Source organism: Panthera leo, chromosome F3 (genome assembly GCF_018350215.1).
Source record: "Panthera leo isolate Ple1 chromosome F3, P.leo_Ple1_pat1.1, whole genome shotgun sequence".
NCBI lineage: Eukaryota > Metazoa > Chordata > Mammalia > Carnivora > Felidae > Panthera > Panthera leo.
Window position 1 is genome coordinate 15,697,432 of NC_056696.1, and position 72,089 is coordinate 15,769,520.

Consider the following 72,089-nt stretch of genomic DNA (forward strand, 5'->3'; position numbering starts at 1 on the left):
AGCATCCAACTGCGGCTCAGGTCATAATCTCATGGTTCGTGGGTTCAAGCCCTGCATCAGGCTCTATGCTGACAGCTTGGAGCTTAGAGCTTGTTTCAGATTCTGTGTCTCCCTCCCTCTCTCTCTCTGCTCCTCCCCTCCTCATGCTCTGTCTCTCTCTCTCTCTCTCTCTCAAAAATAAATAAAAACATTAAAAATTTTTTAAAAAATAAATGATGGCATTCAAGCCAAAAATGATTTATATATATGTAAATATATATAAATGTTTAAAAATATAAATATGTAAAATATATTTATATATTAAATATGTAAAATAAAATATATAAAATAAAATTTATATATAGGTATAAGTAAATATAAATATATATATTTATATACATATATATGTATATATAAAACATTTTTGGCTTGAATGTCATCATTTAAATGTTCATACATGGAGAAACTCTCAGGTTGAAATAATCCAGAATTTGTGTTGGCATACCCCTTGTCTTCTACTAGAAATATGCCTTCTCAACTCAGAGATGGGACTTCTTTTCATAAAATATCAGGGAGGAGTTGGTCAACATTTCTCATCTCCACATGGAACCCATGTTTCAGTGTCTTTAATTCTTAAGGGAGTCAGTCCTTAAATTTACCACAGATCTGTTTTGCTGTATTTTATCTCTTGGCTGCCACGCCACCATGATTGAAAGAGTCAACCAAAATTATATGAAGACATCTAGAAAAGTGATCAATATCCATAGGTACATATCCAGACTCCAGTCTGCAGGAAAGTGTCATGATTCACAGACTCCTGGGGAAGGAGTTTGGACAGGATAGTCTTTCAACCCTTACTATTCTAAGATTCTGTGTCCTTAGAACTTCATGTTAGTATTGTGGGAAGAAATGAAAAAATTGTCCCTACTCTCTTCCCAAATTTACTTCTAAATCCCTTTTTTACTGATGTCTGACTAACATACAATGAAGTGCACAGATCTTAATTATATAGCCCTTAAGCATGACTCCGATTATGATTAGAAGAATACCAGTCCTCAAGAGAGCCCCTTTTTAGTCACAGTCTCCCCAAAGGTAAAATCTATTTTCTACTCTGTCATGAATGTTATATTAATGGAACCATGTAGTATACATTCTTTTGTGTCTAGCTTTTTTAATGCAATATTTTGTCTGTGAGATTATATTGTTGAGTGTAGCAATAGTTCATGTTTTTCATTTCTTACATTCCATTGTGCAAACATATCACGGTTTATTTGTCCATTCTAGGAATGGATACTTGGGTTGTTTCCAGTTTTTTTACTGTCATGAATAAAGCAGCTATAAATATTCTTATATGTGTTTTATTGCACATAAGCACCCATTTCTATTGGGCATATATAGCCAGGAGTGGAATTGTTGTGTCATAGGGCCATGTTTAGCTCAGAAGCTACTGCCAGTTAATTTTCCAAAGTGGTTTTACCAATTTACATAGCCACCAACAATGTAAATCTCTATACTCTTACTCTATACTCCTTTTAATTTAATCCGATCTGGTGTGATGTACTGGCATCTCATTATGATGTTTATCTGCGTTTTCTACTAATGGTTGAACCTTTCCATATGCTTCTTTTTCTTTCTTTCTTTCTCTCTCCCTCTCTCCCCCTTCTTCCTTCCTTCCTTCCTCCCCTCCTTCCTCCCTTCCTTTCTTCAGTGTATTAGCTACAGTGTATCAGCTACCAACCTGGACTAAACGCCAGGTCATATAATGAAAGTAGTTGGTAAGCTTAGACTAAAATCTCTGTGTCCAGAGAAGACATTCAAACTGAAAATTAGCACAAGAAAATGGCAAAGTCAGCAGGTTTGGTAGTTTTTGTCACAAAAAGCAAAGATCTCTGGGCTTTGGCCCAGGGAAGAGCAAGGGAGTGGACAAATAGGTGAGAGATGCAGATTCATGACAGGTCAGTAATAAAATGGAAGGCACACAGAGTATTTGGGAGTACTTTCTATTCATTTTACATTCTGGGATCTATAGCCTGGATCCCTTAAAGGCATTTGTGGTACCAGGTGCCATGTTGGCTGGATACTACCCACAGAAGCATATTTCTAAATTTTCACCAGAGACCTAAATTTGAAGACCAAGAACAGAATAAAGTGATATGGAAGGCTTTACTGTAAGAGCTGGAGACTGTATACAAAATCAGCTGAGTTTCTTCTTCAGATTCTTGGCCACTGGACAAATTTTTCAAAGACAGTAGATGTTGGCTGGCAATCCAAACCCTCTTCCTCTAACAAAAAAGACATGTTGGCCAATAAACCACTACATGAATATTTCTATTCTTGAGTTGCTGACTGCATTTTCCCTTAATTGATAATATGTCCTTTTATTCTTCCTTCTAGGTTATAATTATAAGGAGAATAAAGTCTATAGTTTACTCATCTCTAAATCCTCTCTCCTACCACTACCTCTGCCTACCTACTCCAGTGTCTTGCACATGGCAGAAACTCAATAAATACTGTTGAATTGAATGTAAATTCCCTCAAATGTGTGAGAAGTCATATTACCCTATGGCATATTGCAAGTCTCCTACCAATGTGATTTTCTCCTTTCTACTACCAGCACAACTGGATCAAACTGGTTTTCCCACACTTCCTGCCTGGGTAACTAGAGGTGAGCCTTTTGCTGATTTTAAGTATTTGTCATAATCTCATATGATAAGATCCCTACATTTTCATTCTCTGCAGGATTAATAAGATAAAACAAATGTGGGTTTATTGACGATTGATAATTGAGTTTGGAAATATTTGGGTAGTAAACATGGCCAGAGTATGTTCTGTGAACCCAAAACATCTCTCTACAAACATTAACAATATTCTGCTTTGAAAATAAACATGAAGATGCTTTCTGGTATTTGGTAATGGCTCACTGCATTTAGTTTGGATTAGTCAACTCCTTCCAAAGTCACTGAGGAGAAAACAACTGTAAGTCACCATGCAATGGAGCTGAACTGGAGCTCTCACTTCTCCAGTCATTTCTCAGCTGTGAGTCAGTAGTACTGAGTTCATGGCCTGTTTGAGAAGAAGACATTGTGTAGAAGCCTGGAGTATGACTTTATTGTCCCTTTCTACTCCAGCAGTAATTACCAACAAGCAGGATGGCTGATACTGTCCAGTGGAATATGGTTTCCTTTCTACTTATAATCTCTCTTCTTTCTTAAAGATGATTACATTTCTTTTTCAATGCTTACACCTGTATTTCATCAGGGATCTTTGAAAAGAAGAAAGTGGCGAAGAAGGAGGAATAAATAGAAAGGAAGCTTGGGGTGTTAAGAAAACTCCGTAAAATAGTGGAGTCTCACCTTGTCAGGAAATGATTGAAGGAAATTATGTGGGATGATTTTGTCTTTGGAATTTTAATAACTGAGGTTATTAGGGGTTATTTTTTCTGTTGTATAGAATCAACAAAACCATATTTATTAAACTCTAAGGATAGGGATGTCTGGGTGGCTCAGTCCACTAAGAATTGGATTCTTGATTTCAGTTCAGGTCATGATCTCATGGGTTCATGGGTTTGAGCCCCACGTCGGGCTCTTTGCACTGACTGTGTGGAACCTGCTTGGGATTCTCCCTCTCCTCTTTCTCTGCCCCTCTCCCACTTTGCTCTCTGTCTCTCTCAAAATAAAATGAACTTAAAAAAAAAACAACTCTGAGGATAAACACAGAGATGGTTAACTTTATGTGTCAACATGGGTTTGTCACAGTGCCTAAGTATTTGGTTAGACACCAGTCAAGGTGTCCTAGTGAACCTATGTTTTAGATGAGATTAATATTTAAATCAATAGACTTTGAGGAAAGCAGATTATCCTCCATAATGTGAATGGGCCTTATCAAATCAGTTGAAGTCCTTGAGAGAAAAAGTCTGACCTCTCCCAAGAAAGAAGGAATTCTGCCTCCAGACTGTCTTTTGACTTGGGCTGCAACATCAACTCTTCTCTGGGTCTCCAGCCTACTGTCCTACCTAGCTAGCTTCTAAAATCAAACTTGATAGCCTCTGTAATTGCATGAATCAGTTTCATAAAATACATTTCTCAGATAAATGGATATAGAGTTATAGAGATATAGAGATACACACACACACATACATATTTTATTAGTTATATTTCTTTGGGGAATACTAATACAAAAATATACTAAAAATGTTAGCATTTAGCTTCTTGGGGCCAACAGTACACTTGTTCAATATGAATCAAAGACTGAATAAACTTCAGTTTGCTCAGAAGCCATTGCTTTGATTCTGAAAGGAAATGCTAGTCTGTTGAGTATTATTTCCTGAAATAACATTTTCCCTGAAGAAGATTCTCCTGCGCACTCACTGCTTCACTTAACAGGGGGAGGTCACTTGTGATGATCTCTGATCCTAGCCCCCTTTTGGTATATGGCTCTCATCTCTCATCTGATCTCTGAGATGCTTTTGCACTCTGCGTCTTCCATTTGGGCATTTTATTTCATATGACCTATATTTTTAATCAAGATATTAAACAAATACCAAAGGAAATTTTTTTTAATTATGTGGGAAGGGTGTTTGTTTTTCCTGTTTACATAACATTTTCCCAAAGAAACCAATCCATCTGCTTGATAATGGATGTCTACTCATGTCAGAAGCAGCTGCTATTTTCTTTTAAAATCCATTAGCTGAACACTTTATTTCCCTTGTCTAGAATTTTAAATTACTGAAAAGTCACTTTTCTTTGCTTGGCTACCCAAAATGGGAAAACAGATGCAATTTACATGAAACAAAGCATAAGATTACATTCTGCTAGAAATTTTCAAACCTTCTCCAAACTGGGAATCAGGAACATACCACAGCATTTTGAGGATCTTTCTACCTGATAACAAGATCTTCCATTAACTCAATTGAAATTCAGTCTGCCTTGCTATGTTTAGTCTGTCTGGCTATGTTTAGTCTTAGCAATGATCACCAAAAAGTGTGATTGTACTTAGATTGAACTAACAGATTTGCCTGGAAATTGTGTTGTTTTGTGGATGTGGCAAATTTATAACTTAGTTTTGCACTTGGTTTTATATTTTATTTTCATAACTGAGATTCTCTTATGCAATAATTTGCAATAAGATTCTCTTATTCTCTTATTCTCAATGAGATTCTCTTACTGCAATAATATGCAATAATGGTTAAATCTGTTTGTATTCCTTTATTCTCTTTTGGTTTTCTCTTCTTTTAGAATTGACATATACTCTCAGTTTAGGAACTAGAGTTTGACAAAAAGTTTCCTAGAAGGCCAAAATTTATAAAGTTCAATCTTGAACATCCCCTTCCAACAAGAACATTCTGTGATTCTATTCTGTGCTCCTACCTGGCGGTGGAAATTTCTCATGTCTCTATTTTGATGAGAGAGAGAGAGAGAGAGAGAGAGAGAGAGAGAGAGAGGAGAGAGGAGAGAGGAGAGAAAGATAAGTGGGTGGATGGGTAGATGGATAGATATAGATACATAGGTAGTAATCATACTCCTCTGAATGCACACTATTGTTATAGATCATACTAGTCTCTTCTTTCATTTTTTCATTCCTTTTTATTCCTTTTCTACCCCTTCTCTCTGACCCTGCACACCATATCAAGTATTCTGTGTTTAACATGTATCCTTTTATATGTATTTGTTCTTACAAAATATTCATTTTATGTGCATGAATTTTAAATTTGTGAAAATGGAATCATTTATAGATTTCATTCCTGTTTATGTTTTTTCTTTCTTTTTAAAAAGTCAGCCATAAATTTTTTAGCATTCATACATGGAGCTGTGGACATATGTAGTCTGTTATTTCTTTCCCTGTATAGTTCTTCGTGGTGGAAAGTCTTCATTTTCAACCTATCTTTTCCCCAGGATTGGACACCAGGATTTCCTCTAATTTTTATCACCAAAAACAAGGCTGTGATGAGTTTCCTTAAAATATTTCCCTTAAAGAACTGTGTAAGAATGTATAGATTATTCAGAAGTATACAGTTGCTGGGCCATAAAGTATGGGGATATTTATTTGAACTAAGTATTGCTGAAGAGTTCTCTGTACCAGTCTTAACTCTCTAAGAAAGATATCCCCATATCTCTATCAACACTTGGCAATGTCCAGCTTTCTCTCTCTCTGTTTTTTTTTTGCCAGTTAAACAAACATAAAATGATGTATTATTGTTGACTGATTTGCATTTCTCTGATTACTAGAGTATTTGAGCAGTTTTTCATATACTTGTTAGCCCTTTGGATTTCCTCTTTGTAAATTGGCCAGTCGTGTGCTTAGCTCATCTTTTGACTGGGGATTCCTATCTTGTTGTTGATTTTCTTGTGTTGCTTATATTAAACATTAGCCTTTTGTGGTTTTAGACATTGAAACATCTCCTGATGCTGTAACCTGTCTGTAAATTTTACTCATGATGCCCTTTATTGAACAGAAAGACTTGATTATGATATAATCAAATTCATTAATTATTTTAGTAATAATTTGTGGTATTATTTTAGGGAGAAGCATTATTTCAGAATACTTTCTCCCACCTTGACATTACAAGAGTATCCCTTTACATTTTCTGATATAAACTTTATAAGATTTGGTTTTAACATTTGGTTCTGAATCCGTCTGCAATCTGCCATTGCATTTACTATTTAAAAAAAGGACCCAGTTTTACTGTCCCACATATTGCAAGCCTGTTTTCTTAACACTATTCACAAAACCATTTGCTCTTTCCCCACTGGTTTGCAGAACTATCTTTATATATATATATATATATATATATATATATATATATATATATATATATCTCCATCTCTCTGGGCTTTATGATCTTGAAACTGTTTTTATTACTGAATCTTTGGTATTCTTCATGACTGATCAGGTATGTCTTCTCTCTATAATCTTTTTCTGACTTTTTCTTTTAAGTCTTCATGTACAAGGTAATATAACCCCTCTCTAATTGTTAAGGTGGTCTTCTAGAAATCTTGTCTTTTCTTGGGTAACCTAATTCTTTTTTTGGTTTTTAAAAAATGTAATAATTAAAATGTTTATTACCAGATTGTGCTTTTAAAGTAGAACAGATAAAGAAAATAAAAATACAAGTTTTAATTACCTTAATACCAGACCAAAATGCATTTGCATTCATTCTGATAACTTTCTTGTTGTTATATATAACTGATATATGTATGTATTGATTGATACATGTATGTATCAATTGATATATGTATGTACATATATGTATGTACATATATGATATATGTATGTACATATATATGTATGTAAATAATTGATACATGTATGTATGATATATATATCAGTTACGTATAACTGATATATGTATGTATTGCATTTTCTGTTTGAGTACTACTGGTAAAGGAATGTGTTCTTATTGCAAAGTAACATTGAATCCAGCAAACACATTGAACTCTTAATAGTTCAAAGAGTTAATATGTACCTCTGTTGTTTTTTTAGGTAAAGAATTATATCACATAAAATTTATCTCTTTTCTTCCAATCCTTGAATTTATTTCGTTTTCTTTCCAGGTAACATTCATCAGCATATCTAGTATTGTGTGAAATAGTACCAGTGTATCCTTATATTATTCCCTGTCTTTAAAGGAAGGAATCTAAGTTTTCTTCATTAACCACAATGTTTATTCTAGGTGTTTTGTTTTGTTTTGTTTTGTTTTATGTAACTTTTACCAAACTAAGGGATTTCCTGGCTATTCCTAGTTTTCTAAGGTTTGGTTGTTGTTGTTGTTATTTTTTCAATTATAAATAAGTGTTGAATCATCCGTATTTGCTTTTGGAATCAAGACTACCCTAAGTTCATAAAATAATTTGGACAGTGGTGCTCCTTTCCTGTTATCTGGGAGAGCATAAGTAAGTTAGAAATTAAATAGAAAATCAGCGTTATTTTCTAATATAGGCAGTCTGTGCTTTCAGGAAATACACAGACTATTACATTCCCAGCTAGAAAATATTTGCCTTGTTCAAATTCAGCACTGGTTCTTGTTGGTGTCTTCTACCTTGGTAGGAAGATGCCTGGTCTTTTTAGCCATTGCTTTGCATAAACCGTAATTCCAAGGAGGAATTTGCTTCTATTTTTCAAACGTAGTTTCAGTTCTAAATGAGCAAAAGCAGTAGAGAGGGATTCTAAAACCATCTCTTGTGAGGTAATTATTTTTGTTTCTTTTTTGTCCATGAGCTTAATTACCCCAAGCACCAAGAGGTGAGCATGTAAGAAAAAGGAGTGTTAAGTTGTACCTGGCAAAATGCCATCACTGAGGCAGATATGGCTTTAATGTTTCCTTCAGCTTGACTGAACTTTAGACAGTCTTCCTCCTAACTCTAGGCTCTGATCTCTTTCTTAGAGATTTTACTTTAAAAAACTTGTAATTGTAAATTCTTTCTATGACCCTTTGAGATGTAAATCTTTTTGAATGCCTCTTGATAGTTTTATAACCAAGAATATCTTTCTCAAGAACCTGGGAGCAATCCCTTTGAAATATAATCATCAAGGGAGATATCACCATATGTCTGTGGAAGAGTATCTGTGGGAGAGTAGGAGCCTAATAGTAGGTGACTTGTCCAAGTTACAGAATTACCTCCTGTCATAACATACAAGTAATATGACTTTCGCCTAATGTCCTTGAGCCCATCTAGTGCATAAAAATCCTCCTGCCCTTTGTTTCACTGGACTTGAGTTCAGACTGAGTTCTGTCATCTCCCCCACTATTTTAATAGCCTTGAATGAAGTCTTCCTTGTCTAACTTTGCCTGGTGTAGTTTGTGTTTTAAAAGAAACAAAGATAGGGGCGCCTGGGTGGCGCAGTCGGTTAAGCGTCCGACTTCAGCCAGGTCACGATCTCGCGGTCCGTGAGTTCGAGCCCTGCGTCAGGCTCTGGGCTGATGGCTCGGAGCCTGGAGCCTGGAGCCTGTTTCCGATTCTGTGTCTCCCTCTCTCTCTGCCCCTCCCCCGTTCATGCTCTGTCTCTCTCTGTCCCAAAAATAAATAAAAAACGTTGAAAAAAAAATTAAAAAAAGAAACAAAGATGGTTGAATGAAAATTTTTGGATGGGAAATGTGGAAGTGTTTGGAGTTAGGCTTTCTGAATTGGCCAGTCTTTCATTGAGACCAGGAAGACATAGTAGCAGGGTCTCATGAAGAACAAAGGATACTTAATTGACTATGATGATTGAGTTTCAAGTCAGGTTGTCCCTCTGCTGAACAGTCTAATCAACTAAAGATTCATGTCAGCCTCACACAGAGCCCCTGAATTATATTAAAAAGGAAAACTCCAACTCCCCCCCCCCCCCCCCCCCCGCCACTGCCAGTGGACTGGGAAGGAAGCTTGGAACTTTGGGATAGTAATTGTAGCTATGTGGTGATCAAATAACAGCCTTTGACTTCTCTCTAATAATAGGTATTCTCTTGGAAAAGATGTTTCAAAATTAATATGTCCTCTGCCAACCATAAAAATATCTTGGAAAAGAGGTTTTATATAGGAGAGCATGTGCATGAAAAAGAAAAATGGAGGTATCTTCAACCTTCCATCAGCCTGGAATATTGTCATCCGACCCCTGGATACCCCACTTCCCAGCCACTAGGGAAATCCCTAACCATCTTTCCAAAATTAGTTCAAACATTTTCTCTTCTATAAAGCCTTCCTAGAAACCCTACATCTGACTTTAATCCACCCTGTGTATACCTCTGTCACAGCATTGCCTACCATATTGCAGTTATTTCTTTGTATGTCTGTCTCCATGAAGTCAGGGACTATCTCTTATTTAGCTCTGTAGCCTGAGCACCTGCCATACTACTTGACACTCAGTAAATATTGTTGAGTGATAGATTTGTTTCATATTCTCCTTTTCAACCTAAGGGGTAGTAAGTTTTGTGGTATGTGCTCAGGATTTCATAATTAGGCTTGTGTTACAAAGTTACATACCTATTACTATTGCTCTGACCAGCAGAAGGTACTAACACAGTTTAACATTATCTGTGGAACTCTACCACTACACCTTACCAGCCTTTTTGACACCAGAGAAGACTGCTCCAGCTCAGCAGTTAGTGGGAAGCTGGGATTAATGATACATGATCTTAGCCAAAAGGCCGAGAACCAGAAAGGCTGAGTAATGAGTTCTGAGTGGCCCTCCAGTCACTTAAAACCAAAAAATCAAAATATGACCAATTATTGAACAATTGTCTGGGTGAAGGCAAAAGTCAGAGACATTTCACTTGTTGGGTGCCATTCTCTTTCTCCCATCGTTTCTCACAGGAAATGCCAAGAACTAGCTAGCTCACATGACTTTTACCATGGCATTCACAAGTCCCAAATAGAGATTTAGGATGTTTTAGAAGTTTTGTTTTGTTTTTGTTTCCTGTCTGCTCTCAGTCCACTGCTACATCAGGAATTATCATCATCATTGAGTATTTGCTAAATTAGCACCTACAGACTCAGGCATTAATAACACAAAGAGCACAATATGATCTCTGCCCCGTTAAAGCTGAGAAATCCATAAGAAAGCAGAACATGCTGTTCTCTACTTCTAGAGATGCTGATCTTCCAGGTTTCTTCTTCTGATAATATTCACGATCCAGTTTGCAAGAATTTCCAGATTCCTCTTTGTGATACAGAGGTTGCAGAGAGAAATCCCAAAGGTAGTTAGGATTTCAGCAGTTCTGAAGATAAAGCTCAACATTTAGATTCTAGCTTCAAAAGGGCATGGTAAAGCATGTTAAATCCCTGTGGCCACCTAAATCTGCCCCCTATACATGATAAAATGAAGCAAAATCATTTCTTTTTAGCATTTGTGAATTGAGGCTGTCTCTCCCATGTGGCAATCTAAAGCTAGATATGGGCTGCATGCTGATTGACAGTAATGTTGAGGTGCATTTGGGAATGCCTAACTATAGCTCAGAACTGCCATGTGATCTCCAGATACTTTCTCTACTTAAGTTTACCTCCACCCCTTTCTTCTCTGACTTCTACCCTCCAGGTAACACCATCTACACCACAACGGAAGTTGTGAAGGCAAGGGTGAGGCTGAAGAAAGAGTTTCTTTAGGTCATTACCAGCCCTGCTGAGGCAATATGTCAGGGTATGTTTCTTAATCCCCAAAGGATCTGATTGCCAGTTGCCCACACTTGTCTCAAGTGGCTAGACCAGTGGATGGAACCTGGCATCATTCCTTGAAATGGCTCAATGTTCCCTGAGCACAAGAGAGACAAAAAATGGGATAGAGGAGATCAGTCCTTGGCAAGAGGGAACAACAACCAAATATGCATGTTTAAATACCGTGCCTATCAAATTCCCATAGCCTTTTGTTTCAGTGAGTTTCAATGAGAAGGTGTATGTAAAAGAACTTAGACAAATATCAAGCCTATAAGTGAAAGATAATGTTACTTATATCGTGTGTTTATTTAGCAATCCTCCATTGTCATTAATTCTGTTATAGAATTGTCTTTGCTCCACATCATAGGTGGGAAAGAGAGAAAAGTTAAACTTAATAACACATTAAAGGTCAAATATGTGACAATTTCCTTCTCATTCCTCATCTGACTCCCAGACTCATTCATGTACTCATTCAACAAATATTTTGTGAGCCACAATTCAGTACACCTATATCTTAAAAAAAAAAAAAGTGTATATTTGTCAGTTGAATCTGATCTTGTGGCACATGATGATTTTTTTTCTCCCCACCCCCAACAGTCCTCTCAGACACTTCCAAACAGAAGGCTAAGAAATGTTTTCCCACAGTCACAGCAAGTCAGGAAAGACTTGAAATGTGACCCTGCCCCCTTGTCTCCCCCCCCCCCCCCCCACTGCTGCTGGACCAGGTCACAGCGCTGCTCATTGTGATTTTAGATCATCAAAACCCTTTTTCTCTTCTAACAAGTGCATCCATCTTACCATATTCAGCTGTCCTGTTTTGGGGTTTTTTTCTTCCTCTTTCTTCCATCCCTTCGTTTTTTTCCTCCTTTTCCTTTCAGGTAAAACAAATTTGTATGTCATCAAGCCAAATTAAGAAAAATCCTCATTTATCCAATTCACAAGCTTAACAGAGAAATCTAATAAATTTACTTACAGCCTTATTATTGCACCTTTAGCAACCAGTTGTTGAAAATTAATATAAAGCAGAAACTTAAACTTTAAAAAGTGGCAGTTTGCATTTTCTTCAACATCATTCTGTGGAGGAGTTGTAACCATTCTCTAATATCAGTGACTCACTGTTGTACATATTGCACTTAACACATTACAAAATACTTTTAGACACGTCCCATTTGAAATTTCATATAACCCTTGGAAGGTGAAAGCCAAAGATTAATGCTATTTTGCAGGAGATTAACAGATGTGGTAAGTTTAGTGACTAATGACATAAGGTCATACAAGTTATATTTGGCAAATCCAAGTTTTCTTGTGTGACTAATGCCTTTTTCAAGAACTTTAGTTGAGACAGAAGTTTAGTTGTAATAATCAAAACCAAATTTGTTTGTATGTCACACAAAGCAGAGCCATGTAATACAGACACTAGTAGCTTTATATACCATTTTCTCATCAGTGATACAGACTTGGCCAGCCATGAGCAAAAATGAAATGTCCAATAAGCTTGTCATTTGGGATCCTATTATTCTCCATCTTTTCCCCTCCATCTGGCTTCCCCTTCTCCCTCCAGACACCCTTTGGCCTTCTGCTTTCTTCATACTTCTCCATTCATCCAAAAAGAAAAAAGCATTTCAAAGATCAACGTGTTATCTTTCTGGTTGTGGAAGGGGCATAATGCTACCAACAGTAAGGACAACCCCTGTGTGATCCTAAGGAGGTAGCTCTCTTTTTCCCTTATCTGTGTGTGCATATGTTAAGAGGTAGGTTGAAGGAATAGACGGGTGAGTTGAAGAGCGTTTCTGACACCGAGGAGAAATTATAAGCTTCATACATTTCTACCACTAAAAAACACAGTCATTCATGTATTCATTCACTCATCACTTATTAATGCAACAATTTATTGAATACCTACTCTGCATCTATTCTATGCTTTAGAGATCTAGTAGTACTTTCCCAGGCTATTGGTCTAGACATGAGTGAAGAAAGAAAAACAAAAACATAATAATGTTGGTAAGTACTATGTATAATAGTGGCATTAAGGAGGAAGTAATCAATTTGTGAGACAGAGGTCAGCAAAGCCCTCTCATTTTTAGTATATGTGCTGCCAAAGCGAGCACAGCAAAGCCCTCTCAAAGAAGATATTTTAGCTGGAGTTGTAAAGAGAAATAAAACTTAGCCCTCCAGGCATTCTAGGCAGAGAAAATAGTATTTGCAAAGGCATGAAGGCCTGAAATGGACTAGTACATTCAAGAGACTATAAGTAGGGATGGAAAGGAGTAGAGACAGGAGAGACTGACAGTAATCAAGATCATGGAGAGATAACTACACCTCCTATGACATGCATAAGTTATTTTTGCTGGATCACCATCTCTTCGCCTTTCAAGTGATAGCAGCACCCTGATACTCTTTGGGGAACCACATTTCCTTGTGGTCTTGGGCTTTCATGGCAACCTTCTGGAGACAATGACAAGCCACCCAGTCAATCTTCCTTGGCTACAATGATTAGTTCAAGGCACATGACCCAGGCTAGGCCAATAAGAACGTTTCCTAAGATTAGATGTTTGGAAATTGGGATAGAGGGTCTTATCTCTCTTCCTTTGGAATCTTGCACCATATAGAACATGCAAGCCTGAAGTTATATTGTAAGTAGCTTCCTTCTCTGCCTGCCTACAAGTTGTTTGCCAAATGAATCAAACACACAGAAGAAAGCAGAATCCAGGGACAGAAAGAGGGAAGGGAGAGGCAAGAATGGAACCCTGGTAATATCACTTGAACCATGTGCTTGAAGCTTTTGATCGATTCCTGGACATTCTCATTACATAGGTTCTATTTGGGCCACTTTAAATTGGATTTCAGTAACTTATGACCAAAAAACGTTCTGAATATTAAACTGTATTAAGGACTTTGGACTTTACTATAGGAGCAGTGAAGGATGTTTGAAAATTTTGGTGCACTGAATGGATTTGTATTTTAGAAACCTATGCTGGCAACAGTTTAGAGAATGGGTGGGAATAAAGGAGGGATTGTCAGGGACCCCGCTATGAAGCTAGTATGACAATCTAGATAAGAGACCAGAAAAGCCTAAACTAAGGTGGTGGCAATAGGTATGAAAAGAAAGAATCTATTTTGAAGAAGATTTCAGAGGTAATCAACTAGGTAAGGGGAATGGTGGGGAGGAAGGACTCACAGGTCCCTCTCCTGGGACCCTATTATTTTTATCTCACTCAACTCCGTGAAACCTCTAGTGTGTACTGTGATAGAAAGCCCTACACTAAGCCACAGATTGTTGAGAAATCCTCAGCCTAGTCAGGCACTGGTGAGTATTCCCTGTGGGATGCTCAGGAAATGAAGGAGGATTTATAGAATGTCTTCCCCCACCTTATCCAATTATGGTTTTATTTCTTGTCAAAGAATAAAATGTCTTTTCACATGCAGACATCCGCAACTTTGATATATTATCCAAGGCGAATCATAGCAGCAGCTCTTTTCCAGATGTGAACTCCTACTTGGGTAGCTGTCTGCATTTTTTTGATTCTTGAGGCTAGAAAAAAAGCTCCAGAAATAATTTTATGATGCACTAACAATTCTAAGCTCATTTCCTGTCTCAGGTAGGTCCAGAGCATTCCAGTAAGTACACAAGTGCGGTACAGACTGTAGAAACATAGAAAACATGTTCCATTGATTTGTGTCTCACCAAGATCTATGTGAAAATGAAGTACTCTGCCCTCATGCTTTCGTGCAAAATATTATAGATACCAGCCAGAGCTAATAAAGGCAAAGGGTGGAATGGGCCATCCAAAGACTGAGCTGGCAAATGCTGACAGCATGTTTGGCATCTAGCATGTCTTTGACTGAGAACCTTGAAGATCATCCATGCTTATTTATCCTTCCTGTGATACATACACACTTGTAGCTTCCCAGTTGCTCTCTGAGTCTTCTACCTATCACGGCCATCATCTTATTTGTGTTTGTAGCTTCCTTTGGTCCTGAGTCTTTACTCCTTTACCCATTCTAGCCGGCTACAGTACAGACTGCCACAGAGTCAATCAAGCAAGCATCTCTCTATAGGCCCACTTATGGGCCAAGTGCTGTGTATTTTCCATTGTGTACATAAAGGAATTCTGTGACTTAGTCCCTTTCTATGCAGTTTGAAAGACAAAGTGAGCACATCCAAAGCAATTAAAATGCTATAAAGTATCTAAATCATAATGCATACCTCCCAGATAGGTGTCCTGAAGGAAGGGAATTCCAGGTTTGCTTTAGTTGTGTGATGGAAACGACCTGAGGAAGAGGAATTCAGCTGAGCCTCAGAGGACTAGCAGGTTAGAGAAGGAAGGCAGAGAAGGGTGTTCTAAACAGTGGGAACTAAGAACACAAAAGCCAAACTGTGCAAAGAGAGTGTGTGGGACTGTGACAGGGAAGTGAGGGACAGGGAGAGACCAAATGATGGAACAGAAAGTTTTAGGAAATTTAATTGCCCTCCTTGGATTTTAGCTATCCTTCTTTATGCTTTGAAGACTGTTTATGAATCCTAGGCCTTCCTTTGAAAGAGGAAACTGAGAAAACAGTGTTGTTCAGGGAGTTGCATAAAGTCAGGGTGAGCTAGATGCTATGTTTTCCTTCTTGTTAGGGCTACTGTGAGGGACTGGCACAGAAGGCTGTCATTTTCCCATTCTCCTTTCTCTCACTCCTACCCCACATCAGCACCACCATCAGTCATCAAGAAGAGCTGTTCATACCAAGAAACCCAGCATGGTGTTAACCAGGAACAAAGCTGACTCCTAAACACCCTGTTAAGGCCATGGCCTCTGTCACACTGGCCTGGGACTCCAAGAGGGCCCCAACTGCTTTCTAGAGTTTTTACCACTTGCTTTTCTGCTTCCTGATTGTAAAACCAGAACTTTTGGCATGATTTTTGTTCTTGCAACACTTGCCAAGTGAAAGAATGCAAAGGAGAGAATTCTCTTTCTCATTATTCCCTGAGGAACATTCCCTCAGGAACACAGGCCTTTTTCCCTTCACCACGCCAGAATACAAGTCCTTACCTGATTCTGGGTCCTGATACAATCTAGAAGTAGGGTTTATATGTACATTTCTTTGGCTGGACTGTGAGTCCTCTGAGGATAGGACACTGTGCCACATGTGCCACATTCATCTGTGCACCCCAATGCTTAACAGAGTGGCTAATGCCTAGAAAATGTTCAGTAATGGAAAAGGAAGAAAGACCCCAAAAGAGGATCTAGCCATCATCCTGGAATTCTTTCTAGAACAAAGCAGATCATAAATGAATGAATGTTTACTCCATCTAACACAGTGCCTTTTAAACTCTTTAAGTTTAGGTTAATGCTTCCTTTAAATTGAAAAATACTAGATGTCCCCATTAAATCATCAGGTCTTTTTCATAGTGGCAGCTATAGTGGCAGCTAGCTATAAACAGGATCTTATGATCACACAGGGTAATTTTGCTACAGAGGAGGAGAGTGGAGGTTAGGATATCTGATTTCAGGTATTTATTGGGAAAGTAGAATATGGTGATGCCACACAATGAAAGCTTTATGTGTCTTGTGTGATGGAGGGAAGGGCCCAGGTTATGGGAAAGGTGCCAATGAGGGGCATAAAAGGATACAAAAGACTGCATTACGTCTTCATTTGACCTATAGTTAGTTGACTTCAACAATTTTTGCCACATTCGTGGAGGAGACCTGTTATTATTCCTAGAAAACCATTCTTTCCCTCAAAATATAGAAATCAGCAATTTTTCCAGAAGTTTTCCTGCACATCAGGTTGAAGTCTTTTTTCTCTCTCCAAAAACTTTTCTATAGAGAAGAGACAACAATGAGCATTTTGAAACCAGATGGAAAACTAGAGGAGGAAAAGAACAAGACACTACACGGGCTTGCTAAGAAAATATGTGTCACAAATAAGTGGTCAAGAAACAGCAGTGCTGTCTTTGAAGAAATTTCTTCAAGGTCCCTGAAATGTAGCCAGGGTAAAGCTGGCAAACTGGTGCCCTTTTCTAGGTCTGCCTGTGAAGATACTGAGAAAAATACCCCCATGGATCTTGCATGGCTTTCTCCAACAGGGTCATTACCTTACTTTTCGTGGGACCTTAGTACTTTTTATCACCAACTCAGGAGGTAACTGAAAATAATTTATCTTGTTCAAACTTGTCCCAGTGTTTAAAAGGACACACCATCCAGTGGCATCATAGTTTGGTCAATTTGCAATTCTGCCAAGAAAAGGGCATAGAAGTGGAATACTACAGTCACACTGGCAAGAGAATATTCCGAAAGCTGGAGACCACAGATGTCCCCTTTGACTATCATACCACAGCAGAGCCCTGAATCCCATGCTTTTTAATACTCATTAGCTCCACCCCTACCACACACACACAGTGCACTCATACACCCTCATCTCTACTTCCTCCTGGCTACCCAACTCTCACTCATTGCTCCTTTCTGTAAACACCTGTCAGTGATAATACCCACTTTGCATTTAATTATCTGGGTCTTCTAGTGTTCTATAGAAGTACTTTCTGTCTCTAATAAAACTGCAAAGTCCTTGAGGATCAGGGACTGTGCTTAAATAATGCTCCTCTTGAGACCCTCACATGGACCTTGTATTGTGTTAAAATTGTCCTAAGCACTGAGAAACTAATGGTTGATGAATTGTTCTGTGTGGAACCTCTCCTCCTGCAGGTCTGTTTAGCATCCCTGTCTTCTGCAAAAAATTTTCAAACATAATGACTTCCAGAGTTACTAAGAGAAAAAGGATAGTAAAAGTTATCATTTTTTCTAACACAGCAAAAGAAAAAGTGACTAAACAAATTAAACACAGGGGCAACTGTAAGGGGTTTTCTCATCTGGTTTTATTTCCCTCACTGGATTGTACCTCCTATGTTATGGAATGACTGTGTCAGTGAGACTCAAAGGGCCACAAACTTACCCCAGAACTTCAGAAAGAAAAGCAAACAGAAAACAGATATTCTTCCTCAAAAACTCTGGTGTTAACCCCCTAGGGGGAAGCCTTGATGTCAGAAATCATGTAGAAACTCCATTTCCTGGTAATTACAGACATGTTCCATCAGTGGCAGATTTCCAAAGGAAACATCCCCTCCTTGATATTGCCGGTCTTGCCCTCCGGTTACAGCTCCTTCAGGCCAATACTCAGTTCCCATTCTTCTGCAGCTTCCTCAGTTTCTCTCCAAGGTTTGTTATGTGGCACTCAATAAATCCTTGATTCAATAATGCCTTTAGTTGTGGTTTTTATTTCAGTTACCATTATGTGTCATAATAGTTACTCTCCTCCCACCAACATGTATCTTAAAAGAATTTCATGCCTTAACTGAGGTTTACGATCTGGATTGATGAATGAGCTAACAGGGAAGAATGGTCAGGTGTTCATTCTCAAACTCAAACTGCCTGAGCTTGTAGCCTGGCTTTGCTGCTTATTTCTTATGTGAACTTGAACAAGTTTTTTATCTTCTCTACATCTCAGTTCCCTTACCTGGCATGGATTTGTTATGAGGATTAGGTGAGATGATCCACATAAGGTGGTACGCTACACCTGGTACACTAAATGTAAATGTAAATGTATTAGTTATTTTTCTTGTCTAGCCCCAGACAGTATGTCAGCCACCTGGAGTTCTGGACACATCCTGTCTGTGCTCTGACTTTGGGGCCTCCACGCTATAACAGACTCATACCCACTTTATGGGAGGGCTGCTCCCTCCCACATGGTCAGATGTGAAAGAACAGGGAACGCCCTGCTGCACTATGGAGCTGGAGCAGGAAGCATTGAGCGTAGGCCAGAGCAGCCAACTTGCCAGAGTTCAAATGAACATCGATGAGCCAAGACATTCCATGACAGCAGTTTCTGTTTCCTCTTTCCTTGCTTCTTCCTTTTCAGTAAAACACTAGTACAAACCAGACCACTGTACAAGAAAGAAATTTCCAGGCCCTCAGACAAATGATCTGTTTCTTAAATGTTACCTGATCAGACCAAAGTCCAGTACAAATACTTGGAATTGGATAGTACTTTGGAGTGTGTTATGATCAACATCAGTTGTAAGCTGATGAGAACAGCTTAGTAATTAACTTCTTCAAGTGGGTGTCAAAAGATTATCTTATTTCTAATTCTGAGACTGCACTCTCGAGAGCTTCCTTCTTGGATTACTTCCTTCTTGGGTTTGGATTTTCCTCCACATAATCTCTGAAAAATAATATTTATTCCTACTCTACTGTCAGAGGATATCTAAAAGCACTGCAAGAATTCTCCCCCAAACAGTAGGTCAAGGTGAAGAAATAAAAACTCTTCCTGGTTTGGTAATTTCTCAAACCTATCTCTGTGTTTCCATGATAAACCAACAAACAAAGAAGTTGGACAATTTTTTTGCATCTAAAACAAAATTCAGAAAGAGTATCCTACTATATGAGGAAGGACATTGTTTAATATGGATTAATTTTCAGGGTAGAATACCTTTAGGTAGGAATTATTTTGTTGAAATTTTTCTGTGGTCTGAGTTAAGATTGCAAAGTGCAAAACTTAAATTATCCTGACACACTTTGCAAGGTGTCAGTAATTTTACAACTCTCATCCAAATCCTCTTGATTCTTTGGTTAATCAGAATAACACAAATATGTCAGATCTCAGAAGTCCCCAAGAATTCCAATACAAATATTTCTTTCTTTAATTGAAATATATTTGAAAAATAATATTGTGTAAATTTGAGATGTACAATGTTAATTTTATATATTTACACATTGTAGTATGATTGCCAGTGTCCTGATAATTAACATCTCTATCTTGTTACATAATTAATTATGCTTTCCTTTAAGTGGGTGGAATAATTAAGGTTTAGTCTTTTATCAAGTTTGGTGATTATAATACAATATTTGTTATCTGTATTCACCAAACCATGCATTAGACCTCTGGGGCCTATTTGCCACTCGTTGCAAGTTTGTACCCTTAAACAACATCTGTCCTAATACAAATATTTCTGAAGTCATTCTTCACCACAGAAGACAAAGTCTTGTTAATGAGGAAACGATAATAATAGCAAGTGGCATCTTTCCATATCATTTTATATTTTATAAATAAGGCATTTAATATATATTACCCCATTTAATCCTCACACTACTGTGAAATAGTTATAAGAGATGTCATTATCCCAATTTTTATATATGAGAGGACGGAAAAAAAGAAGAGGAATCAGTAGAGATGACAGAGAATGGATTGCCACTCATTCATTTATCCATACATTCTTTCAACAATCACTAGGGACTAACTACATGTTTCAAACTATGAGAGGATATAGCAATAAACCAAATATTTACAAAACTGATAGCTTAATGAAAGCTAGTGACAGTTAAAGATATAATAAAATAAGATAAATGTTGTGATATGGGTCTCTGAGATCAGAGAGCAGAGACCTCTACCTTAAAGGTTGCAGAACTTACATTTTAAGGAACTTACATTTCAGCTGAGATATAAGAGATGAATAAGGAGTTAGATGAAATGGAAGTAGGGATGAATATTCCTAGAGGAGGGAACATCATGTCCCAAGGACCAGAGTTGAGTGAAGACAAATAACACTTTTCATGGAACCAAAAGAATTCTAGCATGATGACAAAATGCAAAATGGAAAAGGAACAAGATGAGGCTAGAGAGTTAGAAAAAGGACCAAAGCCAGATAGAGCCGTATCATTTATTTTAAGGGCAATGACAAACCAAAAACTAGGACAGCATAAAATACTAGGATAATAAGATATTTTGGAGGTCAAGGACCAAGAAGAGTTTTAGGAATTCAGTCAATGGCATCCTTCAAAGAAGTCAAGGAATAAGAGAACTGAGAAGAGGCCCCTTGAGACGTCATGAATGATATTAACATTTTCAGTTGGGTGATAGAGGAGGAACACAAGCTCCATGTGTGTAGAAACAAGGAAGTAGAAACAAAGAGTATGTAGACTATGGTTTGAAAAATTCAGTTCCCCTACTGCTAAGTTAGTAGCAGGGTCAAAGAAAGTTTATCAAGACAGAAAAACTTATACATGTTTGAAGACACAGGGAAAAGTTTGAGGATAAAGGTATAAATTAAAGATGTCATTAAGTCATTGAAGATTATGGAAGGGGTAATATACAACATGGTGACTATAGTTAATATTGTATTGCATATTTGGAAGTTGCTAATAGAGTAGATCATAAAATTTCTCATAACAAAGAAGAAGAGCATTGTAACTATATATAGTGACAGATGTTAACTATACCTCTTGTGATCATTTTGCAATATATACAAATATTGACTCATTATTGTACGCCTGAAACTAATATGCTTTGTTAGTTATGTGAATTTAGAAAATTAAGGAAGTGGGATATATGGGAAGTGTTAAAATGAAATGCTCAGGTGAGCAAGAAGACTGAGAAAAAAATCTGTGTGTATATTTTTAAAGCCCAAGTACCAAAGCCAATCCTACCCATTGCCCTCTCCCTGGCTACCTAATCTGTAACATTCCTGAAAAGCTTTTTCTTTTAATCATGTGGTCTGTCTGTAGTGGGACACTTTCTTGTTGGACCCAATTCGCTTACCTTCATCTTTGAGATGATGTTAGGATGATGTTAAGAATTGTTACATCACATATCCTTGGAACATGGAAAGACAACTTAGAATATAAATTCTGGCAAATGAGGATATTCTTCTCCATTCCCATGCAAAGGGGAAGTGCTCATATGCAATAAATGGAAAGGTCCTCAGAATCTGAAGTGAGATGAGTCAGGCTGTTGTCTTTCATCATTGCTGTAACCAAAATGGAAAGTTCTCAGATCATCATCTTCCACTAGGGCATTGTCAATCTTTCATCAAAAAGGAAAGACCTCTCACAAGCATTTGCAAGGAAAATAAGCCACCTAATAACTCTTCTCCATGCTACCAACGCCCCCACCCCTGCCCAACTCACACACACATCAAAATGCCAATAATGGGGCTTTTCTTAGATGTTTCAAAGGATTATGGAGTTAGATACCTTGGAGGATCACATCTCAAAAGTATTTCAGGACCTCCTACATCTATAAGTACAGATCCTTCTAACTCTGCAATGGAAAAGTAGAGGACAAACCTATTCCTAATGCAGGCTAGAATCAAAGGATATTGAAAAGAAAATTGATGTGTTTGTGGATGCCGCAAAGCTGGATAGTAGAACTCATCCAGAAGATTCACTCAATATTCTAAATATCCTCAGCATACTGAAGCATTGCGCCAGGACCAACAGTGTGAAATTTAACTGGCATAAAGATTAATTCCTGCAACTAGGTTCATATGCAATACCATAATTGCATGTGAACAAAGTAGAGGCAACCTGCGAAAAAGATCTAGACGTTTTAGTTGATCACAGGTTTAAGATGCTAGTACAGCTACTAGCAACATCTAAAGCCACTTAAGACCTACTAAAGATAGTGTTCTTGTTGAGAGAGCAAATTATCTCCCTATAACCTTCACAGATAAGCCCCATTCTTTATTCCAGTTTAACAACTGGACTGTGAGCAGGGGCAGGACAGCCACGATCACATTTACATACCAATTCATAGCATGCAGTTCTTTAACACATTCTCTGATATTGATTTTGATCCCTATAGTGATCCTATGAGATAAATGTTATTATATCCACTTTTATAGATGGCAGTACTGAAGTTGAAAGGCATTAGTGCCTTGACCAAGGTAGTAAGTGGCAGAGCCAGGTCAATGGCTCTTAGACCTCTGGTCTTTCATCTGTACCATTCTATAACAACTGTGATATTTTGCCTGGGGAGAGAAGACTTAGTGGTTCATGTTAACACTCTTCAAACATTGGAAGGAGCATTATATGAGATAGTGGGTAGATGTTAAGAGAACTGGATATCAGTAAAGGCTAAATGACTGTCACTGGAGGAGTACAAAGCTGAAGAAGGAGAGTGAAAGACAAAGATAAGATAACATAACTAAAAGGAGTCAGTGGACTAAACTGTATTCCCTAATAAAAGGGTTTAAAAAAATTTTTTTATTAAAAAAATTTAACCTTTATTTATTTTTAAGAGACAGAAAGAGACAGAGCATGAGCAGGAGAGGGGTAGATAGAGAGGGAGACACAGAATCAGAAGCAGGCTCCAGGCTCTGAGCTGTCGGCACAGATCTCACGAACTATGAGATCATGACCTGAGCCGAAATCGGACACTGAACTGAGTGAGCCACCCAGGGGTCCCAGTTTTGTTTTTTTTTAAAGCCTCAGAGAAACTCTGAACAAGAGTTTATGCAAAATTTTCCTTAACTCTCATTCTCTCTATAAATTTCTATTTTTATTATAAAAGCAGAAGTGAAAAAAAATAGGAGGGAGGATGCATTAAAAATGACTCCAGAAAAGCAATCAATGATGGTGCCACCTGCCTATACTTTAGGATTACATCAGTAAAGCCTTTTATGAAACATACCAATTATTCCCATTCCACGTAAAGGAAGACAGGCAGTAAAGGATGAGAGGCTCAACTTTTTCCAAGACAGTCTTTATTGTATAGGGTAAGATAGTGGGAAAAGAACTGGGCTAGGATTTGGACCATCCAGATTCCAATTCCGGCATTACTTCTTACCTTCTCTGTGTCTCCGTTTTCCCATTTGTAAGTTAGAAATGTGGGATGACTTACAGACGGTCCCTGACTCAGGATGGTTTGACTTACGATTTGTCGACTTTACAATGTACAAAAGCGATACACGTTCAGCAGAAACTGTACTTCGAATTTTGATCTTCTTTGATCCTGGGCTAGTGATATGTAGGACGATCGTGCCTCATAATGGTAGGCAGGGGCAGTGACCTGCAGTTCCCAGTCAGCCAGGCAATCAGGAGGGTAAACAACCAATACCCTCAATAGCCATTCTGTACCCTACAACCATGGTTTCTCACTTTCAGTACAGTATTCAATAAATTACACGAGATACTCAACACTTTATTATAAAATAGGCCTTGTGATCACTTTGTCCAATGGTAGGCTAATGTAAGTGTTCTGCTAGCAGAACTGAACTAATCAATTCCTACACGTCAACCTAAGCACATGATAAGCTTATCAATTCTGTTTAAAGTTTCTCAAGGAGTTTGAACCTGATTTACGTTAACTAAAGACACCTGACTGGTCAAGCCGAGTGACAGCTGTAGCTTGTTTCTTTTTTCCCTCCTGCTTCTCCCCTCTTTAAAAACTCCTGCCTACATGAGCAGGGAAGGTGGTTTTTAACAGACATTAATTTGCCATCTTCTCAGGTGACTTTTTCAAATGAAGTTGCTCTCCCTGCCCCAACACCTTGTCTCTCAACTTACTGGCCTGTCACAGGGTGAGCAGATGAGACTTGAATTTGATAACAATGTTGGTGAGCCAACCAGGAGAGGTGCTGCTCATGGTTAGCTACCCCAGTGCGGGAAAGACTTTGGGGATGGTCTGTAACAAGTGCCAGAACTGCTTTCAAGGGGGGACCCTCCCTTTGTTTCTGAGGTCAGCGCAGGTGGCCCCAGCTTCCTGTAGGAGCAAGGAGTCAACCTGTGGATGAGTTCATGGACTCCAGTACCGGGTGAGTTGCAGCTCCAGTGTGTACAGCCAGTGTGTACCTGGCTAATAAAAATAATTGTTGGGCTCTGTGCCCAATTTGGTTTTGGTTTGTTGGGAGAGCAGCTCTTTTGTGATTGTATTTGATAGTCATGGGGAATTTAATGTTTATTCTACCTGACAGCCTGTTCAGGTGAATTTTGAAGAAATAGTCCGATTTTAGTTATTCATCTATGTCCATGAAAGTGATTTTTTTTATTGTGACACAGCATGGCCACAATATACATTGGGATCTGTGAATGATGGACTTTAAATAGCTCTTTGAATTACCATACTGCTTTGTAGTTGGAGTTGTATTGCCAGAGAGCTGGCAAAGATGATGAAATTCCCCTATGTGCAAGCTTTCGTGCTCCTCTATCAGGAGGAGATTAAAAGGGAGAGGTCTAGGCTGATGGTACAGAGACCAGAAAAGAAGGCTGTGCTCTGGGTACTACAAGAAGATGGGAGCAATTTAAGGGAGGAAGAAGACAGGACGATGTTACAAACTCTAAATCCTTCACCTGCCCTTCCATTCCTGCCCCTTGTGGCCAATTTTCCATCTCCTTGAGCTGAAATGCTTGATTCTCTGGAACCTTGTAGGGCTTCAGCTCCTCCTCAATAGGATTCCAGGGAAGCACCAGGGCCTGGAGTAGTCTCCCCTTATAAGACTCAGGGAGGGAATCAATTTGGCCAGAAAGCAATTCCAGCCAGACCAGAGCAGTTTCCTACTGGAGGTTTAAACCAGCATGGACACCTGGGCTGGCCCTTTTCTACTTCAGCTCTGTTGCATTGGAAGAACAATAATTCCTCCTGCCAGGATGATCCCCTTGAAATGATTAAGCTATTTACCTCAATATTTGCAACTCACTGACTCTCTTGGGAAGGTATTCAAACTCTTAAATATGCTTCTCATGGTTGATGGAAATGGTTAGTGATAGAAAAGGCTTGTGTAGAGGCATCAGTCTCCATTACAGAGGAGCCAAAGACACTCCCAAGGTGGATGTTGTGGTTTCCTTAGTGGAACCAAATTGGGATCCCAATGACAGGGGCATGCCTGCACTTGATTACTACCAGAAGTGCATTTTGGTTGGTCTCAGGGGGTTTCTAAACAAAAGAAGTCTGAATAAAATACAGGAATTGCAACAAAAATCTAAGGATCACTTTGTGTTCTTGGAGCACATTTACCAAACACACCGCAAGTATACAGATGCTGATCCTGAGGCACTCAAAAATGTTCAGATGGTTAAATGACCTTTGTCACACAGAGTGCTCCTGACACTAAAAGAAAACTGCAAAAGTTGGATGAAGCATTAGAGATGAATCTATCACAGCTGGTGGATATAGCATTCAAAGTGTACGATGGCAGAGAACAGACACCAAAAAAAAAAAAGATGCAAAGAGACAGACACCATCTTTGTGGAAGTCCTATGTGGCTCTCACAAATTCAGGGCTCCTAAGAAAAATAAGGGAGGTCCTTTAGTTGAAAACCAATTTGCATCCTGTAAGAAAGAAGGACATTGGAAGAAAAGCGTCCCTAAGTTAAGAAAAAATAAAAAGGTTAAGGAGGGGAAGGAAAGGAAGTCTCAAATGATCCAACAAGATGCAGACTCTGATAAAGAATGAAGGGGCCCAGGGACTCCCACTGATCTAGCTAAGGCAATAGTAATTTCCACATAGGGGCCCTGGAGAAAATTGACATTAGAAAATCAATTAATGAACTTTTAGCAGACACTGGAGCCATCTCTTCAGTTATCAATACTGAAATAGCAAAAATTTCCAGTAGAAAAGTCTCCATAATGTAGATTACTGGATAACTACAACAGAAAGCCTTTCTGCAACCTATGAAATGTAAGTTGGGAGATCAGAAACTACAACAGTTTTTGTACCTTCCTGAGTATCCCATCACCTTAGTTGATGGAGACTTGCTCTGTAAATTGAATGCTCAAGTCACTTTTTCTCCAGGAAAAAAAAGCATTTGAGACTCTAAATGCCTCCTTACCAAGCTTTAAGACTGCAGATGATTCTGCTAGGAGATGAGGCTTCGACTGCTGACCTATCCCCACCTGAGATCTGTGAACACATAAGTGAGTAAAGCTGTAGGGGTAGATGGGAAACCAGGTAAGGCTAACAATGTAGAACCCATTTCTGTTACATTGCAAGAAGATGCTAAATAAAACCACCTCTGATACGTCATATAGATCTCTCCAGTTATCCCCAGTATACTGTGAGAGATGAAGAACAAGCTAAAGAATGGAGATTTACTAATACAGAGACTACATTCCTTCTGGAAGCCTCAATGTACAGGAAAGCCTGAGAAAAATGATTCACACCTTGAAAAAAATACTATAGCCAAAATTTGTGAAGAGACTAGCTTAACTTGGGATAAAACACTGCCTTTGTACTACTCAGGATAAGGGTAGCTCCATGAAGCAGGCTAAAACTAAGCCCTTTTGAAATTGTGTATGGAATACCTTTCTAGGCTACAGTTTTGACCTCCCTGTCCTCTGAAATCAATCATGAATTAAATGTTATAAGATAGGTTCAAAATTTAAATATTAAACAGTATGCATGGGTTTGTTTCCACTAGATTGTTACCCACCCAATGAACCACTGCACCCCTCGTCTCTGGGATTGCATGCTACTCAAGACCTGGAGGGAAGAGGAACCTGATTACCAACTTGCTGAGATATGGACAGAGACAGAGCCACATACTATTTTCGTGACCACTTAATCATGTCTAGGTCAACTGTGGTGCAACCTTGGGTATATCACAGCCAGGTGAAAGGAGCCCCACTTGAGAGATCAGAAACACAACCTGAGGCTTCTCCATGGACATGTGAGTCAGTGGAAAATGTATTCCACAAACTTCCTTAAACTTCCTATGCTATTCATTTTACTACTAAAATGGGGCTTAATAATATTTATACTAGGAGTTGGCATGTATATGTTTGTCAAGTTGATTATGATTTGCATAGTGAAGGGATGCTCTAAACTGGAGAAAACTGCTGAGATACAGTGCCCAGTTTTTAAGTCCTCACTTAATAAGGGTAGTAAGAGTAAGTTTCTAAAACAAGTCCAGTTGTTTCACTTCCATGACCTCCCTCCGACGTCCCAGTTGAGTAGGAACTAGTTAGACTCTAGATGACGTCCTTTTCTTTTAGTTCTGTAATGTGACAGAAGGAAACCGCTGACGAGGGAGATTTGTAGCAGGACTTAGCTATAATCAGCACATTCCTGCATATCAACCCCTAAGCACATTGTAAAGCTCATAGCAATCAATTGTTTAAAGTTTCTCCGGGAACTTGGAAGAAACTGGCCTACATTAACTGAAGACACCTGACTGATTGCTCAGGCCCAAGTGGCAGCTGAAGCTGGTTTCTTTTGTCCCCCCAATTTTCTCCCCCTTTTAAAATCCTCTGCCTGCACTAAGATGGGAAAATGGTTTTTTGGGACATTAGTCTGACACCTTCTCGGTTAGCTGGATTTCTCAAATAAAGTCCCTTTCTCTGCTCCAATACCTTGTCTCTCAACTTATTAGCTTGTTGTGCAGTGAACATATTGGACCTGAGTTCAATACTGTTCTCAGCATGTTTAAGGTAGGCTAGGTGAAGCTGTGATGTTTGGTAGGCTAGATGTATGAAATGCATTCTCAACTTTTATTTTCAATTTATGGGTTTATTGGGATGTAAGTCGAGGAAGATCTGTATCTTTATATAAGATATCTTTTAGCTCTATAATTCTGTGATTTGAATTCATCTGTCTTACTAGCTGTAGCTTCTTAAATCACCATACCTTATAAGTCTTCACATTGTCTATAGCACCTAATGGCACTTTGTACCTAGGAGAACTGTGATAAATATTTGTGGAGTAAAGGAGAGAGGTTCCTGGGTGGCTCAGTCAGCTAAGCATCCAGCTCTTGATCTGAGCTCAGGTTGGTGAGTTCAAGCCCCGTGGAACCCACTTTAAAAAGGTGGGGGGCACCTGGGTGGCTCAGGCAGTTAAGCATCTGACTTCAGCTCAGGTCGTGATATCGTGGTTCATGGGTTTGAGCCTGTGTCAGACTGTGTGCTGACAGCCTGCTTCAGATTCTCTCTCTCTCTCCTTCTCCCTCTCCCTCCCCTGCTCATAATCTGTCTCTCTCAAAAATAAACTTAAAAATATTTTTTAAAATTAAAATATATATATATATATATATATATATATATATATATATATATATATATATAATTTGTGGAATAAAGGAATGAATGAGTGAATGAATAACTAAGGTCTTTTCTGTATATAAAATTGAGTCACCATTATGTATGTAATTTAAATACTGTATTTAAAGTATATCTTCCATGTAACTATGGTTCTAGAAAAGATCTAGAAAAGACAACTAATCACAAGCTAGAGAGATTTAAGTTTATTTTAATATTCATCATTCCAAACACAGTGCAAATATATAAGTATGAAGAGGCTGAATATATACTTGGTTGCTAGAAGGAATTCATTAAAGCTTAAAAAAATGAATTTAAGATAGAGAAAAGGCTACCTACCTAATATAGCTAGTTGTAAGCTGATAATAATACAAAAATAATTGGCATCTATTGAACTTTCTCTTGCCAGAAACTGAAACCATACTGTGTAGCATGAATAATTTTCCTTACTTTGTAGATGAAAACACCTCCCTCCAGAGAAGTTATGCAAAGTGCTCAAGCTCACGTGAAGTGCAATTGGCAGTCAAGATTTAAATTGAGGCCTATCTAAATCTAAATGCATCTCCTAACCACAGCACTTAATTTCCTCTCCTGAGATGATACAGCCTAGAAAATAATAGGTGTTCTCAAACATTTCAAAAAGACCTCTTAGAGTTGATGGACCTTGTTTGGTTGAAGGGAAGGAGACCCATTTACACTAGCTCATGGAGAAAGGGTGTTTGTTAAGGTGATCTATAAGTTCTAGAACAGGAACTGAAATTGTGTCAAAAACCACATCTCTGGGCATTGACTGTTTGTAACTTTTTGTTTGCAACAAGTTGTATGATCTCTGCTTTCTCTTCTATTCATATGGCAGCATCTGCTTCTTCTCTTACATCAGCTCTATTCTTCCTGCACATTAGCAGCTCCATGACATCATTTAACTTTTCTACTGCTAAATGATAGGTTTTCCTTTTATGTTCTAGATCAAATTCCTAAGAAAGGAAATTGGATTTTCTCAGTTCAAGTTTTTTGTGTAAGCCTGTCTTATACTGTGTGTCTCCTGAACATCCAACGTTAATACCTGGTCTGCTTGCCGGGTAGATGCCTCTCTCTCTCCTTTGGCCTTGAGATTACCAACTCTCTACCATTCCACAACTCTTGTCACAACCAAGTTTTTATAATGACTAGTGTAACTCATTGTCTCACCTTCCATTTATTCCACACCTGACAAACTGTCCTTCTCATGTGTTCCTCCGTCCTGGAAATCTGGATTCTTCCACCATTCTGCCACTGTAAATGATCTTGCTGACGTCACCAGCATTTATCTACCAGCAAAATCCAATGAGCAATCTTCAATCTTCATAGTGTTTGATTTCTTGGAGCCTGTAAAATTGTTGACTACTCCCTCATTTCTTAATCACTCATGGCCTTTTTCTGTGTACTCTCTCCTCCAGTTGACCTCATTTGCCCATGGTTGCTACTCTATAGGATTCCTTTTCTATGTCTGTCCTCCAATCTTTGTACTCCCAGTTATCAGTCACTGGCTCCCTTTTCATTCTAAACCCTCTCTGGTGTGATTCCATTCACAACAGTGACTTTACCCTCAAGGCTGTTGACTTCCATGTGTTCATCCCATCCCATGTGATTCTGCCTGAGTTCTAACTGTATACTACGTATGCCAATTGGATATTCTACAAACATCTCAAACTACACACTTATAAAACTGAACTCAGTGTCTTATCCACTCCAAACTTTCTCTAGATTCTCCTTCCTATCCCCTACTGTGAAAACATCACCATCTCCTCAGTATACCAAGAAGGTCCTTCCTTCTTTATCTCAAGTCTTAACTTCATTAGTTAAGACTGATTCCAATTAATAGAAACCTACTAAAGCTATCTAAGTGTGGGGAAAGAGGAATTTGTCACAAAGGTACAGTGATTCTCATATAATCCAAGGACAAGAACATAGCTGAGCCCTATGGGTCAATAATTCAATGAGTTTCTTCCTATCTTTCATTGTTGCTTCTATCTGCATATTTCTTTCATTTGTCTGTCTCAGCCAGATAAGCTTACTCTGCTCCTCACAGAAAACCATAGGGAATATGGGCTACCCAATAGATCTACATTTTTATCTTGTCCAGTCAAGAGACCATCCCAGGGTAGTTAATCCTGGACAAGTCAACTTCAACTAAGAGAACAGGCTTACATGGTAAAAATGAAGCTGCTGAAATCTACTCCTCTGGATAAGAAAGTCTGATAAGGAAACCACTATGAACTTGGCAGAAACCCCAGTGGTATCTACCACAATCACTTAGGTCTGATGATTCTATGACATAAATTTTTCTCACAGTCTGTTCCCTATCCCCATCACCAATGCCATTGTCTTTGTTCAGGTTCTCCTCCATCTCCATTGTAGACTTATTTACTTCCATGAGTGTTATTTATCATATATACAGTTCTCTGATCATTTGTGCATATACCTGTTTTTTTGCTAAATTCTAAACTGCTTGAGGACAGGCAGTATATCTTTATATTTTTGTATCCCCTCTGGTACTTAGCAATAATATCTGAGATATAATTGGCCTCAGGAAATACTTATTCAGTGAATAAAAGATGTATTTGGTATCCTACGCCATTATTCACTTGGATCCTCTATGTGACCACCCTGGCTTGTAAATTATGCCTGCCAATAGCCTTCTGGTTTTAATTTGAATTCCCATTCAGTGCTCCCTAGGGAGAGAATGTGCTAATTAACTTCAACCTTAATTTATATCTCTTCTCTTATGAGTTTGGTTATATAGTGTCTGAGATATTTATAAACTCTAATACCTAGATGAAATTCCATTTCTGTACCTATAAATCTGAAGATTGGACTTTAGACATGGTAACTTCACCATTCTGAAATAACCATTAGCAAAAGCCTTGTTGAAAAAGCAGCTTCTGTCAACATCTGTGCTCAGGAACTACAGTTTGTGTTTATGAAAATATTCACTTGGAGTAAGTAATAACAAATTTAAGTTTCTAAAGACTGACAGTGCTTTTGAAGAAGTAATATACTGTACACATTGCAAAACCTCACATATTTCTGAATGTTTTAATTTCTCTATAAAAAATATGTGAGGAAAAAAAATCCCTTAGAGATATGAATGATTTCAAGTTCATGAGAGATCAGTTTTCCTGAATGTCTTTGCCATAAAGAGTGATCAGTAACATGGGACTCATGGGGGGCTCAGTCAGTTGAGCAACTGACTTGATTTTGGCTTGGGTCATGATCCCAGAGTTGTGGGATTGAGCCCCACATCAGGCTTGGCATTGAGCATGGAGCCTGCTTGGGATTCTCTCTCTTCCCTACTCGTGCTTGCACACGCACTCTCTCACTGTCTTTCTCTCTCTCTCTCAAATAAATAAAATTAAAATATTTTTACAAAGAATGATAAGTAACATAATAAACATTGTTTCAAGAACCATTTTTGAAGATACCTATGGATGTTTCTAAATATAAATTTTCAATAAAAGCTAAAGGCACAAACTTAACTTAAAATTTGGTGAAAACATTCCTGTGGTAAAGCAAGCTAATGTGTTCCAGAATACTGCTTCCTAGGGAAATGAGGATAATGAAATGATGCCTATCATGATGGTGGTAGTGATAGGAGTGCAATGGTGATAGCAGCCAACTTTTAGTGAGCACTTGTTATGTATGTACTTTGAATTTGTAGTGCATTACTTAAAGGTTTAAAAAACCTAGAGTAATCCCCCCCCAAAAAAAAAGGAGGAGGCAGGGGGTGATACCTGGGTGGCTCAGTCGGTTAAGCATCTGACTCTTGACTTCGGCTCAGGTTGTGGTCTCACAGTTGTGAGATTGAGCCCTGTGTCGAGCTCTGTGCTGAGTGTGGAGTCTGCTTAGGATTCTCTCTCTCTCTCTCTCTCTCTCTCTCTCTCTCTCTCTCTCTCTTTCTCTCAAAAAATAAATAAAAGATAGATAGATAGATAACCTAGAGGAATGGAAATGAGCATAGCATTTAATGGGTTGTTTGCCACATTATGTATCTTATATCTTGCTGGTCATTCTAACCAAGAACCAGAGTCCCATCTTTTTTGCCCATTCATTTCAGTATGTCTTGAGCTCTTTTAATGTTCCAAGCACTATCTCAGGTGCTAGTGATACCACATTAAACAAATCCTGGCACTTACTTTATCTTGGGGAGGAGAAAGAATAAGAAAGATGTTAAATAAATATCTCAGCTTGAGAAATGACAAAGTTCAGAAACTTAAGAATAAATCCAAATCTGTAATAAAAATTTATGGCAGCCACCATTTTAGTGCCTACTCTGTATCAGGAATTTTACATAAATTAGTTGGTATGTTAAACCTATTTAAAGTTTATTTGATTCAACAAATATTTATTAAGCCCAACTATGTGTTATGGATTGGGTAAATAACAAGAAGCAAAATAAACAAGAAATTAAGCTCCAAAAAGGGCAAGTAATTTGTCCAAGATCCAAATAAGTAGTAAATGGCAAAACTGGGACTTGAAAACAAGTTTGTCTGATTAGAAGGGTAGAAGTTATTAAGCTATTGAAATGGTCTTGGTGGCACAGACAAGAGTCCTAGCAAAAAGGAGGTCAGATTTTCTCTGAAGGTAAAGACAACAGAATTTCCTAATAGTAAATGTATGAAAGACAGGAGTCAAGAATGACTTCATGACTCAGAGGTTTTTGCCCTATGCAATATAATTGAAATGAGGAAGGCTTCAAGAAAAGCTGATTTGGGGCAACATTTTGGATATGTTGGATTCGAGATATCTGCTCTACCTCCAAGGTGAAATTGCTGAGCAAACAGTTGCATTTACAAATCTGAAGTAAAGGAGAGCAACTCGGGCAAAAGATGAATATTTGAGTTGACAGCATACAGGCAGATAATGTAGTGTTGATGGTGGCAAGACTCAGATGCCTTAGATTGCTGGTGTTCAAGTGGCAACGTTGCCATTAGGTTATGAAAAGTGAAGACCCCAACCTTTTTTCAGACTTGGAGGCTAGAAAGCCATTTGCTTTTGTGAGGAGAGATGGATTATGGTAAGTCCCATGCGCAGCACCAGCATTGGTTTTGTTGTTGCTCTTGCTTTTGTCTTGCTTTTTTATTTTATTGTTTTGTTTAGAAGCTTTGACTCTTTTTAAATACTGGAGAAATCTTCAGCTGAGATTCATTATATGCCATAAATATAAAGTTGTTTGATACTGTAAAGATAGTTGCTTCTTGGTACATCTGGCCAGCAAAGCTTAAAACAAATAGGATTTTGTCCTGTTTTAGTGATGCAACACAAGGTAGCTTACTGGCTATTTTCCCTTAGTGCAAGTGAATTTATAAGTTTCTTTACCTTATTTACATTAACGGTGTAGGGAAGGAGGAGAGCACTTGAGATGATTAGGTGATGGGATGGGAGACTGTAGGAACAGGTACTGAAGGCTTTCCCCATTGGACTGCATTATCCAGAGAGCATACAATAATGCTAAGTTCTCACCAATGCTCAAGTAAATTTATGATTTATTTGTTCAGTCAATAGACAATAAGGACTATTAGTCAGGCACTGTGTCAGATCCTGGACACTTGAACATCAGATTCTTCTCAGAGACTATGCCATTGGGTAAGAGATACAACCCATAAGCAGGGAAAGGAGGTAAGAAGCTCTGTCTTCCATTCTGCAAAACTTAAACTCACCAATTCAGCCCAGTCCAGCTCAAATTCTGCATGTTTAGGACCCAGTGTGAGGAACATGCTACCCCTGTAGTGTCCCTGGAAAACACCAAAGCTGGGTGGAAACAATCACCCTGGACACTAAAATCAGAGGTTCCCATTCTGATTATGCAATTGAAGCAATGAGGAAGTTGGTTTAATTCTAATGATTCTGTTCATTGAATTTCCATATTCTTATTCCCAAATACTTCTTGAGTTCTTTGAAACATGTCCTATAAACCCTCCAGCCTACTTTCCCAAATAGTATAATGGGATTCATCAATACTGTTGTAGGTCTTGGAGTGATAGCCCAACTAAGCTGTTTTCAAGTCCTTAAACTAGCTAACTGCTAGCAGAATCCAGTACATGCAAATAAATCGAAAGTCTGCATTTTACTATCTAGAGCATTCATTGTGGATCTGGAGAGTCTGCTAGAGCTCAGTGCTCAGTGCTGGAGAGAAGTTTCTTGGCTTTTTTTTTTTTTTTTTTTTGAAAGAGAGAGAAAGTGAGAGAGAGAGAGAATGAGAATCTTACACAAGCTCTATACTTAGCTCAGTCAGACACAGGGCTTGATCCCATGATGCTGGGATTATGACCTGAGCCAAAATCAAGAGTCAGATGCTCAACCTACTGAGCCATCCAGGCGCCCTGAAAGTTTCTTCTTCCTAATAAAACAGTGTGTATTAAAACAGTATTTTTAGATAAGACAATTTTATTTCCTTCATGCTTCTCTATTTTCCTTGATTTTCAAGAAATTAAAAGCATTGTTTTAAGTTCATTTGTAACAATGTTCTTAAGCCTAACTTTTCTGAACAATAATTTTCCTCTCCCTCTGCCTTTGTATGAAACTCTTATTGCTCCTGTGGTGAGAGTTTGGGGCTTTTTGTATTTTTGCATATTATCATAGGTCTCTCAGATCCCTTTTAGACATCTAAGAGTATAACTGGATATTAAAGTGGGACTCTACCTGATTCAGTTTCAACTCAAGCATAATATTATTGGCACTAAGATATCAAAGTGAGGGTAAGACCATTGCCCTCACCAATATGGCAAAATTTACAAAGGAATGAAGGTGAGCCCCTTTCCCCCACTACTCTTTGACACATTGGCTGGATTAAGGACCTAAAATGAGGCCAGAGTGGTAAAAAGGAGAGCTTGAGATACAATTTATAAAGAAAAACCTGGGGCCATGCTGTGAGTCCTCACCCACTCCATTTGCAGGAGGAATGGGATGCAATGAAACTTTCTAATGTTAAACCTGGTAGGAGGACTTCAAGGGAACCCCTGAAAGAGCTTTATTTCTTGCAATTGGGAGATAACAGAGAGCTAGTGCCTGACTTCCACCTGAAAAAGCAAAAGTTGACAGTGAGCTAGAGTTTGACCCCACCCAGTAAATCTGTCAGGAAGATAAAAACCAACTCCTTGGGAGTAGAGACAGGAGAATCTTGCTGCAGTCGTACTCCGAGTTTGTAGGCACAAAGTGTGTGTACTGGTCTCTTGTGGATAAATGTGGGACTCACAGGAGAGTCATGACCTGTAGAGTGACTTTGCCAGGGTCACAAATGACCCCCAAAGTAGAGATGCATCCATTCAGATCAAGAAAAGTGTAGGTACCAAGGTATCCTTTATAACTTATACTTGAAGGTAATCCTCAGACTCCTTGCCCATAAATCAATCAGGTTTTTTCTTCTTCTCTCTAATAAAAAATATCCTCTCACCTCCACCAATGAAATTGCTTCTTTGAGATCAAACACAAAAAGACAGGAATTTCATCTCCAAGATAAACAGATACATTTAAGGAGTTAGTTTGCCCCCATCAAATGCACAAAAGTGCGTTGCTTTCCAGTCAACTGCTATCTTCAGGAGGCACTCAACCCATAGTGCTGTAACACACTCTAGGTCAGTTTTGATGGGCAAGAGTGAAGGTAAAAAACAGTATGAAAGGGGTTGGTGACGGCTTTGTTAGTGAGGATGGCTGAGGTGGAGTTGAGGGGAGGGACAGAAGTCAGAATGTGAAACTGTCTGACTAACCCATCAAAAATTGGAACAGCTATAACCAAAAGCTGATTGCATCCAGCTCTCACTTTTGCCTAACACTAGCCAAGCAGTGTTTCATTTGGGCAAGGATTTCTCTGATGCACCCTCAAGTTCTCAATATCACTGATGCTAAACTGATAATCCACGGGTAAGTTAGCCACAGCCCACTTACCAACAGAACATTTATATAGGTTTCATCTATTTGAAGAAACAAGGAAATAGTATACGTTGAAAACAAAGGCTGAAATTACAACACCAGGAAAATTCAAAGATAGTCTGTTGGTAGCCTTCACTCTCCCTGCAGCTGCTGAGCTCATCCTTGCCCTGAGAAATCATTACCATGGGGGGCTCTTCCTGGGAGTATGATAATTTCACTCTCTCTCTTGCCTACCTTGATTGTCCCAGGAATAAGGCAGGAGCAGAAAGAAGTCATTAAGGAGTGTTTTACAAATAGCCGTGTGCTGGTTAACAGGCTCTCCACAAGGAAAATCCCTAATTTGTGTTTGCCAGTTCCCATGGTATAAATAGTCCCACCATGGGCAATTTCAAGAATGACTCATAACCAGATTGCAAAATTTTGAAAATGTAACAATCAGCTATGATGAGCTTAGTGCTAGCTCACTCCAGCACTCCAGCACACTGCTGCTTATAACTCAACAACAATCAATACCAGTGGGCTTCTATAAATATGTGATATAACTTTAATTTCCTGAGAAGATATGCAAATACAAGAGAAACAAGGTATCCAGGTTTAGGCCATACAGCTACTCAGCAGATTTTTTTTTTGCCTCAGGCTTAGCCTGAGCAATTTTTTTTTGTAAACAATACAAATATTTTTAAATTAGCTTTATATGTAATAGTATTAATTAACAATGTAGCTTTTTACAAATATCCATAAATATTTTAAATTGGGTTATCATATAGTCATATTACATACCTTTCAACAAGAATCCACAAGCAGCTAATTAATTTAACAGAGTCTAAAATTTTAGCAGGCTGTTATTGAATTGAGTGCTATTCATTATTTTCAGAAGTTAACACATTTGACCAAGGCAGCAAGGGGATTTGTTTGAAGGAGGCCCTGAGCAATACCCTTGTGTTGCCTGCTATAAGCAGGGAAAGGAAAAGTTTGCTAAGAAAGGAGAGATGTGTTGTAGCTTTATTCTACCCACCTTGGGCTGAAAGGGAATGTATCTCCTGATAATTAAATCTGCTAAACTTTATAAACTATAACACGAAAGCTGAAATATCAACTCTTAAGCTAAGGCAGTACGAGACAGTGGGGAAGCCCACTATTAATCTCTAGTTCTATGGGTTGAGGCAAATTACTGATGTTCTCTCTGCCTTTATATTCTCATTGTTTAAATTGTGCCAAAACACCTGCCCGTTAGCTTCCTGGAGTTGCCCTGTGATCTATTGAAAGCACTTGGCAAACTGTGAAGAGCCAGCTAAAAACAGGAAACTATTACATGACATAATACAGTACTGATGATACCAATTAATTTTTATGATTACTCTTTCTTTACCACTGACAACATGTAGACACAATAAACAAGTTCCCAGGAGCCCTCTGTGAAGGTTCAGGATGAGTCCTTTGACCAACTGGTTTTATAAAGCACTCTGCATCCTGAATATGATGAAATCCAGGGACGTTCCCAAGTAAAGTGCATCCATTCCATGCCACCTGTGCCTCTGTCCCAATAGACGATAGTGTTCCCTATCATCTAACATCATCACATCTAAAGTGGGGTGTTGTTGGCATGTTTGTGGCCACCCTCCCAGTCTGACCACTTTTCATAGGAGGGCCTCAAAAGACAGGAGTATGGGAAGAATAAGATGAAGCAGCCCAAAAATATGAGAACAAAGCCAGACCATTGCCCTGGATCTTTTTTAGCATACCAGTTAAGATTCCCAGGGATATAAGACAATTTTCTCACCCAAGGATTTAAGAATTAGACAAAGACTCTTTGAGAAGCTTCTGTCCTCGAGCTACCCATAGTCCTTTATCATGGATTAGTAAAGTGTTTTTGTCAACCCAATGTCGGGGGTAATCAAATGTCTCTGGCCTGTCTTCAGTTAAGCTTGAGAGATGAAAACTCACATGCAGACAAGAGTTCTGTTTATGCTGATTTGTGCACGCAGGCAAACTGTGTGTGTTGAAAATCTGCCTCCCTCAACCCACCCATCAGCCTCTCTGCATGTGCTAAAGATGATGAGGAGACCAAATTGAGTCTCTAGGAGATAAATTGGGGATTTGTTAGCAATAAGATCCCCCAGTAGGTATTATTTTTAAGAACCTGATGTTCATCGTTGAATTTCAAATGAAGCGTATCTCCAGCATCCAGTTCATAAGTCCCTCCTACATTTTGAATTGTAGAGTTGTTTGTTAGAGTTTGTATGACGTCTTTGTTTTTACATAGCCGCACCTCAAAGGGAGCTGGTTCCTTGTAGGTTGTATTTGGAGCTACTTGACCATAAATTAAATACAAGCCATTCCGAAGTATCTTCAGGTTCCAATCAGCTGTATTATTCACACAAGGAAGCTTAGGAGATGTCATATGCCATTTTGAAGGAAGTGGTCCTATAAGAAATTTACAAAAGAGAAAAAAGAGGGCATAGTTACTTCATTCCTTTCCTGACTATAGTTCTTTCCCACCTAACAAGTTGTTTCTTTACCTAGTCCACATTAGTTCTCTCCAACCACAATTTTAATATTTTAAATATCCACTCCTTGTTTAGAGATATTACAAATCCTAAGTGTATCTCTTGCTTGGGGAGTTCTAAAGAAATGGATTTGGAACAGAAAGATGTGTTAAGTTTTAGGTGACATTTGTATCTCTTGTCAATCAGTATTTGTGAAAAGAAAGAGAGGAGGAGGAAGGGAGAGTAGAATCACACACCAGGATTGTGATAACCAATTGGCAGTCCAGGATGCATATTCATGCTTTGCTTTTTTTTTTTAATGGTTGTTTATTTTGAGAGAGGGAGTGCACATGTGTGCACATGTGGGGAAGTGGCAGAGAGAGAGAATCCCAAGCACACTCTTCACTGTCAGCTCACAGCACAACGTGGGGCTCAGTCCCACGAACCATGAAATCATGACCTGAGCCAAAATCAAGAGTCCCAACACTCAATCAACTGAGCCACCTGGGCACCCCACATATTCATGCTTTTCTATGTAAATACTATCATACTACGTATCACTTTATCAATGAGATCTTCCTCATCAATCTATATAAAAGAGTACTCTCCTGTCATTCTCTCTCTTCATCCTGCTTTAGTTTTCTTCACAGAAGGTATATCACCATCTAATGTATTATGAATTAAGTTCCTCATTTGTTTATTGTCTATCTTATACCCGCTTGAAGATAACATCTTTGAAAATAAGTACTTCTCTATTTTTTTCATTGCTATATCTTCACCTAAAAGAGTTCCTAGGACCTAGTATGTGCTCAATAAATATTTACTGATTGAATGATACATCCATGTTCCTGAATTAGGTGCATTGTGTCTAAATTATGGCTCTTCTCTTTAGTTTAGGGTATATACCCAAGATCTACATAGGATATCATTATCCAACTCTTCAAAAACAGCTACTGGTAAATTCATTAGTTTATAAATGAAAATTATTTGTTTAAATTTTTTTTCAACGTTTTTTATTTATTTTTGGGACAGAGAGAGACAGAGCATGAACGGGGGAGGGGCAGAGAGAGAGGGAGACACAGAATCGGAAACAGGCTCCAGGCTCCGAGCCATCAGCCCAGAGCCTGACGCGGGGCTCGAACTCACGGACCGCGAGATCGTGACCTGGCTGAAGTCGGACGCTTAACCGACTGCGCCACCCAGGCACCCCGAAAATTATTTGTTTAAATGTAAGTATTCCTAGTTTAATATTGTCACGGGTGGAGGGTGGGGAAGAGTCTACACTAGATCACGTATTTTCATAGGTATAAGTAGAATTTACATATTTTCTTAATGTTAATTGTTTTAGCACAGTAGTGTGATTTCAGAGCCCCAGGATGTGTTTTGATCATTCAAAATACTTATTTGGCCTAGTCCCTAATTCTCCATAACTTATTTTTTATGAGGGCGAAGCCTTTATCTCATAATTAGAAAGACACCTTGATAAGAAAGCACCCTGGGAGAGATCACACATTGACTTAAATTCTTATTTATATAAATGATTGCTATAAGGCTCTGAGGGCAGATTCTAAAGGAGAATAAAGGAGAGCTATTAGAACAAGAAGCAAAGCCTCTGTATCTCCAGTGAGTCCAAAGCCTAGTAAATTTCTTCCTGCTGTGTAGGACCGTGTAATATGCAATAGACAATAGGCAAGTCACTGCAAAAAGGTGCCCCTGGTTCTCTTGTTCTGTTACAGGGGCCACTAGCCCTGAGGCCACCTATTAGCAGCATGTGATATTCTTAACATTTTATCACATCAAGAAGGAATTTCAAACATATCGTTATTTCCTCTCCATTCACTAGAAAAACAAAAACAGGGGCGCCTAGGTGGCTCAGTCAGTTAAACATCCAGCTTCGCCTCCGGTCATGATCTCACAGTTCACAAGTTTGAGCCCCGCATCAGGCTCTGTGCTAACAGTTCAGAGTCTAGAGCCTGCTTTGGATTCTGTATCTCCCTCTCTCTCTGTCCTCCCCTCCCCCTCAAAAATAAATAAACATTAAAAAAAATAAAAACAAATTACAAAGGCAGAGACAAGTAGAGCTTCCCTAACTCTCACAAACCAGGGAAGGCTGGCAATTTGAACTGTATAGGAAAACAAGGATTACAGTTAACACTAGAAATGTTCTGCTCTCAGCCGAAAATATGTATTTGGCTTGAAATATGTAAATAATCCAAATGTACTTACTTTCAATTTTGTATGTAGGCTAAGAAATACCCTAAGGCTCAGTGTAACTATAAACTGTAATGTGTTTTCTTAGCAAATCCCAGGTCTCTATAAGGGAAAGTGGCTTGGAAGCTGAAAGGTGAGGAGAAGGGCACAAGGGGAGTGGCCATTTCCCTAGTTTCCATCCCTTCTCTGTACATTCAGAAACAAAAATGGCACCCTACACACACTCTACGAGGCACTGGCAATATGTGGTATGTGAGCAGAACTTTGAGTTTGTCACAGGGAAAAGTTATAGAAATACGAAACTTGTGCTTATTAAAACAAAGAAATTTTTAGGAAAAAAAGTTTCTTGAAAAACCACAGAATTAAAAGTAGATTCCTGGATTTCATGTTTCTGGGCCTGTAAGAGTGATGTACATTCCTGCCCAGAGATGTGGCCTTGAATGTCAGCTTCATCAAGGCATGGACTTGTCTGCCTAGTTAATCTCTGAAGTCTCAGCAACTAGACAACTTCTTGGCACTTGATAAGCAGCTATAAATAGCTGAAAAATGAATAAAATAGAATACAGGCTTCCTTCTTGTATCAAATATTAAGAAAAGTAAAACAGAGGTACACAAGACAGGTTACTCACCAAACTTAGCTACGCAGGGCTCACTGGCAGTCTGTACAGGAAGAAAAAGAGGAATTTGTCAGGACAATGACCATATCATGGCTTTACTGGTTGGTTTATTTAGAGCTTCAGATCCTGAAGCCAACTTCATTTCCCTAGCCATATAAAAAATCCTTTCCTCCACCTTGTCTCTCCTGTCCTCAGCTTCCCTTTGTAGATGGCCGGTTCTGTCCTTTCCCTTCCACTACCTAGCTGCCCTCTTGGGTCTTCTCGGCAAAAGTTGAGGTCTCATTCCATCCACCTAACCTATGCCCACAGGACAACTATCTGCTCTTGGACTCTCCTCCTCTTGGGCTACAGAAATTGTCTGTAAACACTAGTCTTCACACTCCAGTCACTGTACCAGGTGGCCCATTGACATGGGAGAAGAAAATAATAAAATTCCTAGTTGTGTTTATTTTTGTCTTTAATAAACCATAGAAATATTCACAATGCAGATTTGTAAAACCACCTTCATTTAATATTCAGTCAATCACGCCATTTACGGTTACTGAGATACCATGAGGAGACTTCAGTTTCAAACTGTGGCAGCATACCACAGTTTACTTGCTACAAGAACCCATCAGTGTGGTTAATTCTATAAATACTGGTATTTAAATGCTAAAGCCCTTAAAATACTCAAGAGAAAAATAAGGTATAACCACAAAAAAATTTTTTTTTGTACCATGTAAAGTTCATTGGTTTCCTTGTGGCAAAGTGCTTAAGAGTCAACTCAAAGATAATTGGACGTGTTTCTTTTGTGGGATTTCTCTGGCTGCTATGGTAGGAATAAAGCAAAGAGAGGCTGGGATAAAAGCAGTGAGGCCAGTTAAGAGATCATTGTAATCATCTAGGCAAGAAAGCATGGTGCCTCTGACCAAGGTGCTAGCTATCCTGACATGGATATGGGATGAGATAATGAGAAGAAAACAGATAACTCCAAGATACTGGGCATGAGTAACTGAAAAGATAAAGCTGCTAATCACTGGAATGAGCAAGATTTAAGAGAAAGAAACAAAGGAAGGACTCATGAGTTCATTTTTGGACACATGAAGTTTGTGATGCTTATCACATATCCAGGTAGGAGTGTCAGGTAGGCATTTGGACCTATGAGGATGGAATTTAAGGAGTTCTGATGATATAAATTCAGGAATCTTCAGCTTCTAGGTGATGCTTTAAGACGTGAGACTGTGTAAGATTGTCGAGGCAGTGAGTATAGATAGAGAGGAACATTGGAGCACTGCAATGCTTGGAGGTCAGGGAATGAGGAAGAACCAGCAAAGGAGACTAAGAAGGAAAGACCAGTGAGTCAGAAGGGAAACCTGGAAAGTGTGATGTTGGAAACTAAGAGAAGAAAGTATTTTAGGGAGAAGTGATCAGCTGTATCAAATGCTGCTGATGGGCCAAGTGAGAAGAGGATAGGCAATTAACTGATGGATTTACCAACACAGTAGTCATTGGGGTTCTTGGCAAAAGTAGTTTCTGCAATGTGATGAGGACAGAAACTTAATTAAAGTGGATTTAAGTCTAAATGAGAAAAGAGAAATTGAGAAGAATTTTCTTGTGAGGGAGAAGAGAAAAATTGAGTGGAGCCTAGGTGGGGATGAGAGATTATTGTTTTTTTCTTGTCTTTGGTTTTGTTTTAACATGAAGGAACTGACAACATGGTTATCTGTTGCCATTTGATGGGAATGTTCCAGTGAAGTGGCAAGAGGTAGAATGTAAGAGCTAGGAAATAATTGTTAGAGCAATGTCTTTGAGTAGGTAAGAGGGGACAGAATCTGGATCAGAGGTGGCCTTAGATAGGCACATGAACAGTTCATATGCAGTGCCATGAGGGAAGCACACTCTACATGGGAAAAAAATGCAGGTAAGTGGTAGGTATGATGGGAAGTTTTGGAACTTCCTTCCCGCCTACTTCAATTTTCTTATGGAACCTGGAGACAGGTTTTCAGGTTTTCAGGTGAGAGAGAGAAGGGGGAGGACATTGGTTGTTTAAAGAGAAGTCAAAGGAATGAAATAGTTCAGGTGAGGAGAGTGCGGAACTATAGGTTATGACAGTCAAAATCATGAATCAAGGTAAATTAACTTAGAATATAACCTTCAAATTATTATGTCGCAAAACATTTTAAACTAAGATTAAGAAAATAAAAGAAACACATTTATCAAATTACTCTGTTAAAATATTGTTTCAATTACTTTAGAAATGTTTATATTATATTAAGATATTAAATATAATATTTTGACAAAAGCAAAACAGTTTTGCACTGTGAAGAAACTATATAAAGCATGTTATTCAGTTCATTCTTATGAGTTTCCCTTTTGTGCATCTTTTTATTATACATAGAATTAGTATTTATATATAACATAATAAATTAGCATATATGTTGGGATTATACTCAAAAACATTTTGTTTTGTTGCTAAGGAGATGCAATCAAAAAGTTTTGATTCCTGGGGTGCCTGGGTGGCTCAATCGGTTAAGCCTCTGACTTCGGCTCAGGTCATGATCTCGTGGTTCATGAGTTCGAGTCCCATGTCGGGCTCTGTGCTGACAGCTCAGAGCCTGGAGCCTGCTTAGGATTCTGTGTCTCCCTCTCTCTCTGCCCCTCTCCCACTCATACTCTGTCTCTCTCAAAAATAAGTAAACATCAAAAAAATTTTTTTTTTAAAGTTTGGACTCCTACAATTATGTTTGCTCTTGCAATTATTCCATCCTCCTTTTGGTGTTTCTTAGAAACAAAATGCTGAGGGGCGCCTGGGTGGCTCAGTCGGTTAAGCGTCCGACTTCAGCTCAGGTTATGATCTCACGGTCTGTGAGTTCGAGCCCTGCGTTGGGCTCTGCTGACAGCTCAGAGCCTGGAGCCTGTTTCAGATTCCGTGTCTCCCTCTCTCTGACCCTCCCCCGACTCATGCTCTGTCTCTCTCTGTCTCAAAAATAAATAAACGTTAAAAAAAATTTTTTTTTAAAAAAAGAAAAAAAATGCTGAAATCCAGCTTCTTTTGATCCATGATAGGCATGTGATAGGGATTCCCTTATCTTCAATTTTCTCATTTATAAAATGGAAACAATAGCACCTAGCTTACTGAGAGTGTTTATGGGTTTAAATATAATAATTGTTATGAAGGGCTTTGCCCAGACAGACCTGGTCCTGCTCATTAAATATTAGCTATTTTGATAATGATGCTGATTGTAATGAAAAAATTGAATGAAATATTGAATTGCCTATATTCCCAGCTAGCATTGTCAGCAAGGGAACCATGTAACTTATAGTCCTTGCCTCTTAGGAAATTTATAATCTTTCTAGAAAGACAGGATTACACACATGAGGCAATTGGGTAGCAATCTAAATATAAATGAGTGCCAAAATATGTGGCACAGATCATATCTGTGGTGTCTACTGTCATGCATAATGAGTGTGTGGAGAAACCTAAGGCCACAGACAAATTAATTGCCAGAAACTGAAATCCTGGATACTCTACTTGGACCGCTTTAATGTCTACTCAGTACTACAGAAACCATCACTGATATTCCCTATTGCCACAAATGAAAATCTGTCTAATCACAAAAATCATCTGTTTGGCAACAAGGTATAGTCTTTAGATGAAGAAACTAAATAGATGAGCAAGGAATATCCATTTTGTTAAAAGTCTTTTTAAATTTATCTTCCTTAGAATGTCAATAATAAGGATGCAGATATTAATCACTACAATCTATTCAGAGCCTACTATGGGTCCGGCACTATACTGTCCCATTTATCCTTACTGCAAGTCTATGGGATAAGAAGTAGCATGCTCATTTGCAGATGAGGAAGTATGTCTGAGAGGGATTAAGTAACACTAGCCCAAAGTCATGCTGCTGATAAGAAGCTATGCTGAGTTCCAAACAACCTGTCTGATTCAAAAGTCTCACCCCCAGTACTCTGTGGGGTAGTTTCTATTTATAATTCTGGTTTAGAAGGGGTAAATATCCATTTATAAGAAGCATATGGGACTTTCCATTGAGTTAAATTCGTTTTTGCTTAGAAGGATCAATTGCTCTTGTAATCTCATTTTGATTTAAGCCCAGATTTAAATGCTTGGGTTCAAATGGCCAAAATAATAATTCTTTCTACAAACCAACCACAACCAGATTATCATTTGGAAATAGAATCTATTCTGCTTTTAAGTACAAGCGCAATTTCCCCTTTTGGAAGCTTCCTTCATTTCATTGAAAGAAAGGGTGGGGGGAGAAAAAAAAAAGTTCTTCCAAGGAAACCTCTGTTGGTCTAAAAGGAGCAAATCTTCCTGTCTAACACTTTTTGGATTAGTGCCTAGAGAAGTTGGAAAGTGGGATTTTGTATATAAAAACTAGAGTGGAGACCAAAAATACACTCCAGGGTTCATGCGTATTGTGAAGAGGTGAAAGCAGCCACCTCATAATGACTCATCATCCGCTAGCCACTCAGACCTCCTTTCCTAAGATACTTATTTGTGGCCATTTGGGAAAGGGAAGCACAGGCAAGCGGAAAGTGGAATACTTGAGTTAATATCATTGCACTGTCAGCCAGGCCATTGGCTTTTCCTATAGGAAATAAGCCTTTATGGCATCCAATCAGGACAATATCCTAAAAACCTTTTAAATTTTCCAAAATTTGAAATAAATTCTGGACTATTTCATTACAGGCAGAACCTTTCATTGAGAAGATGCATGTTGTCTAGGATAGAGAATCAGAGCTTAAATACATGGGATTGGTCAAGTTCAGTTCTGGAAAGAGGTGTCCTAGGTGCTGCTGGCATTTTTAGACTTCCTCTTAGTCTTTGCAAGAGCCAGCATTGGTTCTCCAGTTACATGCAGGAACGGATGACACCTATAACATATCCTGTGTTTTTCAGGGTCCTCTGGCTAAAATTTGAGGTGGTTTCTAGAGGGATAAAGTGTTTCCAAAGTTAAGCTATTGCTATTCACACCCTTCCCCTTCTTCAGAAATAACACTCAGGATTCCTGACAGTTCTTTTCTTTCAGCTCATAGCTTCACTGCTCCAGAAAGTTCAGGCTTCTCCTTGATACATTTCTGGAGAAGGTAGCGATGTCATTAGAAAGCCTCTGTTGCATACCCTTGTGTACAGTTAGGGAATACAGATTAAAGGACTACTGTGTAAAAATTTGGCCAAAGCTACACTTGTCCTAACTAAATTAACAACAGCAACTACCATGTACTGCTTCCTCCTGCATCTTTTCTCAATTGCTTTCAAATATTTTAAACAGTAGAACCTTATCTCTGAAATCTTCACTGGCCAATCTCCTTAGAAAAATGTTTCCACTGGCACTAATTTCATATCCTAGCCCTTTCTTAGATAGGCATATACTACCTTATTCTCTCCAGGGCCCAGAATCTTCAGATATACCCAGAAATGGGTTAAATCCTAAATTAAATAAAGAATTTATTATTTTCTTTTTGGTCAGTGCTATGTAGTCAACAGTCAGTAAAACTGCTAAGAAGAACCTAATATATCTCCATTTCCTTTAGTAGACCAACAACTTGGACTGGAGCTCAATGGGAAATTTCTGATAAACATCAGGGGCTTCCCAAACAGCAATGTGCTTTCTCCTTCCCCCATGAAACTTTTCCTGATCACCCTAGCCCAAAATCGTTGTCCCCTATTTTGAATTCCTAAAGCATTTATGTTCTATACTACCCTTAGGTAAATTATTAATCACTGTATTTTATAGCTAGAAGGGGCATTGTAATGAACAAATCCATTCTCCTACCACCAATTTTCAGATGAAGAAACTGAGAACTGGAAAGATTAAATGTCTTTCTTAAATTCATAGAGTTAGGGAGGCTTAGAACCGGAATCCAGATCTTACTCCTAGTTCAGTGCCATTTCCTTCCATAAAGATGCACTGGCCACCTGTCACTTACCTTGTTCTGTCTTCCATTGTCTTATGTCTTTCCCCTCATTAAGGCTATAGCTTGCATCCCATTCCTTGAAAGCAAGCATTTGTTTTTTCCTTTATTCCACCAAGAGGGCTTAGCAGAGTTCCAGAAAAGGAGAAAATATTCCAAGGCATCTGTCAATTGACTGATTTAATTGATTCTATCTAACTCAGTAATGCAGCTAACATTTAGCATTTTCTAAACCTTTCATTTCAAAATATTTAGGTAAACCTCAAAAGCCATATGACATGACAAAATTGAAATTCTGTTTACATTATCTATACCCACATGTCTCTTTCTTCCAACTAGCTCTAACAATACTGAATGACAATAACTAGACTTGCCAAAAAAAAAAAAAAAAAAAGCAACCTTAGGTACTATTGTCTCCTTACCTTGAGTGGAAGAAAAGTAAGAATTAGTGTACTGAAGGAGCAGAGAAACAGCAAAATAACTATGGCTGAGTAGAGGAACCATTGCTTCCAGGATGGTCTGTGTGTTCCTTGAGGGCCTGAATGGCTTAAAGGCATGTCTTCCATGTGGCTCAAACTCATTCTCTGCAGGAATGAGAGCTCTGGAAAGCAGATATTCACAAGTGATGGGCCAGTGATGCAACTAGTCAGTTTTGTGGTATGGTAATTAGTAGTGGGTGTAAGAGGCGGGGTTTTCCTTCTGATTCTGTGTGCTGGAAAATGATACTTTTGGGCTAAGTGCTGACTCTCGTTTGGCACCAGACCAAATGCACTGAAAGGAACAGAAGGCTTAAAGCCAACACAGGCAGGATGAAAAAACCAACACAAGGAACATTCAGAGGAAAAAAATTCTTTCCTAAAGCATGAGGAAGTACAGTGCTGTACAGCATTACAAATTATTTTCAGATAGGAAAATTACTTTTATAAGAAGAAATAAAGTTCAAGATCAAGTCCTATCATGTTCTAGATACTATGTATGTGTAAGGCAGGAGTTGGGGAGCTAGGGAGGCTAGGATACATGGTTTGGAAAAAATAAAGAATTTTATCAATTTCTTACACATAAAATATGTTCATTTTGAAATAGTCTCTGGTAAACAACTGAAGTACTAGAATTTCTTTTTTCTTTTTTTTTTTTTGCACTTAGCTAAAATATACCTTTATGTGACTTTTGTATTTTTTCAACTGTGACAAAGTAAACTCTTTTTTTTTTAAAGGCTCTTTGTATAACATAAGAAATCAGTTAGCATATCCTGAGACAAGTTCTACAAGCAGAACAAAGGTAGCTTACAACTAGTTGTTTTGTAAGTGTGATTTTTGGAAAGCCCAGTGTTTATTTCAGCTTTGCACATGCTGTGAAATAATAGAGTATATCTGGAACCTTACACATTTAGAGACCATAATTATAGCAATGCTGCACTTCACTCCCTTATTTGAGTTGAAAACTAAAGCTAAGCAGAGTCAGAGTCTATCAGTTTATTCTACAAATTTATCCCAGTTAGAGAACAATTAAGAATTAAAACAACATAATGCCTTTAAAAAATATAAATACAACAAGCTCAGCTCTCTCAAATTTCATCATTTTAAAACCCTGAAAATTCAATGCTGGCATCAAAGTTATCATACAAAAGAATATTTTCCTACACCCTGTGATGTGAACTTACACTCTACTCCAAAATATTTGAGTTTCTTCCTGGCACCAGAAATGCTGATTACTATGAAACCTAGGAAGTCCCTGGTTCTCAGTAACTCAGTCTTTCCATCTGTTAAATGGAATACCTACCTTTTTTACAGAATGCCGGCACCAACCTAGTACTAGAAAGAACATGGATTTTTAAATCAAACCTGGGAGGGGAGCCTGGAGCTTCCCAGCCCTTACCTGGCCTGCAGCATGCTATATGGCCTGTGTTCTTACATTTAAAAGTGGAGAAAATTTCCATTTCATAAGGCTTGAGAATGAAATAAATATGAAAAATTTGGCTCATATGAGATGTTCTTTAACAGTTTCTCTCTTTTCTCCCCCTCTTAGAGATTTTCAAGACTGAGTCCATCATAAAATCCTAGAAAAGAATGATTTAAAAGAAATATTTATGAGGGGGTTAATTCAACTGATATTCATTTAAATAAAAGGAGTTTAAATGAAAGTATTTTGGAGAAATGTTTTTTAATATGAGGAATCAAAGATTTTTTTTTTCAAGTGAGGGGGGAAAGGGTAGAGATTTAAGATCCTCATTTTTGAAAGAGGAAGCTGAGTGAGGATAATAGAGGTTGAGTGGTGGATCACACCACCAATGGCTGGGTCCAGTGGAAAGAGAACCTGAGCTCAGGGAAACTGTTATGTCACCTAACCTTCTTTTAGTACCTTCTTTTTGTAACAAGATTTCCCACTATGTTGTCACATTTTTAACTTGGTCCTCTGTTTTACCTCAATCAATAAACTGTCTCTGGAGAAGTCCAGAGTCACACAGGAACAATTTTTCAGTACAAGTGTTTCTGTGACTGTACTAGATGTTGAGATGCAGAGATGGATAATGACCCTAGAAGAAGAACGGTACATTGTACCTAGAACTTCTATACTGTTTTGTCTGTAATGCACAGGCACGGAGTTTAAAATTGACTCCTGAAAATGTAGCCTCCTGCCTCTCTGAACTTCCCCTTCTCCTGTCTCCTCTCCAAGTTTTAGATGGAAATGCCTCTGCTTACTCACTTCAGTAAACATTTATTCAAATAAGGAACTGCTCCAAATAAAATCCAGTTCCTTCTTCTGCCCTTAGCCAAGGTTGGGCTCTGCTATATCCTCAATAATTATTTTAACCTAATGAAATTATCTCAAGAAAGGTAACATGCTTATCTCAAGAAGAATACATTCCAAGGCTTCTTTTCATGAAACAGGGTTCAGAAATGAAGGAATTTCAAGTTAGGACAAGTGATAGTAGGGAAGGCCTTTTGAAATTTTGGAGCAATGAGTCACCATTGGTACCTTTTTGGTGTCAACTATAAGAATTCACATCTCAGATGTGACATCTTAGGATCTGACAAGAGGTACAAGAGCACCAAACTCAAGCTTTTGTATTCATAACTTGCCACTGGCTCACATACTTAGAATAAGATTTTTTTTTAGCTAAGTACCAGCAACAAAAGCATGTTGAACATTTACTGTCAGCCTGTTACTGTGCTAAGAACTTTAGGGGATACAAAAAGTCACAGGTGTTGAGGGATTTTGCCACCCAACTAAATTAAAACCTTAAATGTAGGAAAGCAGGTGCCCGGATGAATACTAGAGGACAGAGCCTCAGAGAACAGAAAATCTAGATAAAATAGCTGAGGAGCCAGGTTGGAAATGGATTGAGAGAAGAAAAGAGGGAGATTTTTCCTGAGTGAGCCGTAAAACCTGATGAATATTCAGAGGTGTAAACATCAGCAAAAGTTAGAAAACTTTTTAAAAGCTCAATATGAACAAAGGCAAAATACCAAATTTTTGAATGGATCTAATAGCACTTATTCAAGAGCTGCAAAGTGAGGAATTTCAGAAAAACTTATAAAAGAAAATCTTCTTCCTACATTTTTCAGATTTAAAAAAAAGCATGCAAGATATGCTTTATTAAGCTATTTTAACTGTCTTCATGGTTTTGAATTCAAATGAATTACATATTTGGAAAGTTGGCTCTGGTTCTGTTATTGACCACATTATACCAAAATGAATTGGGAACCTATTATGTATCTTCTGTGTGCACAAATGATTGCATTTGAATGTCAAGCAGCCCTGTATGGACATCTCCATATGTAAGAATGAAGAGACTGGCATTCCAGAGGATAAATCACTTGCCCATCCTGATAGAGCAGGGATTGAATCCCCATCTTTTGGATTCCAAAACTCATATTTTCCTACCTCTCTATGCCAAAATATATGCCAGGTGGTTGCTGTGTGGAGTAAATAGAGTGGGATGTGTATTAAAATCTGTGAGAAAATATTAAATGGACATCAGATTCCCTCCAAAACCCTGTATTACTCAGGTCTGCAGTCCTCATCACGTTCCTTTATACACTATTTACCATGACTTTATCCTCGTGATAGTGTATGGTGTAGCATTTTTAGTCAGAAATGTTCAATATATCAGAACTCAGTGAGGAATACTGCACAACTGATTTTGCCTACTCTAGATATCAGATTATTCATCTAATGACAAATAGGGCACATTTGGCTTGAAGTTACATAGATGGTACGTAGGTAGGTAGGTAGGTAGGTAGGTAGGTAGAAAATAGACATGATACATAAATAGGGTCTTAAACTTAGAATTTTTAAAAAGTAGCAACAGCATCTGTTAAGATTAATAAACACTTTGTAAAGAGAATTATGTACAGTTCATTATACATAAATATATATAACATACATATTTATACATTTGTATATTGTATGTACAATAAATACTAAAATATATACAGAGACTTCTCATATGTATCTCCAGATCATCCTAAGGAACTAAAAACAATCCTAATTAGGATGGTCTAGAAAATTGTTTAAATTCGAATTATGTTTTCCTTCTTTCACTATTTGCAGATGACATGATACTGTATAGAGAAAATCCTAAAGACTCCGCCAAAAAACTACTGGAACTGATAAATGAATTCAGTAAAGTCACAGGGTACAAAATCAATGTACAGGAATCTGTTGCATCCCTATACACTAATGAAGCAGCAGAAAGTGAAACCACGTGAAAGTGACCGTTAAGAAAACCATCCAATTTGCAGTTGCACCAAAAACAATAAAATCTTTATCTAGGAATAAACTTAACCAAAGAGGTAAAAGATCTGTACTCTGAAAACTATAAAACATTGATGAAAGAAATTCAAGACTATAAAAGGAATGGAAAGACATTCCATGCTCACAGGTTGGAAGAACAAATAATGTTAAAATATCTATACCACCAAAAGCAAGATTAGCAAGAAAGCCGATTTAATGCAATCCTATCAGTGTACCAACAACATTTCCACAGAACTAGAACAAACAGTCCTAAAATTTGTATGGAACCACAAAAGACCCCAAATAGCCAAAGCAATCTTGAAAAAGAAAAATAAAACTTCAAGTATCACAATTCCAGACTTCAAGTTGTATTACAAAGCTACAGTAATCAAAACAGTATGGTACTGGCACAAAAACAAATATATAGATGACTAGAACAGAATAGAAAACCCAGAAATAAACCCACAAATATATGGTTAATTAATATTCGACAAGGCAGGAATGAACATCCAGTGGAAAAAAATGGTGTTGACAACAAATGGTTCAACAAACTGGACAGCTACATGCAAAAAAATGAAACTGGACCATTTTCTTATACCATACACAAACTCAAAGTGGATTAAAGACCTACATGTGAGACCTGAAACAATAAAAATCTTAGAAGTGAGCACAGGCAGTAATTTCTTTGACACTGGCCATAGCAGCAGTTTTCTAGATATGTATCCTGAGGCAAGAGACATAAAAGCAAACATAAACTATTGGGACTACATCAAAATAAAAACCTTCTGCACAGTGAAAGAAACAATCAACAAAACTAAAAGGCAACCTATGGAATGGGAAAAGGTATTTACAAATGACACATCTGATAAAAGGTTAGTATCCAAAATACATAAAGAACTTATAAAACTCAACACCCAAAAAACAAATAATCTAATTAAAAAAATAGGGCAGAAGACATGAACAGACATTTCTCCAAAGAAGACATACAGATGCCTAACAGACATGTGAAAAGATGCTCAACATCATTCATCATCAGGGAAATGCAAGTCCAAACTATAATGAGATATCACCTCACACCTGTCAGAATGGCTAAAGTCAAAAATAAGAAACAAGTGTTGGTGAGGATATGGAGAAAAAGGAATCCTTGTGCACCATTGATGGGAATGTGAACGGCTGCAGCCACTGTGGAAATACTTTTCCATCAGTTATCAAGTTCTTAACATTGTACTTGGTACATAGAAGGCATTCAATAATGTTTTCTAAATGAAAAGGAGGGAAAAATATGTCCTTTTGTTATATTTTAGAATCATTTCATGTTAGAAAAGCCACGAACTTTCTTTATTCATTTAGGTTCCCATTGCCAAAACCAACAAATCTAGCCATGAACCACAACATCTAAATTGAATCATGTAAGGTCAGTGATAAAAATGGAAAACCAGAAGATAAAGTGCCATGTAGATTTCTGTATGAATGCATGTCACTGTTGGATGTTTAATGCAGTAAACATAATGACCATTCTCTGCTGGTGGAACTGGCATGTAGTACTTTGTCAAATGGGGAGACCAAGTAGAAAAGTAAAGGGAAGAATATATCCTCTTTGCCAGAGCTACCCAAAGAAATCCAGGAGGTTTGAGGAATGCTTAGTCTCAGAAACATTAAGACCCTCTTATTTCAGTTAGGTTGATAGGTATGCAAACTTCATGCTTCTCTGGTGATCTATGTGATCTTTTGGGCAAGATATGATTTAACAGCAATGTTCATTCATTATGGCTTCTAAGGCGATGTTTGATGGTTTTAAATAGGAACTGATGTGCCATTTTGCATAATGGAAATCTATTTTCAGTCAAGATTCCAAGTAGGAAGTAATTCTTCAAATTTTGTATTGCTTTTTCATCTGGATTGACTTACATTTTACAGGTGCCTCGGGAAAAAGACAAATATACAAGGCCATTGCAGAAAAAAAGTTTGATAGTAGGATGAGAACAAAATATCTGACCTTATTGAGGGTAAGGGGAAGTTTATAAAAGGGAGGCAATATCTGGGCTGAGATACATACCTGAAAAGAGAGAGGTTGACCAGATGAAAAAAACCTCATACCATTCTCCTAAGTTAAATAATTACACTTCAGTAAATATATTAACATATAATATGAGTGGGTTTTGATATATATTCATAGTTTTTGAAACAGCATGATATATAAATGTGTATTATAGTATAATGTATAAATATATACTGAATGTATGTGCAAGTGTGTGTGTGTGTGTGTGTGCGTGTGTCGTGCGTGCGTGTGTGTGTAGTCTTACAGCTTCTCAGGCACTTTACTTGGCAGTGGAGACATCAGAAGTAAGACAGGATCTCTTATCTTAAGAAATCTGTTGTCTGGTAATTGCTGATTTTTTTTTACATTTGATCCTTTCCAACTTGGCATGGAACATATGTTTCCATTTCAAGATAATTTTCACTTTTTGTGTGTGATTTTACATAACTTCCCCAGAGTTACCAGTTAATTCAGGTGAGAACTGGCAAAGCATCTAGAGTTGTTCAGGCCAAGGGACTCGTCTATCCGGTTTGGTGACGCTAACCATGAATACAGTAGGATGTCCTACCATAAAGAGGAAATCTCAGGCTGGTGTGCCAATGGAAAAAACACTGGATCACAAACAACACTGTGGAATGTTGCTTGATGAAATGGCGCCAACTGAAGGTATCAGGCAGTTTCCATTTGCTAAATAAAGAACAAACAACCCTGAGGAGTTAGCTATGAATATTATACTAAGATAAGGCCCAAATCACTTCAGAGTTTTTGTCACCCAGTAAAGCCTAAAGGAAGTATTTTTGGCTGAAAATAAGGATATTCTCCCCCCACACGTACAGAGCCTCTTACATCCTCTTCTGGTCCCTCATCCTGTGCATTCACAGATCATGTCAGACACCACCCTCTCTGATTGCAACATCACTGAGTGCTGATTTCAAATGTAAACCATAGAAAAAGAAGATAGAAAGTTATGAAGAGTGAAAACAAGGAAACAGATATGTATTAAAAGCCTGCTCTCTTCTAGGCACTGTGTTTAAAGAGTAAACTCTCACATGCATTGTTAGATTCCTTCAATCCTCACAACAGCATTACATAGGAGCCCATGTTAGTCACATTCTGTGAATGAGAACATTGAGGTTAAGAGATGTTAACAACTTAACCACTGTCACAAAACTACAAATTCAAATCCAGGTCCGTTTAACTCCTTTGGTAGGAGAAGGATTTTAAACTCAGAAACAATTAACAATGTTAAGGATGCAGATCCTGTTAAGGATGTTCAGAAGTGCTCGACTTCTGAATATGACATCTAATATACCTTTTGAAGGGAAAGCTCTTAGTAAATAATTAGTAAATAATAATATCTTTTTAAACAGACATTATTTTTGCTGTGTATTCAATTTCATATTCTTTCTTTTATTTCTTCTTACCTCAAAATGACTCAGGTTTGCAGATGGAACCAAATGCAAATCAAATTTTAAATTAGGATAAAGATACTCATTGTGGTGGGAATATCACAAGTATTTCCAGTCATGTACTTTACCCATGGTGTTCAGTTTTTCTTAGCAGAAAATGATGTCAATTGAGAAAAGAAAATCTCTTTACATTCTAACACTGTGTGTATAGCATGCATCTGTTTTAAATTTTACCCTTCATTTAAGGATGAGAGTAATAATAATAAAGTTTATGGGCAAACACAGAGCCAGAGGGAGTATTAATTAAAAAAGAAACTTAGAGCCTGGTAGAATTGTAGGTTAGTTGTGGTAGTTTCAATGTAGAAGAAAATAGAGGTCTCAGAAGGTTCAAAGAGAAGACAGTAGGACAATTACTGTGGAAAAGATGACAGATTATCTCAACAACTGTTAGAGTCATTCATAAATGTGCTGAAAGCACAAAGACTGGTATGAAGATCCTACTGATAGTAATATTGACAGAAATCACAACAGCAATGACAGCTAACATTTATTGAGGACTTTCTGTCTTTTAAATAGGAGTTGAGTAGCTCATAATAAGGACTCAACCATACTGATTTGAAGTCAACCTATGGGTAAGACTATCTCAGGTTCAAGGTAGGGAATATGTAAATTCACCACCAATTGTATTTCTATGAACCCATAAAGCATGTGGTTTGCCAGTGAGTGGAGGGATAAGAAAACTAAATGGCATGGACTTCTGAAGTGAATCAGCTGAGGAAAGGAGAAATGGCTCTGGCTCCTTCTTTTCCCTTCTCCAAGTCCTGCTGCAATTTATCCACCTCAGTCTTGCATAGTGGCTGGAGCTGGGGGACATGGGGAAGCCAGACCTTCCCAGCTAGTGTTGTTCTGCTGTGTTATGAGATAGGAGAAAGAGCTTCAAGAAAGCACTTTGATAAGTATAAAGAACCCAAACAAGAGGTCAAGAATTCCAGATTCTAGGTCTGAAAACTCTAAAACCTTATACAAATGTGAGATGTTTAGGATGCTTTCCTGCCTTTGAAATTGAATTCACCAGACCACTTCATACTTAGTATTTATTTTATTTTATTCTCTGTTTCAAAGAGGTTTCTGTTTGTTTCATGCACACTCACATACACACACACACCACACACATTAATTTATGATGGGAAATGAATAGAACCATAAAGTAGCCAAGTTGGTAAACTATTTATTTAGTTGCTGTGTTCACATACCTAAATGACATAGCAGAGAATTTAGATACTTTTGAGTCTAGTATGTGAGTGTACAGATGGGATCCTTAGGATGTTCTTTTGTCATCTTGCAAGCCTAGAATGTAAAAGCTGGAAATGATTACTTTAACTCCCTCATTTTTCCAATAAGGGAACTGTGGACACTACTTAAAACTCTTGATGAACTACTAGTATTTCTCTAAGTAATTAAATACTTACTTTTAAAGTGTTCAGTGCTAGTCAAGACAGTGACATAGGAGGCTCCTGAACTTACCTCCTCCCCCATACACATCAAGTGCACAGCTACACATAAAGCAATTCCCTCTGAAAGAAATCTGGAAGCTATCTGAACAACTTCTACACATTAAATATTGATTACCATATTGAAACTGGTGGGAAAAGCTGAGACATACTGTCATCATAAACCCCATCCCTACGATAGGAATATACAATTGGGACAGAACGCTCAACTCCCAGCTCTTCCATGAGGAGTGAAGGGTTTGGACTCCACGTTTAGCACCCCAAATTTGACGACTCCCACCCAGGGATGGTCCTTCAAAACACCTCACTTTGAAGCCACTGGGGCTTGCATCCAGAGACCCACAAGACCAATACCAAAAAAGAAACAATTGTTAACAGGCTCTAGAGGACTCCTACAGCTATACCACAGGGCTTAGCAGAAGCAAAGAAATGTCCACCTCTCAGTCTTTCTCTGAGAAGAGTCTATTAATAATAAAAGGCACTGCTTGAGGGTCAGGCTTCTTTTTTAGTACACATCTAGAAGTTGACTGCCATCCTCTTCAGAGACCAGGGAAGCCAGTGGAGGTATCCCCACCTTATTCCTCTTGCCTCCTTCAAATCACCAGTATCTCCCAGGAAGGGGCTAATACACATACCTTTGTCTCAGCTTTAACTGCTACCACTTAACTCTGGAGTACCTGGCTCTGATAACCAGTGGGTCTTCAATTCACAATTCCCACAGAACTCTAGCAAACAAAGAAACAGTTCTCAACCAGCTATCCCAACAGAGCTCAGTGCAGAGTGAGCAGATAAAAATGCCCACCTCCCAGCCTTGCCCTGAGAAAGGTCGATTTCAATACTTTAAAAGCTGCTGCCCGAGGATCAATTGTCTAATTTAGCATGCTGCTAAGAGCTCACTGAGATCTGCCCCTGAGACCAGGGAAACTTATGAACACATCTCCTGCCCTCTCCCTCTTGTTCATGCGAAATATCTCCTGAATCTCTGGTATCTCCCTGAATGAAGCTTGTACACATGACTGGTGCCCCACCTTTTGTGCCTGCTGCCCAAGGGATGAGCTTCTGGATCACCCTGCTCTCATAGCCAGTGGAACTTGCATTCATGAATCCCATAAGACTGTGGCAAACAAGGCATTCTTAACGGACACAGAAGCACCCCCATTGACTTTCACCTGGGCCAGATGCAGAGAGAGTAGGCAAAAATGCCCATCTCCCAATTTCCCTAGAAGGAAGGTGTAACTGAGCTCAAGGGGCTTACTGCTTAGGGTGCATTATGTTAAACACAACCCAAAGAAGTGTGAAAGCAAAAAATTTTTTATTACTTGTTACAAGTAAGGAGACAGAAGATAGCTCTCAAAGCACTGTCTCCCCATGGAGTTAGTACAGTAAGCTATTATTCAGTGAATTAGGAAGTGGGGGCAGAGAGCTTGCATTATATGGTAAGGAACTTATACAAATTTTTAGGCAATTTGATTATTGCACATACCTAGCAAATCAATGTGCTAGTGAATACATTGTATGTTCAAAAATGGCAGAAAACCCCACCCATAGGAGGAGATCTTAGTATTATAATGAGCTACAGATAACCTCAGGATAATGGGGCAGGAGTGTGAAGGGCTTCTATATAGGTTCTCAGTTCTACATAGCTCACATAAGGTGCTCCCAGGTGAAACACTTAGCAAGAGCCTATCAGATGAAATATCTAGCTGGGCATGTCCTTGGTGGGAACCGCTGTTTCTGCAGAACAAAACACATTCCTTTCCTGCTTTTGTCCTTCCCCCTCCTCCTTTCTACTGATAACTTTCTGCCTTCTGATTTGAGTATCTCCCTTTGCATTTTAGCTAACAATGGGGCCTAACTACATATTTTCCCAGCTGCTGCCTAAGGGTCCAGCTTCCAATTGACTTGAACCTAGGTTGGTATAGGCATATCTTCAAATACAGGGAGGTGCCAAGAACCCTTTTGTATTGGGAACTCACAAATATTTGAGAGACAACCAAGAACTAAGCTGGGCTGATTAACAAGGTTCCTCCCCTACATGAGACCACTCTGTCAAGAATGGGAGAGGTGGTTTTTGTATCAGATGTGCAGAAACCAACACAGAGAGACAAGGAAAATGAAGAAACAACGGAATATGTTTCAAACAAAAGAACAAGACAAAACTCCAGAAATAGATCTTAATGAAATAAAGGTAAGTGAGTTAAATCATAGAACGTTCAAAATAATGGTCATAAATATGCTAAACAAGGTCAGGAGAACAATCCATAAACAAGGTGAGAATCTCAACAAAGAGAAAATGTAAGAAAATATCAAGCAGAAATCGCACAACTAAAGTATACAATAACTGCATTGAAAAATTCAATAGAGGGTATAACAGTAGACTATATCAAGAAGAGGAAAGGATCAACAAACTAAAGATGGGGCAGTGGAATTCATCCAATCAGAGAATCAAAATGAAGAACAATGATGGAACTTATGGGACAACATGAAGCATAACAATATACACATTATGGAGGGCCCTGAAGAGGAAGAGAGAAAGAAGGAGAGAAAGCTTATTCAAAGGAAAAGTGGCTGAAAATTTCCCTAACCCAGGAAAAGAAACAAACATCCAGAAGCAGGAAGCCCAGAGACTTCCAAACAAGGTGACTTCAAAGAGATCCACAGGAAACACATTATAATTAAATTGTCAGAAGTTAACGACAAGGAGAACCTCTTAAAAGCAATAAAAAGCAACTTGTTACATATAAGGAAACCCCCAAAATACTATAAGCAGATTTTTCAACAGAAACTTTGCAGGCCAGAAATAAGTGGCATGATATATTCAAAGTGCTGAAAGAAAAACAAACAAAACAAAACAAAAAACCCAGCCAACCAAGGATAGTATACCTGGCAAAATTGTCCTTCAGAATTGAAGGACAGATAAAGTTTGACAGACAAGTAAAGCCAGAGGATTTCATCACAATAGACCAGCCTTACAAGAAATTTCAGAGGTAGTTCTTCAAGACCAAACAAAAAAATATGAATTCACAGCAAGAAAACATATCAAATTGTAAAGGTAAATATATAGATAAATTCAGAATAATCTAATGTCATAATAATAGTGGGTAAATCACTTATGATTCTAGTATGAAGGTTAACAAAAATAGTAAAAGTGATAACTATAATAATTTATTAATGAATACACAATGTACAAAGATGTAAATTGTGTCATCAAACATAAAATGGTGGGGAGGTAGTGTATAAATGTAGAGCTGTTGTGTATGTTCAAAGTTGTTATATCTTTTGAAAGACTGTTATAAATATCAGACGTTTTATGTAAACCCAGTGGAACATATTAAGCAAAAGCCTTTAGCACATATATCAAGAAAAAGAGAAATCTGAGCATACCACTAAAGAGAGTCATCAAACCACAAAGGAAGAGAGGAAGCAAGGAACAAAAGAATTACAAAGCAACTAGAAAAAAAGTTAACAAAATGGGAATAGTAAGTCCATACCTAAAAATAATTTCTTAAAATATATTAGATGAATGGATAAAGAAATTGTGGTTTATATACACAATGGAGTACTATGTGGCAATGAGAAAGAATGAAATATGTCCCTTTGTAGCAATGTGGACGGAACTGGAGAGTGTTATGCTAAGTGAAATAAGCCATACAGAGAAAGACAGATACCATATGTTTTCACTCTTATGTGGATCCTGAGAAACTTAACAGAAACCCATGGGGGAGGGGAAGAAAAAAAAAAAAAAGAGGTTAGAGTGGGAGAGAGCCAAAGCATAAGAGACTCTTAAAAACTGAGAACAAACTGAGGGCTGATGGGGGGTGGGAGGGAGGGGAGGGTGGGTGATGGGTATTGAGGAGGGCACCTTTTGGGATGAGCACTGGGTGTTGTATGGAAACCAATTTGACAATAAATTTCATATATTTAATAAATAAATAAATGTACTCAATTCTCCAATTAAAACACATAGACTTGAACAGATTAAAAAACAAGACTCATCTATATGCTGTTTACAAGAGACTCACTTCATGTTGGCAAACATGTGGAGAAAAGAAACCCTCGTGCACTGTTGGTGGGAATGCAAACTGGTGCAGCCACTGTGGAGAACAGAATGGAGTTTGCTCAAAAAAGCAAAAATAGAATTACCATGTGACTCAGTAATTCCACTGCTGAATACTTACCCAAAGAATACGAAAACACTAATTCAAAAAGATATATGCACCTCTGTGTTTATTGCAGCATTATTTACAATAGCCAAATTGTGGAAGCATCCCAAGTGTCTATTAAATAAATAGATAAAGGATATATGGTATATATGTACAATGGAATATTACTCAGCAATAAAAAAAGAATGAAATCTTGCCACTTGCAACTACATGCATTGAGCTACAGAGTATAAGGCTAAGCAAAATAAGTCAGAGAAAGACACATACCATATGATTTCACTCATACATGGAATTTAAGAAACAAATGAACAAAGGAAAAAAAGAGACAGAAAGACTATTAAATATAAAGAACAAACAAGTGGTTACCAGAGGGGAGTTGGGGAGGGATGGGTGAAAGAGGTGAAGGGGATTAAGAGTACAGTTATCACGAAGATCACTGAATAATGTATAGAATTATTGAATCACTATATTGTACACCCAAAACTAATATTACACTGTATGTTAACTATACTGCAATTAAAATTAAAAAAAAATAGAAACTCACTTAAGTTTTAAGCACATACACATACTGAAAGTGAAGGGGTGGAAAAAGATATTCCATAGAGATGAAAGCCAAAAGAAAGCAGAATAAAATACTTTTATTTTTATTATTTTAATAAAATAAATATTAAGCCAAACGTTGTAATAGGAGATAATGAAGGTCATTATATAATGGTAAAAGGCCAATTCATCAAAAGGATAGATTTATAAGTTTTTGTGTACCCAACATGAAACACCTAAAATATATGAAGCAAATACTAACAGACATGAAGAGAGAAGTAAACAGTGACAAAATAATAGCAAGGGACTTCAGTACTCCGCTTTCAACAATGGATAGATCATCTCAACAGAAAATCAACAAGGAAATATCAGTCTTAAACTACACATTAGACCAGATGGACCTAATAGACATTTACAGAACATTCAGCAGCAGTAGGTTACACATTCTTCTCAAGCAAACATGGGACATTCTCAAGATCATCTGGTAGGCACAGAAAGAGTCTTAATACATTTAAGAAGGTTAAAACTGTATCAAGTATCTCTTCTGACTACAATGTTAAGAAACCAGACATAGAGAACTAGAAAATTCAAAAGTCATGGAGATTAAACAACATGCTCCTGAACAACCAGTGGAACATACATACCGAGAAAAAAGAAAGCTCTCAATAAACAACCTAATTTTGCACCTTAAATAACTTGAAAGAGAACAAAGTAAGCCCAAATTTAGCAGGAGGAAAAAATTACAGGAGGATCAATTACAATGAAAATAAGATAAAACAGACAAACAAAACAGAAAACTTTTAGTTGGACTAACCAGGAAAAGAAGAGAGAGAACTCAGATAAGTAGAAATATAAATGGACACCATAAAAAATACAAAGGATCCTAAGAAACAACTACAAACAATTGGTAACAAATTGTACAATCTAAAAGAAATGGACAAATTTTTATAAACATACAATATACCAAGACTGAATAATGAAGAAATAAAATATCTGAAAAGACCAATTACTAGTAAGGAGATTGAATACAAAACCTTCCAACAAAGGGATGTTCAAGACCAGATAGCTTTACTGTTGCATTCTACCAAACATTTAAAGAATTAATATCAATCATTCTCAAACTCCTTTAAAAAATAGATGAGGAGGAGGGGCACCTGGGTGGCTTAGTTAGTTAAGCATCCGACTTCGGCTCAGGTCATGATCTCACCGTCTGTGGGTTCGAGCCCTTGCGTCGGACTCTGTGCTGACAGCTCAGGGCCTTGAACCTGCTTCGGATTCTGTGTCTCCTTCTCTCTCTGCCTCTCCTCCACTTGCACTCTGTCTCTCTCTCAAAAAAGTAAATAAACATTAGAAATTAAAAAAAAATAGATGAGGAGGAAACACTTCCAAGCTCATTTTACAGCCAGCATTGTTACCTTGATGCCAAAACTAGACAATAACACTACAAGAAAAGAGTATTTTAGGCAATATTCCTGATGAACGTAGATGAAAAAATCCTCAAAAATATTAGCAAACCAAATTCAACAGTACATTAAAAGGATCACACACCATGGTCACATGGGCTTTATTCCAGAGCTGTAAGGATGGTTCAAAACTACAATCAGTTAATGTGCTACACCATATTGGGTAGCGCAGTCAGTTGAGCATCTGACTCTTGATTTTGGCTCAGGTTATGATTTCACGGTTTGTGGGATCCAGCACCATGGTGGGCTCCACATTGACAGCATGAAGACTGCTTACAATTCTCTTTTCTCTCTCCCAGTCCCTCCTCCAGCTCATACTCACTCTCCCAAAATAAACAAACTTAAAAATAATAATAATAATAAATTTTAAAAAGGACCACATTAGCAAAATGAAAAGTGAAAATCTTATAATCATCTCAGTAGATCCAGAGAAAGCATTTGACAAAATTTAACATTCTTTAATAATAAAAAAAAAAAAAATACTCTCAACAAACTGAATATAATACGAAGGAACATACCTCAACATGGTAAAGGCCATATATTCCAAGCCACAGATAATATACTGAATGGTGAAAAGCTAAAAGCTTTTCTTCTAAGATAATAAATAAGAAGAGGATGTCCACTCTCACCACCTTTATTCACTATAGTTCTAGAAGTCTTAGAACAGTTAGGCATACATACACACATCCACACATACATAAATGGCATCCAAATTGAAAAGAAAGAAGTAAAGTTGTCTTTACTTGCAGATGACATGATAATCTGTATAGAAAATCCTAAAGAATCCATCAGAAAAACCATTAGAATAAATGATTTCAGTAAAGTTACGGTATAAAAAATCAATATACAAAAATCAATTGTGTTTCTAAACACCAACAATGAACTATCAGAAGAGAAATTAAGAAAACAATGGTATTTACAATTGCATCAAAAATAACAAAATACTTAAGAATAAATTTAACCAAGGATATGAAAGATCTGTATGCTGAAAACTGTATTGATGAAGAAAATTGAAGAAGACACTAATAAATAGAAAAATATCCCATGCTCATGGTTTGAAAGTATTAATATTGTTAAAACGTTCATACTGCTCAAAGTAATCTACGGATTCAATAATACCTCTCAAAATTTCAATGGCATCTTTCGCAGAAATTTTTAAAAATCCTAAAATTTCTATATAATCACAAAGACCCCAAATAGCCAGAGCAATCTTAAGAAAGAACAATAAAGCTAGAGGCATCACACTAAAACAAACGAAACAAAACAAAACAAAAAAACACTTCCTGATTTCAAACTATATTATAAAGCTTTAGCAATCAAAACAGTATGAAATTAGCATAAAAACATACACATAAATCAATGGAACATAATAGAGAACCCAGAAATAAACCCACTCACACACATATGGTCAATTAGTTTACAACAAAGAAGCCAAGAATATACAGTGGAGAAAGAACAGTCTCTTCAATAAACAGTGTTGGGAAAACTGGACAGCCACATGCAAAAGAATAAATTGGACCACTATCTTACAATACACACAAAAATAAACTCACAGTGGATTGAAGACTTGAATGTAAGACCGGAAACCATAAAACTTCTAGAAGAAAGCACTAGGGAGTAAGCTACTTGACATCAGTCTTGGAAATGAGTTTTGTTGTTGCAAATGCAACAAAAACAAAATAACAAGTGAAACTACATCAAATAAAATTATCTGTACAGCAGAGGAAGCCATCAACACAATGAAAAGACAGCCTACAGAATTGTAGAAAATATTTGAATCATATATCTGACAAGGATTAAATACCCAAAATATATAAAGAAGTCACACAACTCCATAGCAAAAAACCTGATTAAAAAATGGGCAGAGGAACTGTATAGACAATTTTCCAAAGAAGATGCAAAAGTGGCCAACAGGTTCATGAAAAGTTGTTAGCATCATTATTCATCAAGGAAATGCAAATCAAAACTACAATGAGATATCACCTCACACCTTCATCAAGAAGACAAGAAATAACAAGTGTGGGGGCGGATGTGAGAATGGAAATCCTTCTGCACTGATGGTAGGAATATAAATTTGTACAGCCACTATGGAAAACAGTATGGAGGTTCCTGAAAAAAATTGGAACTATTATACCAGCATTCCCACTTCTGGGTATATACCCAAAGAAAATTAAAACAAGATCTCAAAGAGATGTCTGCACTCCCATGTCCTTTCAGCATTATTCACAATAGCCAAAATATGGAAACAACATAAGTGTCCATTAAAAGACGAATGAGTAAAAATAAGCAGTACTATATATATATATATATATATATATATATATATATATATATATAATAGTATTTGGCCATGAGAAAGAAGGAAGTCCTGTCATGTGTGACAATATGGATGACCTTGAGTGAATTATGCTAAGAAAGACAGTATCACATATACATGGAATCTAAAAAAGCTGAACTCATAGAAACGGAGACTAAAATGGTGGTTACCAGGGGTTGGGTGGTGTGGAAAAAGGGAAAATTTTGGTCAAAGAGGATAAACTCCCAATTATAAGATGAGTAATTCTGGGGATCTAAAAGCACAACATAATGATTATAGTTAAAAATAGGGTATTACATTTTACAAAGTTGTTAAAAGAGTAGATCTTAAATGTTCTCAACACAATACTAATTAGGTAACATGATTTAGGTGTTAACTAACATGGTAATCATTTTGCATATATGTATATCAAATCAATGCTTGTACACCTTAAACTTACACAGTGCTGTATGTCAAGTATATCTCAATAAAACTGGGGGATAAAGAAAATAAATGTACCCCCAAAGCAGGTTTATCTCCCATCACACAGTTTTTTGGGGGTAAGTAGCCACTCCTTGCCTGTTACTCCCTCCATGACATGGCCTAGGTTCATGTTAAATCAATGTCATGTATGCCTCACTCTGCAGAGATGGGAGGCAGGAGCGGGATGTGAAAAGGAACTGTGGCCTCCTACATACTGGGCGACTGTGTAAAGGCTTGTCCTCACAGATGTTCTCCTAATATTTTCCCTTTCTGCAAATTATTTTCCCCAACTCTAGCCATTTTATCTGTATAGGAAAAGGGAAGTTGAACATTTGGTGAATTGACCTTTGTGAAATCTGCAAGTTTTTTGAACTTAGAAGCTTAATCTTAGAACATAACATCCATTTGTGCATTCTTGACTGTGAGCTGTTTCTTATAGCAATACCTGTGCCAGTCACCAAGGGGTAAGACATGGAAGGGGAAGGAAATGGATACTTTGTTACATATGCAAATTTAAAATCATACATTTTGTATATTTACATAGTTGCTTTTTATACTTAAGTATAGCATACCTAGCATCGCCTTTAAGTAATCCACCAAATAATATTTAATGGATGCATGGTATCCATATTGAATGGGTATAGCAGTAATTGATCGTTGGAATTTTTTTTAATATAGAGGAATATGAAGAATAGTGTGTAATCAAGTTCTTTCACATTAACATTTTTTCTTTCTTACGTACTAAACAATGTTAAAAAAAAAAAAAAATCAGCAGAAAGTGTCCGGGTAGGCTCCAACCACTAGAAACATTATTAGGAATTGTGGCCTATATTCTCAAGCTTATTACCTAAGGTCAAAACTGGACAAAATGGTTTTTCAAGTGTGAGTTGAGGATTTGTTTAGAGTAGATATGTAAGCTGTAACAAGTGTTCCTTCTGATACCTACAAGTCTCTTCAGCTAAGAGACAGTCTTAGGGTTATATGAAGAGGTTCAGTGCTGTTCTGATACTAAAAGTGTCCAGCCATTACAAATAACAGCCTTCTTTGTACTTGAGAAGGGTTCTTAGCATGTTTCTTCTCCTGGTTTCCTGCTCAGGGAAAGCTCTTACCCCAAAATAGGCTAATAAGGGTCCTAGCTTATGGCAGAGATCTGCACTCTAAAAGTACCAGTATCAGAGAGGCCAGTATTAGACAAAACCACCCTCCAGTTTTTTCCCCTTAATAATCTGCTGGCCAATTCTTGTCATCCTCTAACATTCCACTAGGCACTACTTTCTAGAGAAACCATCCCTTGACCTTTTCATCTTAGTTAAGTGCTTCTTCCATTTGCTCTCAAACATCATCATAGTTATCATTTAGCATTTACCATCCCACAGTATAATCATCTGCTTACTTATACATCTAGTGGTGATTTTTTTTTTCCTAACCTCTTTACGCCCGTAACATATCTAAAGCCTGGTCCATAGGTGATTCTCCGTGAACACTGGATGGATGGATGGATGGATGGATGGATGGATGACTTATTACATTAGGTCATCACACAGCAACACCCAGACCAGATTCAGCTCCTAAGGCTTGAGTTTACAAGTACTATATGTTCATCCCATTTTACTTGCTCTAATCAGAATCAGCTATCACCAGAGCCAAGTCTATGTTGAATTTTTTGCTTCATATTTAACTTCATGATTGATTTTCGCCTAGGCATCATAACACTGATAACATTTTTTATTATTATTATACAGCAATGATCTGGTGGTCTCGTAGCTGCCTATCATGCTCCAGCCTCTCTCTCCTGTGAGATTCTGACTGCTGAGGACTTTGAGGTAACACCAAAGAAAGAAAGCAGAGCAGTGTTTGTGCTCATCATGTTGCCTAAACCCTATAGTATAAACAGCATGACTCATATTAGTCTTGTCCAAACTGGAGGCCCAGTAACACCCTGCCAGTGATTTATAATTACCACGCTTTTACTAGATACCCTGTAGGCACTGAGTGATTACCCTGTATGTTTGTTTCCTGATGTATGTCATACTATGCTGTAACATAAACTATGCCATAAACCACATCCTGTTAACTAAATACAGTGAGTAGATTCTTACCAAGAGGAATAATCATGATCAGCTCATCTAAAATGGACTGAGCAACTGGCTTGCCTTCCAAGCAACTCTTGAGTTTGTTGTCAGTCTAATTGTGCTCTCTTTCACTCACCTTGGTGCATTGTACCTATCTCCATAATAGTATTTGTGTCTGTATATTAAACTGCAAGCCTCTGAAGGACTAGGACTGTGTTTATATCCACTATACCTCACATAGTATGGGTGCTTAATAAATTTGTATGGGAGAGTGAATGAGTAAGTGAAAGAATATATTGATCCTTCTTAAGTCAAATGTTACATATAATTTGAATTATCTTTCCAAGTAGGAATGAGCTTACCTATCACCATTCACACATTTTGTCCTATATTTTATAAGTTTATAAGCCAAAAACATACATTGAGGAGACTAAGGACATTCTCTGGCCTTGGATCAAAACAAAGTTAACTGGCTCCTACTGTAGTCAGACTCAACATATTGATCTCCTTAGGATCATTTCTTTGCTTGTTTCTTAAAATTGTGAGTGATAAGATATGTAAAGATAATTTACACGTTTGGGTTTAGATGAGAAAGCTGAAAATACGATATTGTCAAAGTAGAAATTCCTTATGCTCTTAAAGTGCAGGATATGTAAAGATAAATTTATACATTTGGGTTTAGATGAGAAAGCTTAAAATATGATATTGTCAAAGTAGAAATTCCTTATGCCCTTAAAGTGCAGGATGGTATGCAAAAGGAAGTTCAGAAAATAAGGATAGTTAAATGGAATTAATATGATGAAGAAAGGGAGACTTTGGCCTTCCAATTTTTAGTCATAAAAAGCATCCCTGGAAACAGCAGCAGTAAACAAGTGGTGACACATGATCAGAAGATATGTGTTTTAAGAAATGGAGAAAGTCAAATAGAAGACAACATTTTGGCTAGAATTGTTTTGGTGAGAGGTTTTCTGTTTAGATGTACAAGTATGTTTTCATGAAGCCTTAATATTTCAGGCCTTTGCTAAAGACTCTTGAATGAAATATCATTCAACCTTCATTGTTTAGATACCCATGGTGATTATTCTATGCAGCTGCTCTGCTCAGGTGGACTCTGTCCATTGCTACATACCTACTGCTTCTACCCCCATCATTCTACAATACCAAATATAATTGTCTTGTCTCAGTCATTATTTTATTTGACCTGTTTTTAGGTTTTTAACATTATTAACTAAACACTTCTTGGAAACCTTTCTCAGCTTAGTTTCCAGCCTACCATTCTCTTCTGGTTCTCTCTCTGCCTTTTTGTCTCATCTTTATGCATCTCTATGAATTCTTTCTTGATTTCTGTTTAATACTATGTCTATTGGAGTTCAGTCCTTAGTTCTCATCTCAGATTACAAAATGTCTCTGGAGAAGGTGATGTCAGCAAGATGCCAGACTCAAAAACTCTACATCCCCATTTCTCTGTGGAAACACTAAGTAAACAACAACATATTGATCAAAATAATTTTGTGGGGGGGGGGGGTGGCTAGAAACTAGTCAAAGGAGTTGGAAAACTTACATCCACTCAAAAGCCTGCACACAGATGTTTATAACAGTTTTATTTATCATTGTCAAAACTTAGAAGCAACCAAGATGTCCTTCAGGTTGAATGGATAAACCATGATACATCCAGACAATGCAATTCTTTTCAGCACTAAAAAGAAATTAACTATCATGCCATAAAAAGCAATGGAAAACTTAGATGCATATTGCCAAGTGAAAGAAGCCAATTTGAAAAGGCTATATACTATATGATTTCAACTAAATGACATTCTAGAAAAGGCAAAACTATGAAGACAATAAAAAGATCAGTGGTTTCCAGGGGGAAAGTGCAGGGGAGAGATAAATAGGCAGAGCACAGAGGATTTATATGGCAGTGAAAATAATATACATTATAATGATGGATATATGCCACTATGCATTTGTCCAAACCCATACAATATACAACACCAAGAGTGAACCCTATGGTAAACTATAGACTTTGGGTGATTATGATGTGTCAGTGTAGGTTCATCCTTTGTAAAATAAATAAATAAATAAATAAATAAGTCATTCTGGTGAGTGACATTGATAATAGGGGAATCTGTGCATGTTTGGGTGCAGGGGGCATATGGGAAATCTCTGTGCCTCCCTTTTAATTTTATTGTAAACCTAAAAATATTATTAAAAAGTCTCTCTGAAAATATTAGCTCTGTAGAGAAAAAAGAGTAAACAAAAGTGAAGAGAGCCTAAGATACTTGTGAGACACTATCAAGTCGATGAATATATGCATTATGGGAGAAGAAGGAGGAGGTGGAGGGAGGAAGGAAGACAGGGAAATGAGCAGAGAGCTAATTTAAAGAAATAATGGTGCATAACTTCCCAAATTTGAGGAAGACATTGATACATAAATAAAAGAAGCTCAATACATTCCTAATAAGATAAACTCAACCTACACCAAAGCATGTTATAATAAAATTGTCAAAAATAAAAGTGAAAAAGAGAATATTGAAAGCTGCAAGAGAAAAATAACTCATCATTTACAGTGGATCCTCAATAAGATTATCAGTGGGTTTCTCAGAAGAAACCTTGTGTGTCAAAAGGCATTGAGACAATATATTTAAAATACTGAGAGAAAGAAACTGTCAACAGACAATTCTATGTCCAGCAAAACTGTCCTTTAAAAATAAAGAAAAAATTAAGTCATTTCTAGGTAAGTGAAATCGGAAAGAGTTCATTACCACTATATCTTCCACACATGAAATGCTAAAGGAAGCCCTTCAAGTTGAAACAGAAGGATGTTAGACAGTAAATTAAACTATATGAAAAAATAAAGTTGTTCCATAAAGATAAATACATGGATAAATATAAAAAGCTGTATTATTATAATTTTGCCTCATAGTTCCTACCTTTAATTCCTTTATAGAATTTAAAAGATAAAGCATTAAAAAATAATTATAAATCTATGTTAATTGATATCACAGTGTATGAATATAATTTGTGACATCAGTAACAAAGTGGAGAAGGCTAGAACTATAAGGGAGTAGAATTTTTATATGTGGTTGAAGTTAAGTTATCAGTTTAAAATGGATTGTTATAACTTTAGAATGTTTATGTGATGTCCATTAAAACCACAAAGAAAATATTTATAGAATGTACACAAAGAAAATGAGAAGGAAACCAAACTATGTTATTACCAACTATACACAAAGGAAGGCAGTAAGGGAGAAAATAAGGGACATATAAGCTGTAAGACATTCAGATTAACAAGTAACAAAATGGCAATAGTAAGTTCTATTGGTAATTATTTAAAGTATTTTAATTGTAATGGCC

General features: G+C 37.6%; 1 protein-coding gene across 1 annotated transcript; it reads right to left on the reverse strand.

The window, feature by feature from the left end:
* Positions 1–38,680: 38,680 nt before the first annotated feature.
* On the reverse strand, positions 38,681–48,689 carry TNFSF18 (TNF superfamily member 18). Its single transcript, XM_042925792.1, has 3 exons — positions 48,446–48,689; positions 42,117–42,147; positions 38,681–39,214 (listed from the first exon to the last, which is right to left on the reverse strand). Exons 1-3 carry the CDS (start codon positions 48,602–48,604, stop codon positions 38,868–38,870), a joined length of 537 nt encoding a protein of 178 aa, XP_042781726.1. The 5' UTR covers positions 48,605–48,689; the 3' UTR covers positions 38,681–38,867.
* Positions 48,690–72,089: the final 23,400 nt, after the last annotated feature.

Bases quoted from the DNA above. Each gene is read 5' to 3' on its own strand.
- TNFSF18 (XM_042925792.1), bottom strand. From the start codon at position 48,604: ATGAGTTTGAGCCACATGGAAGACATGCCTTTAAGCCATTCAGGCCCT. The intron at 42,148-48,445 runs GTAAGGAGACAA...CTTCCTGTACAG, and splicing joins TTACTTTTCTTCCACTCAAG to ACTGCCAGTGAGCCCTGCGT. The intron at 39,215-42,116 runs GTGAGTAACCTG...AATTTCTTATAG, and splicing joins GCCCTGCGTAGCTAAGTTTG to GACCACTTCCTTCAAAATGG.